The sequence below is a fragment of the Glycine soja genome, chromosome 11 (assembly GCF_004193775.1).
Source record: "Glycine soja cultivar W05 chromosome 11, ASM419377v2, whole genome shotgun sequence".
NCBI lineage: Eukaryota > Viridiplantae > Streptophyta > Magnoliopsida > Fabales > Fabaceae > Glycine > Glycine soja.
Genome location: NC_041012.1, coordinates 14,418,953 through 14,488,832, shown reverse-complemented (window position 1 = coordinate 14,488,832; position 69,880 = coordinate 14,418,953). Strand labels below are relative to the sequence as shown.

General features: G+C 34.5%; 3 protein-coding genes and 1 long non-coding RNA gene across 4 annotated transcripts; 3 read left to right on the top strand and 1 right to left on the bottom strand.

Annotated features, from left to right (window-relative positions):
- Nucleotides 1–13,147: 13,147 nt before the first annotated feature.
- On the top strand, nucleotides 13,148–13,868 carry LOC114372947 (protein ASYMMETRIC LEAVES 2-like). Its single transcript, XM_028330515.1, has one exon. It carries the CDS (start codon nucleotides 13,224–13,226, stop codon nucleotides 13,866–13,868), a length of 645 nt encoding a protein of 214 aa, XP_028186316.1. The 5' UTR covers nucleotides 13,148–13,223.
- A 9,646-nt stretch (nucleotides 13,869–23,514) lies between these two features.
- On the top strand, nucleotides 23,515–33,205 carry LOC114376907. The gene is made up of 9 exons (XM_028335229.1): nucleotides 23,515–23,680; nucleotides 23,792–23,911; nucleotides 24,899–28,234; nucleotides 28,593–29,188; nucleotides 29,302–30,037; nucleotides 30,411–30,574; nucleotides 30,922–31,368; nucleotides 31,457–31,549; nucleotides 32,233–33,205. Exons 3-9 carry the CDS (start codon nucleotides 24,931–24,933, stop codon nucleotides 32,980–32,982), a joined length of 6,090 nt encoding a protein of 2,029 aa, XP_028191030.1. The 5' UTR covers nucleotides 23,515–23,680; nucleotides 23,792–23,911; nucleotides 24,899–24,930; the 3' UTR covers nucleotides 32,983–33,205.
- Nucleotides 33,206–37,507: 4,302 nt separating this feature from the next.
- Nucleotides 37,508–48,065, top strand: LOC114374700. Its single transcript, XM_028332373.1, has 11 exons — nucleotides 37,508–37,709; nucleotides 38,291–38,389; nucleotides 38,944–39,087; nucleotides 39,630–40,532; nucleotides 41,212–41,277; nucleotides 42,661–43,744; nucleotides 44,111–44,400; nucleotides 45,322–45,428; nucleotides 46,656–46,806; nucleotides 47,260–47,412; nucleotides 47,648–48,065. The coding sequence occupies exons 1-11, from the start codon at nucleotides 37,653–37,655 to the stop codon at nucleotides 47,786–47,788; spliced, it is 3,195 nt and encodes a 1,064-aa protein (XP_028188174.1). The 5' UTR covers nucleotides 37,508–37,652; the 3' UTR covers nucleotides 47,789–48,065.
- Nucleotides 48,066–49,925: 1,860 nt separating this feature from the next.
- On the bottom strand, nucleotides 49,926–50,474 carry LOC114374689. Its single transcript, XR_003658609.1, has 2 exons — nucleotides 50,406–50,474; nucleotides 49,926–50,254 (listed from the first exon to the last, which is right to left on the bottom strand). It is a non-coding gene; the product is annotated as an uncharacterized LOC114374689 (long non-coding RNA).
- Between the last annotated feature and the right edge of the window lie 19,406 nt (nucleotides 50,475–69,880).

Sequence of the window (69,880 nt, the reverse complement as noted above, 5' to 3'; positions counted from 1 at the left end):
TGTTGCCGAACCAGTATAAAATTCTTGTGTTTGTCTTCTTCTTCCCTACACTCTTTAATTTCCGCTGTGTATTTTTCTTTTAGGCTTTACTTTTGTTTAAATTACATAACTTAGTAGTAAAGCCCAATTGAATATAGTAACATTAAGAATGATAGATTTTTAATTAGTCAAGACACGTTAATAATTAATTCAACCCCCCCTTCTTAATTATTTCGAGGCCACTTAATCCAACAATGTTTTGAACACATCTAGAGATTGTGACTTTTCATGTATAAGAAACAGGTATGCATTTCTGGAGTAATCGTCTATGAATGATATAAAATATTGTTGACCATTCCATGAAGGTGTGTGAATGGCCCACAAATATCTATATGTATCAATTCCAAGACATCTATAGCTCTATATGCACCTAATTTCTTGCTTTTGGTCTGTTTACCTTTAATGCATTCAGCACAAACATCAAAGCTTGTGAAATCAATGGAATCCAAGATTCCGTTTGACAAAAGTCATTCAATTCCGTTCTTAGAAATATGACCTAAGCGCTTATGCCATAATGCTCCTGAGTTTGTATTATCAATTCTACGCTTAGTACCACCCAATTCCACATTAAAGGATTCACCATAGGAAGCTACAATATCAAGTAAATATAGATTATCATAAGCCAAGAGTGAAACAGTTCCAACAATATCTGAATTAAAAGACAACCTAAACACATTGTTTTGAAATGAACACAAATAATCCAATTTGTCCAAATAAGAAACTGAAACCAAATTCCGTCTAAATGACGGTACAACAAGAGTGTCTTTCAAATCCAAATAAAAACCAGTACATAATAATAATAATCTAAAATTCCCTATAGCTTCCACCTCCATTAATTTACCATCTCCAACATATATACATCTTTCAGAATCAATTGGCTGCAGGTAGCTTAGGCAACCCTGTATTGAAACACTGATGTTAGTAGTGGCACCAAAATCTAACCACCAAGTGTTTCTAGGTACTGAAGCTAAATTGACCTCAGAACAATTCAAAGTAAGAAACATACCTTTCTTTGCACGCCAAACATGATATTTGGTACATTTCTTCTTTACTTGTCTAGGCTTACTACAAATGAAACAATTGTCAGCTTGATTTTATTTCTTTTGTGCTGGACCCTTAGCAGCTTCATTCTTGGGCTCCTCAGTTCTTTTTCTTTTCCCCTTGTCTTTAGAGGTACTTACAACATAAGCACTTTCAGTCCTTTCTTGCATCAACCTTTCCTTTTCTTGCACACAATATGAAATGAACTCATTAAGAGACCATTTATCCTTCTGACAGTTATAAGAGATCTTATACTGACTAAACTATGAAGGTAGATAAATTAACACTAAATGAATAAACAAGTCTTTTGATAGCTCAAGCTTTAGTGCCCTTAATTTTGAAGCAATATTTTATATTCCCATGATGTATTCCCTAACATTTCCTTTGCCTTGATACTTCATGGAAATTAAGTTCTGAAGAAGAGTACTTGTTTCTGCCTTATCGCTTTTTTCAAAGTGTTTTTCAATTTCAGCAAGGAATTCTTTGGCACTAGTTATATCATCTGAAATAGTACCCTGTTAACCTATTGGCAAGTGCATCAATTTGCACAAGTAGTATTTAAACGATAAGACCGAGTATCGTATCCACAAGGAATTTGTTTCACTTAGATGATGTATATTCAATATGTAAACACTTTTAACTTTGGAAATGAGATAGAAGGTTCATTAATGGTTTAATTTTTTGTAATATACTATGCTACTTTAACAATGACGAAATAAACTCAAAGCTGTAAAATGCGATAAATATCAAGGTAAAAACGTCGGGTAGTCTTCTACTGAACTTTCTCTTTCCGTATTAAAAGGTTTTTCTCTATTTAACATGATTCTAGCGCTCTTGCACCACTTATTTACTTAGACCATGATTCCTCACAAGAATGAGCCTAACTCTTGTAGTTTTTGTTCTTGATTCCTCAACAAACTCGTTCTAAAAGAGTTGCAATACGCGTACAGTACAAAATATACTAGATTACTGCATTCTATTCCTAGATACACAAACCTCTAGTTGCTCTATCAAGTTCTAAGGTTTTCAAGCATTTTGCAACACTCAAAAGCCTAACTAAACATACAAATGGATGATCAAACCACAAGCATGTAAAAAAAAATGCAGATAGAAGCAAAAAATACCAGAAAATAACATTAAATAGATAATTAGATATTTATATTAAGAGTACTCAGTAGAATAACTCCCCAACTTCCTAGCCCTCCATTAACATGGAGGACTTAATACAAGAGGAAATGAGTAATTTTTGTGAAAGAAAAATGCAAAGGATGAAGAAAAGGTCTTTTTTCAGCCTCAGTGCCTTCTTCTCTCTGTTTTCACGTAGTATAAGCTTGGTGTCTCTTCATTTCCCACCAACTCAGTGTTTTAAAGGCTTCTGGACTTCTCAGCACACGAAGGTGCGCTTAGCGAGCATGTCTCGCTGAGCGAGAGTAAGTGAATATCCACTAAGCGAGCCTGGGCGCGCTAAGCGCAAGTAGAGACAACGTCCTCGCTAGGCGGGCTGACTGCGCGCTACTCTCTGACTTATCCTCTTCTAGGGTTTTGCATCCGTTAAGCGAGCTGGCTGCCTCGCTAAGCGGATGAGGCTCGCTTAGCCAATCTGTCCTGCTAAGTGAGTTCATCAACAACATTTCACACTTTTTCTTCTTTAGTCTACAAACTAAGTTAAATTCAACATTAGTTCACAAAAATGGAGTTTCTACCTTATAAATTCATACAAGAACAAAAATATTTACAATTTCCACAAAAGAACCGTAAATTAAAGGCATATTTCTATTTTCTTCCTTATTTTTAATTCAGTAAAAGCTCAAGAATAACAATTAACAAAATCCCCCAAATTTACAGTTTTGCTTGTCCACAAGCAAAGAAAATAACAATTTTCTTGTTCTCAAGAAAAATGACTTAACAATGATTAACCCAAATGGTGTTTGTCTCAAATGTATCAATCACACAACAGAGACAACTAAGCATGCATCAATCAACAACCTTCCGAAGTGAAGTGCATTATATTCAAAGATATGAGCATGTGAATTAAGTAGCAAAATGAAATAGGCTAGTAGGCATGAGAAGTATCAAGGAAGGTCAACCAAGCTAAATACTTATGGCTACTGTTTCTCTCATATGCACATGTGTTTCAGGTAATTCTTCAAATAGACAATTAACACAATTCCCAACTTTTGCATTTCATCTCCTTCCATATAGTCATAAACACACAAAATGAATCTGAAGGACTTTCTTTGGCTTATAATGAGGCTGGGCTGGAAACAATTCATGATTTTTCTAGGATGTAAAACTTAGGTTCTAGGAGAGCATTCATCCATAGATTACCCTTTTCTTTAAATTTCCAGCTTTTATTGACATGCCACAATTAGCAGTGCAATTAACAACACATAGAGCTTTCTTCAATTTTGATGTTCTTTTTTCTCTTTTTATTTTATTTTATTTTAGCAGTTTATAATTACTGCTAATGATTGATACTTTGACTCTCTGTGTGGCTGTTACTTACATTCCTAAAATATAAATCACCCAAACACACTCCTCCAAATTTGGGACAAATTTGACTTAAACCATACAATGCTCTCCTATAACCTAAGATAGGGTAAACAGAGATAGCATTTACATTTAGGTTCAGGGTTCAATGACTCATTCATTAATATTCAAGCTCAAAAAGGTGCCAGAGTTTAATCATTCATGAACATGGTAAGTCTGTTTGGCTAAGTGGCTAAATCAATTCAATCATGGCCTTCATCATTTCCAAATCATGCATTCATTCAGTATTCATAGATTCATGCAAAAATCAGTACTTGATGCTAGTCGTCCTCTCACAGTTTAAGATTCACACAACTCACCGGGTTACAACAATTGGTTACACCTTCACTATTTTCCTGTCATGCAAGCTAACATTTTCACTCATGCCCCTAATTTTCATGCTCTTTCTCTTCTACATAAAGTAGACTTATTCGAGATCTATGATTTAGCAGCGTAAGTCACTCGTATCATGCAATCAATTCAGTTCAAACCAAAATCACAACAAACACCACTGCTGGATAAAATCATGAAATGCAGAATTCAACCACTGTTCAACTTCCAAAGCAGTAAAATACTTCAAAAGCAGTAAAATACTAAGTAAATAAATAACTAAAATAAAAAATGTTCGAAAAACAGAATAATTAAATGAAGTCCTGTCATGCTTCAATCATCCTGAGCTGGAGTGGGCCATGGATCCCAAGTCCCATACCACAGTGACGTCTGCTACATAATCATCGTCAATATCTGCCTCTGCTGTGCTTGAGACTCCCTCCTCAGCAACTTCCAATGGTGTATCCTGATGCAATACTACCCCCCAAGGGCATTGGATAGAAGACTCCAAGAAGATTGAGCCAGAGATGTAAGAGAAGGCCCTAGGGTTCTCATGAGCCTTAGGGTAGATTTTGGGCCCATGGGCTAAGTATGAGCCCACTTATCTTTGTACATATTAGATTAATATTTCATTATTTTTGAGCCTTGTATTTAGGGCTCCATAATGTAGGTAGGGTATCCTAGAAATGTAGGATTTTTCAGCCCTTGTATTTTAGGGCACTTAGACTAGTATTTATATTAGGGGTAGTTTTGTAATTTCACACGCATTAAGTGAGTATTTGATGTGTGTGTTGGGAAATAAATTTAATTGAATTAGGAGAAGCCCAATCCAATTAAATTTTAGAGGGGAAGGTGTTGGATTTCCCCCGCAGTTACTTTTTGGTCCAATTTTTCTTGATACAAATATGTTCAAGGGAAATCCGATTCGTTGGAAAACGCACTGGATCGTCAAGTATTTAAAATTAAAATGGATGAATTCAAGTATGGAACTCAGGAAACTAGTATTAGACAGGGTTAAATTAAAAAATAAGGAATTGTTGAAAGAAACATTGATAATTGATGGTTTAGAACAAAATTAAACAAAGTCTAGGCTAAAAACAGTAAAAACGCAAGTAATATTGACAACAATAGGTAAAAGTGTTGGGTTTCTCTAACAAACAAGGTGATGCATATAAGGATATTTCTCTAATCAATCATGCTTTTGTGTTCTATGCTGTAGCCTAAAGTACTAAACCACAATCCCTCATTAGGCTAGCTTAACTCAAGCTTCGTCCTTAGATCCCTCTTGTTGGACTAGGCTTAACTTAAGCATCCCTTGTAGGTTTAGACTAATTTAAACTAAAATTCATCCTCAGATCCCTCTTGTTGGACTAGGCTCAGCTTAATCAACTTATGAAAGTTTAGACTAATTTAACCTAAGCTTCATCCTTAGATCCCTCTTGTTGGACTAGACTTAGACTAAATAGCATTATCATCACAACATATTAAGAAAACTAAAACTTAATCCTCAGGTCCCTCTTGTTGGACTAAGTTTCAATTCTGCTTCTATCAATTTCTAAGGCAACAATACATTTCCCAGTGCTAAAGTCACCTAATTAGACATACAAATGGGTGATCAGACCAAGAGCATGCAAAAATTAAGCATTGAAAGAAGCATTGAACATAGGAAAACCAATCAATTAGATATTAAAGTAATTACATCAGCTGTTCCTTAGAAATTCCCAACAAGAGTGTTTAGTTAGCCATACAGAAAAACCTTAGCACAAATGAGATTAAGAGTAGAGAATAACTGCTCCTTACACAAGAAGGGAGGATCCCTCCTCCTCTTCTCAGCATCTCACAATCACTCTACAACTCACTAATCTCTCTCTAATTACAAAACCTAGGTCTCTCTACAAAAGTTGATCCTCTTGCTTCCTCCAAAGCTCTTTTCTCGAAATAGGCACTGTGGTGTGCTCTTTGGTAGTGATTCTCTGGATTGTTACCCTAAATTTGTACAAATAGCTTTAAATAGGCTCTGAACCCGTGACGTTGTGTCACCGTCGTGCTTAGTGCGAGTAAGTGGATTTAAGCTTAGCGCCCGTCATGCGCTGAGCCTGGCTGAAGACAACCGTTGTGCTTAGCGCCTAGCCTTGATATTGATGCTCTGCCAGATTCTTCTGTCGCACTAAGCACGCTGAAGTTGTGCTTAGCAATGAATGCGCGCTGAGTCCAAATGGTGAGCTGAGTGTAACTACCACTTTTAGCACTTCAAAATTTTGCCTCATTTAACTTGACATTGAACAGATTTCATCATTAAATCCAATGGAAAATATTCTAGAGACAACTTTATCAATAAAACAAGATTTATTTACAAATTACTACAAAATAAGCATAAATTGGGGAACTATACCGATTTTGGAAAATGTTTTCTATACAAAAGTTAGTCGTATAAGACGACTAACAGGAGGTGAGCATTTGCTTGCTACACCCCATTGACACATCATATAGTCACACTTTGTGCATGTCCTTCATGCTTTATATGCCTCATGACACCTATGCACACTTAGTGGAGAATCTTGGACTTGATCTTGGATTAGTGGGTTGAAAAATAGCTAAAATTCACTAATCATAATTAGTGAAATTTTGGTTCCAAAATTTGGCTCCACAAATTCAATTTCAAATTCAAGTGAAATTTGAATAGAAATTCAAATTTTCCTCCAATTTTGTGTGACACTTAAGCTATAAATAGAGGCCATGTGTGTGCATTTTTTCAAATTTGATCATTTGAGAATTACACTTCAAAGTTCAGACCTCATTTGAGGCACAAAATTTCGTGCTCCTTCTCTCCCTCTCCCTCCACTTATCTTCTCCTACCTTCAAGCTCTTATCCATGGCTTCCTATGGTGGTGAACTTCTTCTTGACTCATCTTCTCCTTGAAGTGGCATCTCTAATCATCTTTCTTCCTTCTTCATTCCGCTGCCATTGAACTTCAAGAAGCAAATGACTTTATTGGTGAAGAAGATCCAAGGCCTACAAGCTCCACATGAAGGTACTGGTGCTGGTGCTGGAGTTGAAGCTAGAGCGTTTGAAGGGGCCCTGGCACTGGCCTTGCGGGACCCAGGGAATGTGATGGAAGGATCCTTTGGGTTCCAGCAGTTTTTCCTAATATAGGTCAAATTAATGGTCAGGCTGAGAGACTCGAAAGTCAGAGAGTTAGACACTACTCCTCTGGCTATGCATAGGGCTGTGATAAGGGCAGGAAAGCCCAACCTAGAGGAGTTGGATTGGGTCATATGAGAAATTTGTTCGGAAATGATTGAGCCCTGGTCCATGTCCATCTTAATGACAAGGCCGTAAACCAACCTCGCTCTATCCATATTAAGGTCAGAGGTGTGAGAAGTAGGAGCGAGGTTGGAGTAGGGAAAGACACTCCATGTCTGAGCAAGTGTAGTCAAGTCCTTCCTTAGTAGCTTCCACGGTGCCCCCTCAGCATTTAAAACAAATCCTCACCTTGGTATACATAGTTTTGCTACAATCTCCTGAGGGTCAGGGTGAGTGTGACAGAAGCGAGAGTAAGCTGAGTACCTCACCCTAGGCTCGAATACCACATGTGTCTCCAGGAAAGTGTTCAATATGGCTGCATCAAACTTGATCGTCTTCCCTCGCACCTTGCATTGCCTGGGGGAGCGATCCTTTGGGTCATAGAGGTTGGAGTAAAACTCCTTAACTAACACCAAATCAATGTGGTTCTCCATCTGGCGAGTGAGATTCATATGCCATTGACAGCGCTCCAACTCCCGGAGGAACTCGTCATAGTGGGAGTAAGCTAACTCCATGTTTCTCTCAGGGAGGATGTTTCTGTTGTGGATGTTCATCTCATATCGCTCCCATGTGACCTTAGACACAAATCTGGACGTGCCATAAGGCTCCTGATGCTTGGAGGAGGAAATGCGTCTCTTCTTGGAAGCCATCTGCACCAAAACACAGAAAAAGATTAAAGTTAGTCAGGATTTTATTGAAAACTAACTTAGGAAAAACAAGTAGTAAAATAGGTTGGGCGCTAAGAGAGATAGGCTCGCTTAGTGCGCCTTATAGAAATAACAGCATTGCGCTTAGCGCGACAACAGAAAAACAACAACAATGGCTAAGCGAGACCCTCTCGCTTAGCTATAAGACAACAGTGGCTAAGCGAGAGTGACTCGCTAAGCCTTATTGACAAACAGAGATGGAATTGTGCTTAGCACGCAGGTCGCGCTTAGCGCGACTGACTATCTAGGCTTAGCGTCAGTGGGTGCTTAGCGAGACTCACTACAAATGACACTAGTGGCCTAGCAAGATAGACTCTCTAAGCCTTACTCCATGATAGAGAGCTATTTGCGCTTAGCGAGCATGGCGCACTTAACGCATGAACAAAACATACAGAAAACCCAATTGCCTTGGGCTTAGCGAGACAGGCTCGCTTAGCCCAATTTTACGCTAGAGGCATATTTGGGCTTAGCGCGTATGATGCGCTAAGCCATGAAGGGAATGCGAACAACCTCTAAGTTCCAGAACTATCTAAGTGTACTCGCTAAGCGTGAATGGCCGACGTAGCGAGTTCGTACAAACCCAGAAAAATCATAGCAAAACTCAAAGACTTGCTAAGCCATAGTGCAATGGCTTAGCAAGTTCATACAAAATGCAGAAATTTAAACAAACTTGATGAACTCGCTTAGCGAAACAGGGAGCGCTTAGCGAGTTCATCCTGAAACCCAGAAATTCATCAAAACGTATGAACTCGCCTAGTGAGACAGGCTCACTTAGCGAGTTCATCGCAAAACCCAGAAATTGGGCCTGCCAGCCTCAACTCCCTAAGCCACTATTCAGACTTGGAAGCTTGAGGCTTAGCCCTTCTAACCAAAACTACATTACTATCTAAAGCAGTCATAACCTAACATAAACTACATAGAAACTAACACTTATCAACAACAACACAATTAAATAAACATACAAAAAACACAAAAAAATAACCTCTAGTTTCTCTATCAAGTTCTAAGGTTTTCAAGCATTTTCCAACATTTAAAAGCCCAACTAAATATACAAATGGATGATCAAGCCACAAGCATGTAAAATAAATGTAGATAGAAGCAGAAAACACCAAAAAATAACATTAAATAGATAGTTAGAAGTTTACATCAAGAGTGCTCAGTAGAATAACTCCCCAACAACAAAGTTCCTAGCCCTCCATTAACAAGGAGGACTTAATACAAGAGGAAATGAGTAATTTTTGTGAAAGAAAATGGTAAAGGATGAAGAAAATGTCTTCTCTCTAGCCTCAGTGCCTTCTTCTCTCTGTTTTCACGTAGTATAAGCTTAGTGTCTCTTCATTTCCCACCAAATCAGTGTTTTAAAGGCTTTTGGACTTCTCAGCATACGAAGGTGCGCTTAGCGAGCATGTCTCGTTGAGCGAGAGTAAGTGAATATCTGTTATGCGAGCCTGGGCACACTAAGCGCTAGTAGAGACAACATCCTCACTGGGCGGGCTGGCTGTGCCCTACTCTCTGACTTATCCTCTTCTAGGGTTTTGCATCCGCTAAGCGAGCTGGCTGCCTCGCTAAGCGGATGAGGCTCATTTAGCCAATCTGCCTCGCTGAGCGAATTCATTAGTAGCATTTCACACCTTCTATGCTTTAGCCTACAAACTAAGTTAAATTCAACATTAGTTCACAAAAATGGAGTTTCTACCTTATAAATTCATACAAGAACAAAAATATTTACAATTTCCACAAAAGAACCGTAAATTAGAGGCATATTGCTATTTTCTTCCTTATTTTTAATGCACTAAAAGCTCAAGAATAACAATTAACATACTCCTAAAGACCTCAGGAATGCCACGCTTAATGATCATAAGACTCATGCGATTTGAGTGATTCCACTTCTCATGAAGTTTCCTCTGTTCAGAGGTATTGAAATCCGTAGGAGAAGGGGGTTTCTTAATCCTTAATGCAAGGTCTAGATGCATGTAGTCAAGAACAATTTGCATGTTCTCTTTCCAGTCCCTAAAATTTGTACCATTAAGAACCGGAACCGAATTCAGATTAGCAGATATAGAAACAACAACTGGAAATATCAAAACAAATAATACAATAAGCTTACAAAATAGTCATCAATGCATTTAAATAATGGTATAACCCATCTCAACATATCTAGTGCACAATTAATATCAAGTCTTTGGATCATGGTATTAATTGCTAGTGAAATCCTTGTTGTAATGTTCAAACATTGATAATAAAAGCATATCAAATAACAAACCCATCTTTTGATGTGATTTATCATTCACATGCAAACCCTCATAATTATCATACATTTAACATCACAAGTGTGTATGTAAATTAGTTAGATAGTAACTTTCCTTTGGGCCAATCACCACTCATATAAATAATCACACATGTTAATATTTTTTATGAACAATCTACACTAACCTTTAAATTAAAAGTGCATTTAAATATTTTTGGAAGTTACGCTTTAGTAAAAGGTAAGATCAAGCAACAATATGTAAAATATCTAAATTCATTTAAAATTTAGAATATGATAGCAGTCTGAATAAATAAAATTTCCAAAATCATACATGAATTAAGTATGGGTGCTTTGATACCAATTTGTAGGGATTCAATCAATTAACTTAATTTAATTCTAACAGTTGATCATCAATCCTAACCACATACTTTCTATCCATGTAGAGAGAAATTATTGCATAAAGATGGATGAAATCCCATTGTGTTCCCATACTCAAAATCATGATGAAAACTAAATGCGGAAGCATATCTGGATTAGCCATAATGGAATGATGAAAGGTTGATAAGGATCAAGATTGATTTTATGATCTTCCAAATGTAGAGGGCTTTATGTTCTTCTCTAAATTTTCTCTTTTGACGGGATAAAGAGAAAAAGAATTCAAGCTGTATGTGTTGTTACTTCTCTCTACAAATGGGGACCATAACCTCTTGTATTGGTAACTACTATTCCAAATTTGATAATTATAATTTGGCCCCTCATCAAACTATAATATCAATAATGGTATCTACACAATTAGTCTTTCATAACATATATGTCCTTAGCCATGATTTTATTTTATATTGATTAGACCACTTTAATATTTTGGCTAATAAAATAATGGCCATAAATCATTCAATTATGTAATATATATATATATATATATATATATATATATATATATATATATATATATATATGACCCAAAATTGCTAATAGAAGAACTATCACAATTGGAAGGAAGTGAAGAAGGTGCTAGGGTTGGGAAGGGGCTTTGCGGCATCGGGAGTATGCAGCTAAAGGAAGAAAGTGTTAGGGTTAGGGACTTAGGGTTGGGAATAGAGTGCACGCGCGCCTGAGGTATTAATTCTCATTAAGGACAATTTTGTCCATTCACATAAAGTTGGGACGTGTAGGAAGCATAGGCCCACATTTGGAATATGAGGCAAACATATTTCTTAGATGGATCAAACCCATAGTGCTAAGTGTATGTGTCACATATATGCGGATTTTACTTCGTGCACCTCTTCTTGTCTTCTTGCACCCTCAAATGTTCAATAAATTGAAATATTAACTTCTCTTTATTATGGAATGACTATTCAAGAAAAGTATTCCTATTTTGAAATATTAAAATCATATTTTAAAATAGCTATTACAAAATAGAGTTTAGTAAGAATTTGGTTAGACTAACTCCAAAATTTACTAGATATCTAATCAACTATCTAAGTGAACAACAATACTTAATAACTAAAAATATTATACTCTATTATCCATCGCAGAAATAAATTAATTTTAATTACAAATAATTTCTAATACACATATTATGAAATAAATTAACATTTTTAAAATATTTTATAAAAATATTCAGAAATAATATTTATCCATACATGGCACGAATTACACTACATTCTAGTGTTCAATATAGAAATATATATAGAGGTATTCTCCCTTAATAAAAAAATGAAAATTGCCCTTTAATTTCAAGAAAGATGTGAGATTATACTATTTCTGTTTATTAACAATAGGAAGTGATTTTAGATGACGAAGGTTTTATAATTTTTTTACAAATAAATTTTATACATATATAGATATATATCTTACACATATTGCTTTCTACATATTTTTAAAACAACCATATTGCTATACTGGATGCGCATTCTATCTGGTACACACATATTATATATGTAATCATAGATGACTAACAAGATCTACAATTGTGTAATGGGTTACCAAAAAATATTATTTTGATATTGAGTTGTTTAAATTTGGAGAAAGTTAATTATATATATATATATATATATATAATTATTATTCATGAGTTACTTAATTTTATATTAAATATACGAAAAAAATAACAACATTTGTGAGTTACAACTTGTTTAATAAAAATATTTGTTTCCAGGAATATATATATATATATATTAGGAGTATTTTTTTTTGTAAAAATATTAGTGGATAAATGATACCTATCTATAGTGAAATAAAAAGAGAATTTAAAGAGTGTATAATAACAGATATGATTTAGCAGGAAGAGAAATAGAAAAAAAATATATTAGATGTTGGAGAAGTGTTTACAATAGAGATGGAGGTATCCATTTATTATCACTTTTCTAGTTTTTTAGATATTTGTTTGATACATACATTTTATTGCTAAAAAATTATATTTCCGCAAAAAATTTGTACAGCTGTCCTTTCATAATAATAATATAGAGAAAAAATATGATCATAAATTAAGTAATTGATGTCATGATGTCATAAAAATGTTATTAAAAAAGTTGCATAAATAACATTTTTAAGAAAAAAAAAATATTTTTCTTCTTCTAAAAGCTTAGCATAAGATGTGCCAAAACGGTTTGTCTTTTTTAGAAGAAGAAAGATGTGCCAAAAGGTTAAAAACATAAATAAAGCTAGAGGTAAAAAAAAAAAAATCATAAAATCAAAGATTAACACAATATGTACATCTGTATCAAATATTGATAACTTTAATTAAATTCCTATCAAATGTCAAATGTTGCAGAAAAAAGATTACCTAATAATCGTCTAGAACATATAATTATAAACTATAAGAGTAAGAAAAGGAAAAGAGTGTGTAGCGTAAATAATGGATTGCCCATCTAACATGCACGCATAAAAATCTGAAGTCTCTGATTTCTTTCTTGTTAATATTAATTATTACTTGATTATCACAAATTAATAGGAGGGAGACTTCATCACAGAAATTAAAAGTGTGATTGCAGTGAAGCAAGCGTACGTAGTTTTAGCAAGACCAATGGCATCTTCGAACCCACCATGTGCGGCTTGCAAGTTCCTGCGGAGAAAGTGCCAACCCGAATGCGTGTTCGCGCCATACTTCCCACCGGACCAGCCTCAGAGGTTCGTCAACGTGCACAGAATCTTCGGAGCCAGCAATGTCTCGAAACTTCTCAATGAGTTGCACCCTCACCAGCGCGAAGACGCAGTGAATTCTCTAGCCTACGAAGCCGAAATGCGCCTCCGAGACCCTGTTAATGGGTGTGTTGGAATCATCTCTCTTCTTCACCAGCAGCTTCGCCAGCTCCACATGGACCTCCAGAGTGCCAAATTTGAGCTCTCAAGGATCCATAACTTGGGTGTAACCATACCCACTGGATACGGTCACACTTCTGCTGCGGTTATCACGCCCGTTAGCGCCTCTCATGTTATGAATGGTGCTGATGGTAGCTATGATAACCGCTATTATAACCAACAACATAGTTATCATCAGTGTGTGCCTCAGCAGTTAGTTAGGAACTTTGTTGGTGCAGGGAACAACTGTGATGAGGGTAATGTGTTGGCCATAAACATTGCTAGTTTTGGGCCATTGAGTCAGCTCCAGCAGCCTAGTGCTGCTGCTGTTGCTCGTGATGACCCTCACACTAGGGTTCATCACTCTTAGGGTTTATTGGGGCTAATTATTAACTCATAATATGTAATAGGTGATTAGTTGGTTTCCCTTTTCCTATGATACTTGGTTAAAATAATTCTTGCTTTGTATTTGTCATGATCAATCGTGATATGATGTGTGTCCACATATACAAGCATATATTTTGTTATTGAGAATTATATTGTATAAATATGGAAACATAATGTTTGGGAGATTCTTCTCTATACAGCATACGGCCCTTTTTCTTGTGTATTCCTTTAAATTGAGAAAATATTAAACTATATTTGAAACCTCAATTTAACAATTAATTCTGATAAGTGTGCATGGTACATATTTTTAGCATATGTTTTATTTTTTTAAAAACAAAATTTGAATTTTGTTAAGTTTAAGAAGAATGCACCAAAATGTAGGTGCTGCAGCAAAAGCAGGTGGTTGTTTCTTGTTGTAAGTGAATGCAACGAAAAGAATGAGAGAAATATATTTGACATACATATCTTGAAGAATATTAAAGAGAGAAAAGAGTATGTATGATGGTGAAATTTATTTTGTTAATCAATAGAAAAAGAAAAAAGTCTAACAAAATTTGGAAGATTGTTTGATAGATGATTAAACTAAGAAGTTGATGAAATCCATCAAAATCCTTTTTTGAAAAACAATCTCAAGAATATGCTTTTTTTTACTGTATATTTTTGAATTTTTTGAATACCAAAAGAAAAGACTTTTTATAAATTATAAAACATCTTAATTGAGTACTACCATATTTTGTTGTATTCTTTAAAAAATCTTAAAGTCTTGATTAGATACTACAAAATTTATTTATACTATTTAAAAATCCTAATTAAATACCACAAGAAAAAAATTATTTTTTAAAATCTTATGAAATTCTAATCTAATACATCTCCTCTAATTGTAATACAACAACTTTTAGTTTTGTTTTAGACTTTTGGTACCTATCTACCTATAAAGAAAAATTTAACGCTGCTGGTAACATGATGTGGTGTTGATGTTTGTTGCGATTTACCTTCTAGTCTCTACACCACACTTGCACTAATTTTATGTTTTGATCTAACAGTTAACAAACTTTATATTGTAGTCCCTATACTTAAAAGCTATTATTTGTTTTAGTCCTTTGGTTTTGATCCATATCATGAGGTATCCTTTGTGTATATATATATGAAGAAAAAAATTAAAATTAAAAAAATAAATAAAGAAAAATATATAAGAAAAATAAGTTTTAGTTGACAATTGCTTAATTTATCTAATTTTATCTTTAAAATTAATAACAAATATTTTTAAATTTATTATTCATTAAATAATTATTCATTAGAAAATAATTTTTCAAATAATTATGTAAAAAAATTTTCAGCCCCCTTTAATACACATAGATTTGTCCTTGCATATAATTAAAAAACTTAATGTTGTTAATAGTGGATAATGTGACACTAATATGACATTAATTGACGTGTATTGTATTAAAATTACTTGTTTCAATTTTTATACAAGATTTTTGTAATGTTTTAGTCCCTGTCAACACTCGACCCCTCCTTTCTTCTTCTTCCTACTTCTTCTCTCACTGCTGGAAATATGATATATGACGACAGTTTATAATTATCTTTGAAACCAACATCATTGAAAGTGTTGACTTTCGACAACGGTTCCAAAAAAATTATCTTAAAAAAATACATCCTTCTAAGACAGTTCTTAGCAAAGTCTAAGGAAAAAATCAATAGTAATACTATTATTTATGTCTCTTATAATTATATCAAAAATACCTAAAACTAAATAATTGTTAATGCTCTAGCATTCATAGTTCAATCAATAAATAATGTTATTCTTGATTAGAGACAACTAGGCAATACAAGATAAACCAACACATAAACAAACTTCTTCCAATTTTATATTTAGACTTTGGGTGGAGAATCACACTTTAAAAGTATAGTTATCGAATACATATAGTATATTAATATTGGACCTTACTTGGCCAAGGCTAAAGATTCAAAGCTAGGGCCTGTGACTGATAAGTGTAGCCATTACTTATGTTCAATGCCAAATATAAAGGATGTTTAAGGATTATTATGTTATTCTTATTTCTTAAAAATTTTAAGAATGATGCACTTTCATTTTACCAATAGTGATGTATAAAAATATTTATAAAAGTCATTCCATCAAGCAAAAAAAGGTTTGGGCAAAGAAAATTGAAGGGAAAAAACATAAGTATGAAAAAGAAGAAAATGAAACATAATTCTGACCAGAGATAATTGAAAAGCCTGTTGACACTGGTTCTGTAAGAATTTGGTAATTATTCATAGTATATTCAAGACAATTTTCAACCATACTCTTGACATTGTTTACATTAGAAAAAAGATGTTAAAATACAATAGAATACAAAATGATGATAGAATCAAGATTGAAATATAGTACATAAACTATCATGAAAATCCTGAGTGACAGAGTAGATAGTTTTAAAAATCATTACTCATGGATACATGGTTCCATTAGAAGAATTCAAAGGCTACACACACGCACACACACACTCCTTAGGTCATGGATTCATGATCTTTAGAGATATGCTCTCATCAAATCCTTGGATTCTAATAGTGAAAGGAAGTTGCAGTACATTCACTATTTTATGCATACAGTGAACTTGCTTCACTTATATAAAATAACTCCAGTTGTTGTTTTTTATGGTTGCAATGTTCCATGCAAGGCCCTAACTAAGGAACAACAAATGAAGGAGTTTTTTTTGTCTATTTGTTTTAATAAGTCTCAGGCCTTAACATAGAATTTTTTATCTTTTTTTACTCCTAGTACTTGTCCTTTTGATAAAGTGAATGTTGTTTCTCAGTGCGTCAATTGACAATTTTGGGAAACGAAGGGCTTATTGTGAATTGGCAATGGCGAAGCTCAAAGAAGGGAATGTTGGTGCAACTTCAGAGATCTTCCAGGTAGTAGCATTTATGAGATTTGAAAAAAAAATTGGTTTTTTTTTTGGAGGACATTGCTGATTACTACCATAATTTGTGTTTAACATGTTACTACATGATGTCTTAGTAAGATTATAGTAGAGTTTTATTGTAGTAGTCTTGGTTTGTTGAAAGTGGAAAAAAATGAAAAATAAACCAATGTACATTGCTAGTAATTAATCTGAGGTCAAAACTTACATGTAATTCTTTATGTGCTTTTGGTGTTGTTCTATCTCCAATACCTCATGAACCTATGCTAACCTTTAAAGTAAACACTTATTATGCGGGTTATGAAGGTAAAAATTTAATTTTTAATTAGAGAACAACATCAAAAACACCCAAGAAATTGGGTTTACGTTTTTGTCATTTATCATTATTATAACGAAATATTTTTATCTTTCATTTTCCTATATGCTAATGTTTATGCCGATGAGGCAAAACAATTCAAGGTTTTGTTTTGTATGCAGAGAGCAGTGAATATTACTCCCATTATGGCACATAACCTATTTGAACTAAGCTGTAAACATTTTTGTTGTACAAGCTTGTGAGTTGTGTAACACCCTTTACTCCACACATATATGTACTAATAATAAAAGGAATAAGTATGCAAAATTAATTAAATTTTTTAAAACACATTTAAATAAAGCACTTCCAAAGAGTGAAAGACTCACATTCACTTCACTATTATCAAATAAAACTTGTCAGAAACATTTTTGGTTCAAAACATCATGTAATTAAACAAAACTCATGCTCCAATGTCACATCAACATTGTGTCCCGACGTTCTTCAGTACAAGGTTCCTTAAAGCAATTCACCTAGTCATATGCTCCCACGAACACAAAGTTCAAGATAATCACAGGATCCAAACACAAATAACACGCGGGGAGTGAGTTATCACATTCCTAACTAATAGTGAGAAATAAGACAACATGTAGATATACATATCATATAAACGAAATACAACTTACTTAAACATAGCTCACGTCATTCCACCACTTTGTCGCATAACATCACATCACAACACAACACGTCTCATCATTTTTACATCATTCACGTACTCAAGGATCAAAACACAATATCACTAAATCAATTAATATCGATCAATACACAAACATTACGCAACAGATACACTAAGACTCAATCCTATATGCAATGTGGTACAATGTCAGTGAAAAATCTCGTTAGGCGCTTAGGAGTACATGACAAGACAAACCACACACTAATAAGTCAGGTCACTCTCACTAGGTAAAATCATAAGGAGACCAGCCAGAGTCACGTTGGTTTGCGAGAATGCTCTAACCATGTGAGATTGACACAAAATTAAAGGAGCACTCAAATCGGGTGTATTTACCCCTAAGGCCTAAACACCGAAGAATCCGTCAGGGTCTCTCCCTCCTGATTTAGGTCCAATCCAGAAAACACACGACTCCTCAATTGTTCTCAAAATAATTTTATCTCGTTGTGCTTGTGATTAAACTTGTCAGGTCCCCACAGTAGTTCCCATCACAGTATTCATCACACATTAACTCGTAACTCTTAAAGGGTCTTATAGTCGTGTGATTGTACAATTCATAGCTCACAACTAAGTGCACACAACATCTCAATGCACATATATATTGCAAGTCAATACATACTTAATTTATCACATACATTCGGTTTCAATCACAATGGTATAATCCAAATTTAACATATTATCACACCTTATAAATCATATACACTTTACCTATGAACCATGCAATACACACAACTACTCAATTGTTTTCAAAATCATTTTAACTCGTTATGCCTCAAAGTGATTCAACTCATCGAGTTTCCATAGTGGATCCTATCACAAAACTTACCGCGCAAAAATTCATCACCCTTGAATGGTCTTACAATTGTGTGATTGCACAGTTCATAGCTTACAACTCAATACATACATCTCAATACACATGTATCTCACCATTCATCACAGGTTCAATTTGTCAGTTACTCACAATTTGAATCACCATTTCATAATCTCAGTATAATAATTTATAGAAAATGCTTCTCATAACACGGGAAGTAAAACCCCTCAAATAATTCTACACAATCATATTAAAATCAATGAATCAAAATCATAGGTAAAAAACACAAAACATCAAGAGCACTCAAATTCATCAACCAATTCACATCAGGAATCAATTGGTCCGTCAAACACAACAATATTTTATTTATAATCATAAAGGAAAATTATAATTCAATAAACATCCCAAAATAAACCCCAATTTAATCCTAAGGATCCCTACACATGTTCATTCTAACCCAAATTGCGATAAATTCATTCCTTACCTCTAAGCGGGCTCATGGGTGTAGTCAAATAGTAATAATGACATCTCTAGTGGTTTTGTGAGACTCCTCAAGTTTTTCCTTTGATTGTTCTGCTAGGATTTTCAAGCATCACAGAGAAAGAGAAGAGATTGTAGCCTCCAATTCATTGTCAATGTGTGAGACTAATTTCTCTCTGTAGGAACATTATTTCATAAATCCCAGCGGTGAGTCTGTGTGAAAATGAGTTACTAAGGTTGTGTTCTAATTTCACAATGATCCAACGATTAACAAGTCTAAAATTGTAGTTTTACTGGGACAAATTTGGGTGTATCCTGGAAAAGGTAAAGATCAGTGCGAGGGATATTTCTTTCACCGCAGAAATTTTCTTGAAAATCCCAACGATGGGTGTGTGCGGATGTAAGTTATGAACCCCATGTTCACATTTCATGACTATCCAACGGTTAAAGAGTTTGGGATCATCGTTTTACTGAGATAAGTTTGATTATATGTGGGAAAAAGAGAGGATTTTGAGAGGGGAGGAGGGAAAATGAACTTGAGAGGAAGAGAAAGCGTAAAAATGTTGAAAACTGACCTAATATGTCTCTATTTATAGCTAGGTTACTCTCAGCCTATTCTTTACTCTATTTATTTATTTATTTTTTATAAAAAAGAATTCTATTTTATTTCCTATTGAATGAATAAATAAAATATATTTTTTATTTTCTTTCAAACCATTATTTTAATTAAGTCATTTCTCCTTATTTATTTAATTATAAAAACCTCATCATTTTTCTAAAACTCTATTTGTTTTTAAATAAAAAACTTTTTTTAATTTATTTTAAGAAAAATAGGGTGGTATAAGTTGTGACTGGTAGTACTAAAAATACCCCCACCATACCCCCTTTCCCCTTATCACAAACTTTGTCAAATACTATTGCTACTCTAGAACAATGATCTTTACTTAATCTACATTCTAGGGTAATTCAATCATATAATTACCTTACAAACCCTAAAATCAGAGAACATTGAGTTTGTTGAAGCTCTATATGAAGTAGATGGTCAATTAGCGCACATGTCTCAGCTTGGAGTAGAAAATGGTGGAGTTGCAACGGTGATCACAGAAGATAGTGATCTAATAGCATATGTCTATCCAGATGCAAGAACTCCTACAATACGGTCTCTATTTATTAAACAATAGATTTATAGATGTATAAATCCTACATCTAACTTTTGCTTGTTTTCATGCATTAGATCTTATTTTATCTCATAACATTATCAAAATAAATAAGAACTATTAAGCAAAAATATGAAATATTACAAATAAATCATATCTTGTAAAGTTATCATATTGATTAGTTAAGTCATTAGAGGATGTAGTTTCAACTTCATTCATTTGGAAAAACATGGAATTCTTGGTGAATTTCTACTCGAATCTTAGTTTAACAGGAGAATATCTACTTGACACAAGGAAAATTCAAATCCTTGAACAGATTCAGGTGAGTTACCTTTGGTGATCCCATAGCTCAAACATATTAACAACCAGTTCTTTAAATCATACCTCAAGCTCAAGAATTAAAAACTGTTTGGAAATGTTAATTAGAGTTGATGTATACCAATTTCCCTGGTTTTATATCTTCTATTCAAGTTTCCAAAAAAAATAATACATTTGTAATACATACTATGATAACCAAAAGTTATTGTTGGATCAACATATATCTTGACATAGTTAGCAAAATTCATATTCATTCATTGGTCTATACATTCAAACGTTAAGCATAAATATGCTACTTTAACCTTCTCTTCATCTTGTTTTTATATTTTTGTAATTCTTACATGTGTCTCAATCAGCAATATAGTTTCACAACTTTACTCTCCTTTAGCATGTTCCATGCCTCCCATAGTCCTACCATATTGTACTTATATTTTCCACCAAAAAAAGAGGTATAAGGTATAATTCAATTGTTGATATCATAGTTTCTTCTTGGCAGTATGCTAACTAAGCTCGTGGGAATCATTTTTGTGTCAAATAGAACCTGAATAATCTGTTATGAAATCAATCATTTTCATATAAAAACCTTCTTCATTGTCTCATAACATGGCATATCAAATATACATTATTTAAAGTAAAAGCTCACCACAAATAGAGATTAAAAATACATATGAAAAACTTTCCTTCTCATAATTAAAAGGACTTAACAATGACTTGCCAAATCCACATGGAAACAAATAACCATGAATAAAAGTAAAACCATTTTAAAACAAAAAATATACCAATTGGCATGCCAAAAATCTTGATCAAAATAATGCAAAATGTTATATCAATGAATTGATAAATTTATATAGAATAACATATATGAAAAAAATGAGCAAGGAATAGCAAAGTTATTACTCACCCATCGATTAATAATGATATCAATCTCTATGTTTGGTCTAAGCAGGTACCCATTTGTTTCATTTGATCATCATTTAGAAATTACTTACTGGCAGAGGAGCATAGTATGACAAATTTCGCAGGGAAACTTTCTAATAATTTCAACCACTTTTCCTCTAGCCCATCCATTGATGGCTCTAGGACAAGGAAACTAGTACACAAAACCAGTTTCCCAAATTGCTTTTCTATGTAGTCTAACTAGGATTTAGATATTTCCAACCATGATCTAAACACTATTAATGAGCACTCACTAAAGGGCTGGAAAACTCCCTCATAATCAGTAAAGTTTTTTCTTTTTGTGAAATGTTTTGAAGAGGAACATTAACTCCATGGCCACAAAGGCCTTCAGGGAAATGTTGGAGTTTTGAGGATATGTACCCTAATGAAGGCTTTTTAACATTCTCAAAAATGATGTTTCTTCGTTCAACATTAGCAACCTTTGAAGGCACAGTAATGTAATAATCAAATAGGGGAAATGAGAGACTGACCTAGCTACGACAATGACGACGACAATTGAACGGCGGCCGAAGATGTTCGACGATGGGGTGGGGTGGCGCAGAAGATACCTATGATGGAGACAGTGAGCTGAGCGAGGGAGGGCACAATGTAACGTGTGTAGGTCAGTATTGACTAAGGGCACGAGGTTGGGTTCACATGACTAAATGACTGGCAAGTCTAAGACGGTGTATTCCAAAAACATTGTGGAAAAAGGGGTATGCAATGTTCGAAGACGGTCTTTTGTAGAACCATTTTCGTTGACAAACTTCCTACTTACAAAAATGCCACTACCTATAATACTACGACGGTTTCTGACGACCGATGTCGAAAGTGCGTATGAAATTGTTCTTTTTGTCTCCCTTATATATTTTCTTGTTTCCTTTTACTAATTAACACCTTCTTCCAACACCAAGCACGTCAATTGGTGTGGGGTTATTCCAGTTTAACAAGATATTTCAAGTTCGAGTCCTAGATATATAATTGCATTAAATACTTGGAGAAAGAATTTTATCGTTCATAGTGATCATACCTGACTCGAACATGATTGTCTCTAGTGGAAGATACTTGTGGTCTAAATAAAAAAAAACACCTCCTTCCTCCTTTTATTTTGTGGATTCTATTTCTTTTGAATTCCCTTATATAAACTATTCTCATTGACCCTAAATCAAAGTCTTTGATCTTTGAGGCTATATAAAGTTTATCAAACATGCTTCTTGGACAAAGATGAAGTAGTTTGCGAGTAGTAATTTATGTTGAAATTCCTTGCAGTGACGGGGATCGGACTTGCTGCATAAAATGCTTTAAAAACATTAAAGTTGTTGTTCAATTTTCTTCACATAATGCTTTTGCCATGCACGGGGAGAAATTCTTGGTAGAAGAATTTTCATTTTCAAATTTTTGGCTGTGTTCAGTTTGGTGAGTACGTGTAAGAGAACTTAGGGTTAATTACATGGCACGGATATCCCAAACATTTGAAACGACACAAAACATTTCTCTAAGCATTTTATGTAGCAAGATAAAAATGATGTAGCAGGTCTTGCCACTAGAACGAGTGCTAACACAAATCGTTACTTGCAGGCTGCCTCGTTTTGTCTAAGAAGTGCATCTAAACTTGACAACCTCAAGACTTCTTAATTTAGAGTCAATAAGAATTGATTTATGTAAGAGGATTTAAAAGAAGCAGAACTAGCAATGTAAAAGGAAGAGAAAGATGTTGATAGGAAAAAAAATATTTTATATTATCAATGCATAGACATTAAACTTATTAATAATTGATAAAGTCACTAGATATTTTATGCGATTAAAAAAGAAAAAGACTATTACTTATTTTATTACCCAAAATCATGAGAGTAAAAAGTAAGGCCAAGTCTTGGTCAACCAGTCCGCGTTTTAGGTAAAGCAACAGTATAATTATAATTTATAGAGAGAAGACCAAGACTTTAGCATTAGTACAATCAATAAGACAAAGACCCAAGACTTGGTTATTTTAGAATGAACAATGGAGTTGGCCTTGTGAGTGTGGGAGTGAGATTTGATTTGGTTCTTATTACTTAGCAGCATATTTGATTTGTTTTGTTGCTTTGAGGAATGGAATTCACCTCTGAAGGTAGTCCCAAGCTTGCATGCAAAATATGACAAAAAAGGTTGCTTTAGTTTGCAATTTTCATGTTCTTTATTAATTAATTAATTATTATCATCATTTTTTTTTGAGTTTGCGTATCATATGTTTATGCCATAACTGTCCTTGATTTCAGCCTAGTCACTCCCCTTCACAGTCTCATGTACCAGATTTCGAAGTCATCAACACCTCTTTACTTTAATTCTCACCAAGTCAGCATTCTCTGCATGTATAGCAACAATATTTTAAAGAAGAGGTAAGCTTACTCATTTTTTCTCATTTCCTAGTTGCAATTTTTTGCTCAAGAATAAGCCATTAATAATTTCTTGCTTGAACTATTATTGAATCTCTTAAGTGATTACTTAAGTAATAAAATTATTTAAGTAATCTATGAAGTATTGATCAATATTTATTACTTTAAGGACTAAATTGAAGAGTTTTTTAATATTTGGAAACTAGTTAGCATGATTTCGAATACTTTAAAGGACTAAGTAGTTCTTTTCCCCACTTTAAGGACCACTTAGAAAGGGGTGTCTTAACAGGAAGTTTACTCTTTTGCTTAATTGGTCACAGGTCACAGCTCAAACAATAGTTATAAAGTGTTTTAAAAAGAGTGTCTTAAATAGTGACTTACTGTCACTCTTGGTAAACAATGCACATACTACATAGTAATCTTTCTGATACCATTTTCTTCAGAGCACTAACAATAACATGAGTGCATGTGCAATCTTTTTCACCTAATCTGAACTTAAATCACTACAAACACTCCCGTTAGCTACACCAAAATTTAATTTTGCAAAAGGTAGATACTATCTCAAATGTGTTATAACCTAAAAATGTTGATGTAATTTTAAATAAATATTAAATGAATTTAATAATTAAAAAAAGTTTAAATTTTATATATAATGCACCATTTAGTTCTAGCTTTTGTTTAATATATTTTCCATTTTCTAGACTACTTTTTTTTCTACTTAACAATTCTTATGATTTCAGGAGTTGTTGGTTTAATATATTCTTATGAGGCTGCAAATTTGTGTCATTTAAGTACATGTTTGAATACTATTATTGTTTTTTTTTTGGTGGAGGGAGGGGAGAGCTTTTATTAAAACATAAAAGTTGTTTAAAAAAAATAGGATGTTCAACAATTTTGAACCATTTTTTATCCAACATTTAAGTATAAAACCTACTTTTATGATTGATTATAAAACTTACCATGTGGGATCGTCATCTCTCTTTTCTTCAGATTAATTAAGTGGCATTTAGTGGAGTAAATTGATGGAATTCCTTTACGGGTTTGCATCCTCTATTTCAAGAGACTTGGTATGTGGAGCAGTAAATCAATTACGTTATCCTTGTTGCTTTAACAATTTTGTTGAAGAGCTTGAAAAAGAAGAAGGCTATTTGATTGCAACAATATATAGTGTCCAAAACCGTTTTGAACTCGCCAAGAAACAAACGAGAAAGGTTGCTGAAGTTGGTGATAAGTGGCTAAAGGATGCTAACATTGACGCAAACAAAGTGAATCAGTTGCTAAAAGAGGCCAGAACAAAAAAGAGTTCCTGTTTTGGGCACTGTCCAAATTGGATTTGGCGATATCAATTAGGAAAGAAGTTAGCAAATAGAAAAAGGAAACTTGAAAAGTGCATTGAAGAAGGTAGACAATATGTTGAAATTGAAAGCATTGCTACACTTCCTTTTGGCACACATGATTTTCTTTCAGAAAAAAGTTTGACTTTTGAGAGTAGACAGCCTGCTTATGAGCAACTAATGGAAGCACTGAAAGATGATGAGGTCGCCGTGATTGGATTGTATGGGATGGGGGGTTGTGGTAAAACCACATTAGCAATGGAAGTTAGGAAGAAAGTAGAAGCAGAACGTCTTTTTGATGAAGTGCTTTTTGTGCCTGTGTCTAGTACAGTACAAGTTCAAAGGATTCAAGAAAAGATTGCAAGTTCAATGCAGTATATATTTCCAGAAAACGAAGAAATGGAGAGAGCTCAACGCTTGTACATGAGACTAACTCAAGATAATAGGATTCTTGTGATTTTGGATGATGTGTGGGAGAAGCTTGATTTTGGTGCCATAGGGATTCCTTCCACTGAACATCATAAGGGTTGCAAGATTCTCATTACCACTCGATCAGAAGAAGTTTGTACTATGATGGACTGCCATAAAAAGATTCACCTGCCAATCTTAACAGATGGAGAAGCATGGAATCTTTTCCAAAAGAAAGCCCTTGTATCCGAAGGCGCATCTGATACCTTAAAGCATTTGGCAAGAGAGATTTCAGATAAGTGCAAAGGATTGCCTGTTGCCATTGCAGCTGTTGCTAGTAGCTTGAAGGGCAAAGCTGAGGAGGTGTGGAGTGTTACATTGATGAGATTCACAAGTTCGAAACCAGTGAATATTGGAAAGGGTTTGCAGAATCCTTACACGTGCCTACAGTTAAGCTATGATAATTTGGATTCTGAAGAAGCCAAATCACTTTTCCTGTTGTGTTCTGTATTCCCAGAGGATTCTCACATTCCAATAGAACTTCTAACAAGATTTGCAATTGGGTTGGGTTTTGTTGGAGAAGTTTGCTCATATGAAGAGGCCAGAAATGAAGTGATTGTAGCCAAAATTAAGCTCACGAGTTCTTGTTTATTGTTGTGTGTGGATGATAAAAGGGTCAAAATGCACGACTTAGTTCGCTATGTAGCCCGCAGGATAGCAAAGAATGAGAATAAGATGATTGAGTGTGCATTGGAAAAGGATGCGACTTTGGAGCATAATTCAGTGAGATATTTGTGCAGTAAAAAAATTCCAGATGAACTAGACTGTTCCAATCTTGAGTTTCTGTATTTATATACAAATTTGGATGTATCAGATGGAATTTTCAAAGGCATGAGAATGCTTAGAGTTTTGTTTCTTTGCAATAAGGATAGGTACAGAAGGCCATTGTTGTCAATGTCATTAAAATCATCAACAAATCTTCGTTGTGTACTCCTACGCAACTGGGAATTAGGCGACATCTCATTTTTGGGCGATGTTAAGAAACTTGAAAGTCTTACATTACATAATTGTTCATTCCTTGAATTACCAGATGTTGTTGCTACACAATTGACAAGCTTGAGATTGTTGGATTTGTCAGAATGTGACATGAAACATAGTCCTTTTGAAGTGATTGGAAGACTCCCACAATTAGAAGAGCTGTACTTTGCTGATCATAGATCAAAATGGGATTTCTACAATGAACATGCTGCTGAATTCTTCCAAGAGTTTAGAGTTCCCCAAGCATTGCAAAGGTATCACATACAATTAGGAAACATGTTTGCTGGTTTTCAAGAGGAGTTTCTTAATCATCACAGAACCTTATTTCTTAGTTATTTGGATCTATCTAATGCAGCATTTAAGGATTTGGCCAAAAAGGCAGAGGTTTTGTGTCTAGCAAATATTGAGGGAGGTGCAAAAAATATTCTCCCCGACATATTTCAAATAGAAGGAGGTATGAGTCATTTGATTGAGCTTTTGATACGTGACTCTGAGAAGATAGAGTGTTTGATTGACACTAGTCATCATTTGAGCGAGGTAGGAGCTATCTTCTCCAACTTGCATTGCCTAAGAATTGAGCGCATGAAGCATATGGGAGCCTTATACCATGGTTCTCTACCTCCTAGGTGCCATTTTGAGAAATTAAAGGACTTGTACTTAAGTCATTGTCCAAAGCTGATATGCCTTTTCACTCTTGAGGTTGCTCAAAATCTGGTACAGTTGGAAAAATTAGAAATAATATCCTGTCCTGGACTGAAGCATATAGTGACTGATGATGACAAAGAGGAGATAAGTACAAATGATAAAAGGTTGTTGTTCCGAAAATTAAAACGGCTCCATGTCAGAGAGTGCGACAAGTTAAAATATTTGATCCCAATCACTTTTGCTCATGGCCTTGTACAATTAGAGAATTTGGAAATTGTATCTAATAGTGAGTTGAAATACCTGTTTGGCCATTGCACAAAAGGAGATCATCTGGCTGGTCAGAATCAAAATGAACTTAAGATTGAGCTTACTGCCTTAGAAGAGCTTACTCTTATCATGTTGCCAGAGATCATCAGCATTTGTCCTGAAGTTTGTTATCCAACATGGCCATTGCTTCGTCAGTTTACATTGCAGAATTGTCCAGGATTCTCCATTGTGTCTATCAATACTTGCTTGGCTTTTCATAACAATGACATAATTAATGAAGCTTCATATCTAACAGTGCAAAATATAAAAGAAGTCCGGGTCAATAACTGTGAGTTAGAAGGTATCATTCAGCTGGCAGAACTATCCATTGATGGAAAACAAGATCCATTGATATCTTGTTTGGAAATGCTGTATTTAGAGAATCTGCCTCAATTGAGGTATATATGTAAAGGAGATAAAAAATCCTTGAACCTCCTCCAAAATCTTCAACAAATGGAGGTAAGTGGATGCAGAAAATTAAAGTCCATCTTTTCAGCATGTATCTCTGGAGGCCTACCTCAACTGAAAGAGCTGAAAATTGAAAATTGCAGTCAGCTACAACAAATCATTGAGGATAAGGAGCCTCAAAACCCAGGTAAACATCTCACCATCTTTGTGTGTTAGAATTGAAAGTTGTTAAATCTTTGTACCAGAACCAAATGATAAATTTCAGATATATTTCTTAAAACTGAAAGTTGTTTGTTAAAATGGATTTACATAAAGTGTGTTTTGGAAGATTGGTGTAGTGTAAATTCTCTAAAATAAATTGTACGTTTTAAATTAAAGAACAAATCCTTTTTTTCCTGCTCTTGCTAACTGTCAATGGAAATTAATAAGGATCCATTTGAAATTTGCTTAATGAACATATATAGTAGATGCAGTGTTTATATATGTATATATATTGCATCTAACATGCAGGAGCACTATGCTGCTTCTGTTTAACTGTTTTTCAGGATCATTCAATCTTCCCAACCTTACTAGGCTAACGCTAAAATCTTGTCCAATTTTGGGTTCATTGTTCTCAGCATCCACAGCTGAAACCTTGACTTCATTGGAAGAATTGACAATAGAAGATTGCCATGGTTTGAAGCATATACAAATTTATGGAAGAGCTCATACAAATAAAAAAGAAGTGATTCAAGATGATCATGACTTTCAGAGTTATGTGCCATTTTTTCCAAGTTTGAAAAAGTTGAGTATTATGAGATGCCACTTACTGGAGTATGTATTCTCCATCTCATTTGCCAGAGGCATGAGGCAATTGGAAATTATAGAAATCAGAGAGGCTCCTGAGTTGAGACATGTATTTGGTCAGAACATTCATTCTTCCCAGCAATACCAAAGCAAGTTTCAAATTGAGTTTCCTGTTTTGGAAAGAGTGACACTCCATAGTACACCAAATATGATTGGCATTTTCCCAGAAAATTATTCTGCAACATGCTCATCTTTGCAATTGCTTGTCATGAACAATATTGGGCTGTCCACTCTATCTATCAATAATTTGAAGGTTGATTTAGAAGCTACACATTCAGATCATAGTTCTAAAACGGTATGACTCTCTTTCTGCCTTATAAGCATGCAGCTATTTCTATTAGTCACTTCTCTTAAAATGTGAAATATTTAATATTTGTATCGGACTTGATGGCTAGTATGCTTTTACAGGATTCAAGGGTAATGAGTATGACAACTAAGCAAAAGTTAGCATCTGTTATTATTGAGAACTCGGAAATCAAAGAAATTTTCAATCTGGAGGAATTTCCTATCAATGGACAACAAATGACTTTGTGGATACAAGTCCTAGAGTTAGTTAATTTACCAAAGCTAAGGTATATATGGAAGAGTTCCAAACATTTTGTGTGCCTTCAAGTTCAACATCTTCATGAACTACACATTTGCAACTGTCCAAAACTAAAGGTTATCTTCTCTGTCTCTATCTTGAGAATGCTACCTCTGTTAAAGATCCTCATTGTAAAACATTGTGAGGAATTGGAGCAAATCATTGAGGATGATAAAGAAAATGGAAATGGATCAAATCCTCAATCCCCAAAAGTATGCTTCTCACATCTTAAACTCCTTCTTGTCTCACACTGCAACAACTTAAAGCATCTGTTCCTTATCTCCATTTACCACGAGTTTCCAGAACTAGAGCATCTGATCCTAAATCAAAATACTCGACTAGTGCAAGTGTTTCAAGGTGAAACAGGTGTGAGAGAAGGGAGGGTGGAGGTTTTGCTTCCGAAACTGAAACATGTTGTATTAATGCAACAGCCAAACCTCATAAATTTATGTGATGGGATTGAATTTCAGACTGTGATCAATCTTCTTGTGCACGATTGTCCAAAGTTCTCACTAACTTCAACAACTACTGTCGAGGACATGCTGCGGACCTCTAATTCTGGTAAGCATTATACAGTACTATTATTTGTTAGGAAGTCTCACATCGCCTGCCTCAATTCTCAGGATGCAGCTTATATATCTATTGGACAAATTCATTTATTGTTAATTTGTTTTAAGCTGAAATCTAACACTATTATGGTGAATTCAGTACCCCTACATTTAGTGCTAGATCCTTTCATAAACTATCTGACACATTTCACTTTCAGTAAGTTTAACCTTCAAATTGCTTGAGATTTATATATGGAAATAGGTATCATCTCAATGTTTTAACAGGTGATATATCTTTTTTTGGAGGGAGAGGGTGGTGTTGTTCTCTTCCTTTTTTATGATTTAGCCTTCTTAAAATTCCTAATTCTTAAAAATTGTTATTTTAGATAAGGAAATTGATTTCTATCTCCGTCCTCAATTACTCAACATAAGTGGTATCACAACAAAAGGCTTTGATGTCCTTACCTCAAAGAAAGAAAACAAAGGGACAAAAGACTTGCAATCATGGGACCAGAGACTTCCACTTATTCCTATACCAAACTTGATGAAGGTAAGGAATAGCTCTTTTTTTATTTTTTTATTTTTAACTCTCTTATGAAACTAAATTAGATGGAGAAAAATTTAATTAAACTCTTGTGCCATCATTAACCATCATTACACAAAGCAAAAATGGATAACATCATAGTCTAGGATAATACATAAAGAAGGAAATTCATCCAAAGTCTCAAATACATCTACATAATGAATCAAGTTTTGAGGACATCCAACAAGTGCTTGAACTTGAAGAAAAAATAGTAACCATGGAACTTTCTCAAATTACTATTGTTCCATGTTCCAATTTTCAAGGCCATAAATTCAAAACAAATTAAAACATATTCTTCCTGCTGTGATGTACAGAGTATTGAGGATGTAGTGAAAGATTGGATTCAGGAGGAGGCTCCATCAGAGGAAGTTAAGAAAGAAACTTTGTCCATTGGTGTAGAAGGTGCTGGCTTGGATGGTGTTGTTGTGGCTCACACCAAGCCTAGTGGTGCGGAGATGGTATCGGATTTCTGGGTGGTTGAACAAGGTGATAGGCCTAATCAACACAGGAGAGGAACTTCATCATGTCAGAGGATTCAGAATCTTGATGATAGCATCCAAGAAGAATCTAACTTGCTTGATAAAGAAGGTGAAGTAGGTGTTGTTTCTAAGAACAGCATTGTGGCTCAAAGAAATGAAAAACCAGAGATGGAAATTGCTTCAGAGAAACCAGCAATAGTAAATTCCTTAACTAACTTGGAACTGGTTGAAGGGGCATCTCTAAGTTATTTGGATATTCCTCTACATAAAACACACTCAAATGTGAGTCTACTTAATCTTTTTCTAAAGTACTGGATGAAATAAAAGCATCAAGATTAATGCTTTTAGACTTGTTCAATACTTTGTGCAGGGGTTGGTGGATGGACAATCGATGAGTGAACCGTTTTTTATGAACCAACAAAAGCTACTTGGAGAAATAGCAAGTACCGTTGAAATTCCTCAGGTAAATAATGCCATACCACCTAACTATATATATGTATGTACTTTAAAAAATATAGCAGGAAAATAATAGTTGTAGAAACCAAGGACCGAAAGGACTGAAAAAATTAACAATAATGTATTCAGTGATTCAGAAACAACGAACTCATCACTAGCATCGTTACTTGTTCTTCTTCACAAGTCATAACACTGATATGCTTATTGTCATTTTCAAAATGGAAAATAATACTCCAAGGTTGCATATCTTTTTTTCTTGTTCAGAGTATTAAGAGAGTTTCTGAAGAGGGAACCATATTAAATAATGCCAATATGATGACAACTTCATCAATTCATTCTGAATTTGCTAGCTCATAGTCAGACCAATTAGTTACTTCTCAATGTAAATCATATCTACATGTAAGTTTATTGTATGCAATTGACCTTTCCAACATTTTGATCAACTTAAAACCAATGTTTCCTTTCTGAGGTAATATGTGCCGCAGGAGCGGAATCCAAAAAATGGGAAGTACTGAATTGCAACTAAGAGTTTATAATTTCATGAATTTGTTACCATCACATGACACACTCATAGTTTAATTTATTACACTTGTAATCAAAATTGTTGTAAGCAACTAGGTGCTTTACAACTGTTGTAGCTTGATGCTAATGTGTTGTCTTTTCTGTTATGTTTTCTCTTATTCTTCCCAGAGTGAAATTATGCCCAGCCAAACTGAAACATACACTGCTAAAGAAAGTGAAGGCCATACTATAAATATTCTAGACTTTGTAGCCAATGATCTCATGAGTTTATTTCAACCTGTGGAATATGATGGTGAAGGCCAAGTAACCGAAGATAACCAGGTTGTAAAGGTCCTTGCAGACCTTGAAAGGTGTCTAAAGATGCCACTGAAGGACATAGCTAGCTCTGAGACTGACAGCCTCCTTCTTTTAACTGCTCTTAACTTTTTGTCCAATCTTCCTTTAAAAGATGTAACTCTCTCAGATGGACTTAAAGATATTGTAGACTCTATGCACACACAGTTCCCAAGCATTCTATGTTCCTTCAAGCAAGCCTTTGCCACCACTGACAAGTTGGAAGCACATGAAGCTCACCAGAATGTGGTAGCTGTTACTCTTGCTTCCAAAATATCTGGGGCGAAGAATTTTATGGATGAAGGTCAACAGAAGGAAGCGGTTTTGAAGGAACGAATCACTAGGTTGAAGAAAGAAATAAAAGATTGTGAGGCTGACTTATCATCTCTTCAAGAGGAAAAGAAGAAATGCATTGCAGAAACTATACGGTACAAAGAGGAGTTTGAAAATGTGAGGAAAGACAAATCTCAAATGGTGGAAGATCAAAGAAAAGTTCGGCAAGAATTATTTGAGGTCGGTTATAAATGGTCAGCTCTGTGTAGCCGATTTGCACACAATCGCATTGTTTCTAGAAATCTCTCTTGAGTTTTCTTGTTTGTCAGAAAGAAAGCTTTTGCTGCTCATAATGGTTTTATCTAGTTCATGCACGCAGAGGATGTACGTAGTGTCATACCAAAAAAAAAAAAAAAAACTCTTGTGAATTTGTCCTGTTTATTGCTTTTCTAAACTATCAAATTTGTTATGTTTTGGAGGCTACTGTATTATTAATTGTTTTCTCAAATTTTATGCTGAATAACGCTTAACTGAATGGTAGAGCTGCTGCAACTACTACAGAGATGCAATTGGTTTCTGGTAGTGTATGCTTCAATTCTCGTGGCTTGGTTAACTCGTGTTGTGATTGCAAAGAAACTGAAGGAAGGCTTAGAGGTTTTTCTGATGATAACTAGAGGTTAGGCAAATAAGGTGCGCAAGTGTTGGCCATCTCTTAACAACCAGTATGAGGCTGATAGCAGAGAAAGAAAAAAACAAAATTCTTCAAATACTTATCGCCTCAATGTTGGGGAAAGATCACAAACAACAACAACAACAACAACGACAACAACAACAACAACAAGTGAAAGCAAAGTGGATCACTTTTCCTTCTGTGCAAATAATGATAGGTTCTTGAAACATCTCAGTCAACAAATGATAATTAGCAAATAATAGGATGCACAGGACAGAAATAGAAAATCAACGGGAATCAAATTAGTTTTTAACATGGAAAAATGTGAGGGAAAAACTCTCGAGATCAAGTAAAGATTAATGGTACACCACAAGTCCTCTTAGAAATATCAGGGATCAATAGAAAATTGCTCTTCACCTATAGTGCGGATAACAGCACAATGAAAATTACTCTTCACGAGAATATAGAAACACATTCGGAGGAGAAAAGACCAATGTGGCTGATGTTATCTGCTGTTTGCAGCATTTACAGGTCTGGCATTCACTCTGTAAAAATGTTTTGAACCATTGTATTTGTTAATTTATTTGGCTATTTACATGGAGCTATAGTTACTGTTCAGCTTGTTTGGTTTTAATTTGTTTATATATTGTGTCCAGAGGCTTCTTTATGGTCATTTTGAAAGCTTGTGATTATAGTAGCTGGAAGAATTTCGTGCTTAGTTGTTAGCAAGTCAAGTGAAGAGTTAAGACTGGAGGAGCTTTTCCAAGAGTCATTTAGAACTATGGTGTCATGTAGAGGTTTTATAAAACATCTGAAGTAAAAACCAATATGCTGTTTGGGAAGTCAAATCATTCATTTCCCAGTAATATCTTATTTTCTTTCATTGGCTTCAGCCACAAAAAGTTAGTGAGATCAGTTTACTTATTATTAACTTGTTTTTTAGTATCCCTTTTAATTGTCCCTTCTTATGGCTTTTTCTCTTTGATATTGCTACAGAAGAGAACAAGTTTTTGTTATCATCTAACAAATTCCAGCTTCAAAATCTGTATGCTCATCATCTAAAGTCATTGGTCTGTGAATTTGTAACAATTTTGACTTGAGTAAATAGTAGTTCACATGCATTGTAGCTTCTTGTTAAGCCGTGTTAAGAAAAAACTTAAGTCCCACATTAGCTAGAGATAAGGTCAAAATAAAGTATATAATTGAGAGACAATCCTTGCTCTTTGATTTAGCTTTTGGGGTTGAGTTAAGCTCAAACCCACATTCAAAGCAGTTGCTCTTGTTTTTCATGGTCAACTTTGTAATACTGTTAAACTTTCCATATTTGTCTAATCTTTTAGGATTAAGTCAGAACTATGGTATTTCTTTTCTTCTTTGTATCCATGCTATGTGAAATCTGATAGTTATTCTTCTTTGGGACTTCCTTCAAGTTTTAGTGATTTTCAGTACCAATAACTTGTGACTGTTTTGTGCATAATTCTATTTGTTTAGATTAGAATAGTTGAAAGGGATTTAATTTTAAGTTAATCTGTTGCCTGAGCTGATTTCTAATTTTACTGAAGCACTTTCTAATTTTACAAGAGAATGGAAATATGATTAATTATCACATCTTGTATGATCTCTACTTTTCAGATTCCAACCGTCTGATATTCAGTCAATACTTACTCTTCTTATAGTCATTGTGATAAAAAGTTTGAAATGATTCTTCACATGTGCAGCTTGAAGGAAGCATCATATAGTAAATGATAATTTACTAAAAAATAGTTTATCTTTCTTAGGGAGCTGAATCTGGTTGTTACTCATTTGAAATCTGGTTTATTTGACACCTGAAGTCTGTGACAAATGCTCTGTGTAATCTGATAGCAATTCTTCTTTGGAGGGCTTTAATCTTAAGTTAATCTGTTGCCTAAACTGATTTCTCCATCTCTTGATTGTACCTGAGTGTTCTCATCTTTTTTAGTATAATTATGCTTTCTCTTTTAAATTTTTAGCTTGTTGTCACTGTTACATGGTTTCCTTTGTTATTTTACTGCAGCTCTTTATTTTTTCCGGACATATATCATTGAAATTACCACACCAGCTATTTCCGGAACTAATGCTACATTACCCGATACATCATCAACTGGGCATCGGGCTAAATGTAGAGTTTCCTGAGGAGCATCAGGTTAAATGTAGGAATTGTGGACAGTTAATTAAATATCGGTCTGGGACAAGTGCCATGTGTAATCATTTGGGTAGTTGTAATAAATTTTTTTTGATAAAGAAGCAATGAAAAGGCAAAGAAACTCGACAATTACAGAAGGGGTCAATGTTGATCCTTCGCCAATTATTAAGTTTGACCAAAATGTATGTCTAAAGATACTAGTGAAGATGCTTGTGAAGTTTGAGTTTCCTTTCCGATTTGAGGAGAATGAAGACTTTCGCGATCTTCTAATGTACTTGCAGCCAAGATTTGATGTCCCATGACGCAATACATTGAGGCGTGAAATTTGGGAACACTATGAACAGGAAAAGGGGAGGTTGAAAAATATGCTATAGAAGCGTTGCGGAAAGGTTTGTTTGACTACAGACACTTGGACTTTGAACCAAAATATCAACTACTGACGACACACTTTGTTGATACTGGAGGGAAGCTTCAAAAGAAAATTTTGAATTTTACTTAGATATCAGGACACAATATTGTTGCTACTGTTCGCATTTTCAACATTATCTTGTTTTTGCTAATGTCACTTTCTTTGAGTCTACTCCATTCTTCTTAGAGACTGTTGTCAGTCATGCACCTTTAGCTGATCAACCTTTTGTTCCCACTCTGGTCATTGTTGCTGCTCCACCGCCATTAATACATCTATAGGTGATTACACATACTGATCTCCCAGCATCATCTTTTGCTCCAATCGGCCCTCCAACAATGTCAATGCCTCCTACACCTGAACTTCCCATTGCCCTACGCAAAGGTATTCAGTCCCACTTACAATTCTAACCCTTTATATGCTTGTACTCTTGATTGTCACCTATTATCTCCTCATTTCTCTTTTATTCCCTCTTTGAATTTTGTGTCTATTCCTAAGCTAATCTGCACCGACGGCAGGCGGTGTTGGATGAAATGATTGCTTGACAGACCAGTGGCACATGAGAGTTGGTTCCTTTGCCTCCAAAAGAAACTATTGTTGGTTGTCACTGTGTATATAGTGAAGGTTGTACCGGATGATAGTATTGATCTATTCAAAGCCGGTTTGGTGGCTAAGGGCTACAACACAAATGAAAATATGTTTTCGTTATGGATTTTGTACATACTACGACACAAATGCATTTCTGTTGAAGTATAAGAAGTTCATATCAAATGTGAAAACGAAAACATGTTCCATGTACAAAATCAACAATGGAATACGTTTCTGTTGTGGATTTTATAGACTAAAATGTATTTTGTGTAATTGTATAGGAACTTAGTACAAAATTTAAAATGGAAACATGTTTCCGCTTACAAAATCAACAATGGAAATGTATTTTCTCATATAAAACCTACAACAGAATCACAATTTTGTTGTAGTCGAAAAACAGAGGAGAGGAAGGGAGAAGAGGGAGAGGCCGTGAGATTTGAATTGAGGGGTAAAAAAGTCTTTTTCATGGATTTATAAAATGTGTAGGGACCAATAACAAAGGTGGTAGGGGCAACAACAACTCCCCTAAACTATTTACTTAAATAGGCATCTTAAAAGATTTAAGCCTTACTTTTTAATGGCAAAAATGTGTTTTTAATCTTTATACTTTCAAATTAATTAATTTTGTCATCTATCTTTTGAAAAAGAAAAAAAAGTGAATGTAGTTCCTCTATGTGTTTGAACTTAGCATTTAGTGTTTGAACTTAGCATATTAGGCCAACAACTTAACCTATTTTTTTATGGGACTTATTAACTACATTAAAAAAAACAAAACATTTATTACAAAGATAGGTTAAATATGATTTTTGTTCTTGAAAAAGAGTCATTTTTATCCTTATTAATTACATTTCTCTGAGAAGAAAATTTATACCAATAATTTTAAAATCAATAATTTAAAATTAAATGAATGTTTTTCTATACTAAAATTAAGGTTAAATTATTACGAGTACTTTGATATTAGATGAAAATAAATTTTGGTTACCAATTTCCAATAAGTTAGCATCTCTTTCCATTTGTACCTCTGACTCTCAACTTGGGTTTTTGGGGGCGGTAAATAAATAAATCCATAAACCTCGTTCGTCGCATAGTTAAACCGCGAATGCTATCCTTTGGCGCCAAAAAAAGTTCAGTTCATCCCTGCTAAGTGCCGAGACATGAGAGAATCTTCTTTCATGGCCACCCAATCTCTTCGTCCTCCTCACTTCTCCGAGGTTAGTTACGCTTCTTCGCTTTCTTTGCTTCTATCTATTTTTTTTTTTAATTTGTATCCTACACGAGCAAAAAAATAAATAAATCGATACCTCGAACCCCCCCCCCCCCCCTTTCATGGGTTTTACTATTAGGGATCTTGTTTTTTTTCCTTGTTGAATTATACACCGATTTATATTTTTTCTAATGCCAAGTTTCTGCAAATACCTACTTTTAGTTTCTTGGGAAATTTGTATGTTTCTGTAAGTGAAGTATAAATATTTTGAAATTATAGTCATAGTTCTCAATTGCTGCTCATAGCTGAACTCTACAATAATTGCGGATTGGGAGTTCTTTGCAATTACATTGTGGTTGAAATTGCAGCTGAATTAACAACATTTTAGGCAACTGATCATTGTGATTATAATTGTTGAGTGTGTGTGTGCGGGCATGTATTTGTGTATTTATGTATGTATGTGTCCTAATCACTGATTTTGGTCTTTGTTTATGATGTTGTATATAAGACTGGTTCTATGTTTATTGAGCTTTTTGTATCTTCAATTTGTAATGCTATGTGACATATGAAGTTATGAACATATTGCAGGATGTAGCATGGCTTCCATCCTGGCTTCAGAGTCTTGGAACAAATGGGTCTATTGAATTTGTTAAGGAGTCTCAAGCCGCTTCATACCAAGAAGCAAAAGTTGGAATTTCTCTTTCCGAGTTTATCCTTTTTTTCTTTTTGTCTTATTTTATTTTTTGTGTGGGTACTGTACAATGGAGGGAAGAGGATAGGGTGGCTAGGTGGAGGATAAAACCTCTATTATGCTTCCAAGTCTTGCTTGCTTTTGATATTACTGTTCTATTCTCTTTTGTGCTTCCAAGACTAGGTGGAGTTTATTCATTTTATTCAAGTACACTTTACAGATGATATCCAATATCTGCCGATCACAAAATGAATATCCACGATACCATTCTAACATCTAGTATATGAAGGATTGATGATTGTTTTTCTATGTATGAGTTCTAGTTATGGCTTGGTGAATATTGTCCATCTTTACATGGATATAGTGTCTTCATGATAATGGACAGTTAACTGTAGAAGTTGTTTTTAATTTTAAAGTCATATGTATTGTTTTGTAGTTAATTCAATTTCCACTCACTAAATTTATGTTTGTTATTCAACTTTGAAAGTCTCTTAGGACTGTTAGATTGGTCACTTTTTTGTTGATCCATTCTCTTCTTTGAAATGACAAGGATCTAGGACCTTCTCAAGAAAATGGCAATGACGAAAAAGATTTCAATGCAATATCAAGGGAAAAAGGTAGATATAAAAGTTGTCATTTGTTCTTATCTGGAGACGATAGTTCACCTGTTAGTGTTGCTTCATCTCCTGAAAATGTGAGTTTTTTTTTTCTTTTTAATTTCTCTATATTTTTCTTTTATTTTCATTCAACATATGGTGCTAACGGCTAAACTAATGGTATCATTTTGGTGCATATTCCAAACATGTTTTATTTAAGTGTACTGTTGGACTCAAGAATTGAATCAGTTGATCAAATTTGAAGAATGGTACATCTATTACATAGGGTTTCCTGATTTCCTCTAACAAGGACTTTAACAAACAACAAACTAACACATTAATTTTCTTCTACATGTTTGTAACACCACATATATAACACTATAACTGTTACATACATCCATAATTGCTTAAAGTCATAAATACTACTCAGATACTAATAATTTAGAACCATAACTGCCTAAAGAGTACAAATTCTTCACATAACCGTCCTATCAATGCTGCTTAGTACAGAAGTAGCCTTGTCCATTTAAGACTAAAGTGTGTTTGTAAATTTTATTTCAGCAACTAGGTAAATTACTTGTACTGTTAATTCCATTTAAGACCAAGAGTTCATTGATATATTTATATTTCAATGAAGCAGGTGTTTCACTGTAGTCTGCGTCTTTCTTCAGATGTTGATTCACTCTTTTGCTTGAATCAAGATATGAATGAATCACATGATGTAGTTGAACCAAGTGAAGTTTTGTCACTGCAACCTTTTCAACCTACCGATTTTATAGAGAACATGCATTCCATGATGGATCCTCTTACCTGTGAACAAGATGTATTGGCTACTTTCATCCCAGAAACCGTGGAAAAGGGTGCTTCGAAATCTCTCATTGATACAATTGATTCTGTTGGACAACAGAAAGAAGGATCTGAGGTTAAAGATTTTGAAGGTGCTGATGTCAGTAATGCAGTTAAACTTTCTATTGCTGCATCTGAGGCATTGGTCATACATGATTTAGTGAAGATGGACTCAGTTTTAGAAACAATGCGTACAGAAGCTGTACTTGAAGTTGCACTTCGTGTGAAGCAGGCACGGCTTGAGGGGTTGGAAGATGGCTTCCAATCCTCAAATGAGGAATCTAACTATAGTGATTCTCTTTCTGATTTGGATGATTTCATTATGGAAGATACCTATGAAGATATAGGCTTACCCATTGATGTTCCTGTTGAGAATAATCTTTGCAGTTCAACTATATTTCAAGTAAAAGGTGTGTCCGGTGCTGAAAATGATAGTAGATGCAATAATAAACATAGTGATGGTGAGCTTACTTCTCAGCTTGCCAATTTTGATGATAAATCTAAACAAAAGCAGTTAGAAGCTAATGTGGAGAGGGAGGTGCAGCAAGACTCACCTCGTTATTCTTTACATTGTGAGAAAGAGATGCATTCTGATGATCCTGGTTTGGGTGAAAACACTCTCAAACATTTTGATGATAATCTTCGTATTTCTCATCAATGCATAAAGTATAGTACTGATGTTTTGGCCCCCAACCAGGTAAATTAGCTTCGTTTCCTTTCACTTTGTGTTCCACCTGTTGAGAGGACCTCCACATTTTAGCTTGTCTTGAACCAACTATTCCAAAAGCTTAGGCTATTAGGTGAAGGCATATCATTGGTTTTTACTTAATATCTTTAAATACCCCCTCATGAAAGAGTTCTTTGGGATTTAAGCGTCCATACTGCATAATGCATACCACCTACCTTGCATTTAAATTTAACATTTTATTAGAATGGGGATGACAAGGTTCAAACTGAAGACCACTTGGTTGTAGAGGCTTTGATATCAATATCATGTCACAAATCAACTATCCCAAAAGCTTAAGCTGTATGGTGAAGATATATGAATTGTTCATATGTTTTATATCTTTAAATAGTTACTGCAACTGAAATTGAAAAGAATGTATTGATGAATAAAAGAACAAATTAGCAGTCTCATTGTTGGGTATTGTCTGTCTGAGTTATTTGTGATCAGCATTCACCAGTATTACTGGATTTTTCTATAATGTAATTGATGCTACATTGATTTCCACTTTCCAGACAGTTGGGTTGACTATGGTTGGTTTGACTTCAATCAAGCCACCAAACAGTGTCAACTTGCCACTTGTTGAGAATTCTGGAAATTTCAGTGAGTTTTAAGAGCTTTCTCATCATTTTCGTTGCCTTTCTTTCTCCAGAATTGGGCAACTTACCCAGATCCGGAAAGATTTAGAAGCCGCTGGTTAGGGGGTTGGACATGTAAGGTGTGGTGTTTCTTCTTTTTCTTTCACTTATCATTTCTTCTAGTCATACAAATTGTCATTTTCTGTTGATATTCTAGTTAACACAGACATGTTGAGTTACCCTTGAAATTGATATGAGTCATGTTTCTTGAAGAAATGATGAGATCCTGTTGAAACCAAAAAGGCTATTGCCTATTCTGGAGAAGAGGGAAGATGTGAGGATGTGAGGATATTAGCTTCTATGTGTTTCCAAATTTCCTTTAGACTTTATAATTGTTAAATATAGTACATGTTAATGTCTGTATGACTTGATTACAATTAGCATTTATTAGGGATATCATTTTACACTTCAGTTACTGTTGTCAATATAAACATACTTACATGCGTGTGTGGTCAACATTTGACACATAATTACCATACATAATAATAATAATGCTTGGTTCTTTGACAGTTAACAGCTCACAGAATGATGTAAAGAAAAAAGTAACATTGTAGTGAAGTTGAGGTTATTGTAACCTTTGTGACAATTTAATGCTGCAACCTGTCATATATAAAGCCAATAGATTCATAATAACTGAATTCTAACTCAAGCATTGATTTCTGATGTCGTGTATAGTTATATACTGTTGATATATTTAATAATTCTAAAATCTTAAAAAATGGTTAAATATTATGAGTCTTGGAACTGTTTCTTTAGAAGCAGCTTACTGCTAATTACTTTTCAGAGAAATATGGAAGACATTCTATATCCTGAGTTTTTACTTTGCCTAAAATCATGAAGTTGGGTGGCACAATTTTGAATTCCAAGATATTACGCCGATAGTTGGTATCTGATGGAAAATGGGACTGTTCATAGAATTTTTCAATGTTTATGTAGAACATTCTGCAAGTTCACGCTGAACATTAGGGATTGGCTAGCTATCTATTCATGGCTGTTGGTTGTAGTCCTCCATCAAGAATGCGTTAGCGCTTTATTGTTGCCATCATTGTATGGATATTTAATGAACACTTGACTGATGGAACAAAAGGAAACTACGCATACCTAATTTTCTACATATTTTGATTTCCATCCATGTTGATGAGATACAAAATAAACCACTGTTTCCATATCAGGTGCTTGTGTGGCTGTATGGAATGCTAAATTATCATGCCTGTAAGTGGAACTTTTATTCTGGTTGGAGGAAAATTTCTGTCAAATCATATTCTTTCTTTTACTAAGTGCCTGTCCTTTTGTTCCTTTTTACTTTCTGTGCACCATCCCTACATTTTTATGTTCATTTCAAATGTGCATTCCTTTTCTCAGATGATTTATATTGCATGTGTACATTCTTTCATGAATTTAAGCATCTTGATACCCTTTCTTGTTTTACATGTATTTTAACTACTCTGTTTTCCTTTTGGAAGGAATTAGATTCATCTTCATTAAATCAGAACAATGCAAAATGGATTCCGAAGATTCTCGTCAGAGAGACAAGCTTTCTTACAGAATCTGTAGATATTGTTCCAGATGAGAATTCCTTTGTGCTGAAACATCATCCCAAGTGTTCCATTGGTTCTCAGCTAAGTGTGCCTTCTGAAGACTCACACAACAAACGTGATGAGGGCATATTGCAGTCTCAAGATGTGATCAGATGTTCTAGTCTATCATTGACTGATCCTCTTTGTTCAGTTGTTCCGTGTAGCCTTTCCTTAGAGCATGTCAACTATAATACTGATATTGACAAAAAAAATGATACTAAGGATTTTGTCCCATCCATCTCTGAATTTGAGGTGGACAATTTTCAAAGTATCTTAGATAAGAATGTAAAATTTGGCTGTAGTGATGAGAAAATTATGTCTATATCAGATGGTAAAGATATTCCAATCACTGAAACAATGATGGATGAACAAATCACTGGGAAGTTAACAAGGATTGAACATACTTGTCTTAAGACTTATAGCATGATTATACCAAACCAAGATTTCAACCTAAAGTATAATTTGGATGAACTTCCAACCGATCAGAGTATGGGTAGTGCTGCATCCTTGGGCACAAAGATTTCACAGAGCCAATCTGCTTCAAAGCATGCAGATGAAAACAAAAACAAAGAAGATAATCAGCCTTTGGTTGATCATAAGTCAACTCTTGAAATAACAGATGACAAGAGTGGCAATGAGTTAAAAGCAGCAGATGCAAGTGACATTTCAACAGAACCAACACAAAACAGGAGATCACCTCTTATTCTAAATCATCGGATACGCCGGTGTTTGCAGGGCCCTATGAATGTTGCAAATGGTATCAGTGTAGAGAAAATTATGACGCAGCATGTAGTACCAGAAGCTGTTGCTCAAAATCGGCAGAACAATAATCTTAATAAACTGCAGCTAGAGAGCAATAATGTACACAGTGGACATGTTAGAGTCAGAAAGCAAGTACATTTCTCAGAAAAAGTGGAGGAGCTTCATCCAAAAAGGAAATGCTCAAAGTTGGAATCCTCACATAAAAGATGTAAGTCTTTAGTTCAATTTGTCTAATTGCTAAGACTTCGAACAACGATCCCGAAAGCTTAAGCTGTTAGGTGAAACTGAAAACACATGAATGGTTTTATATTTAATGTCTAGCATGTTCCCTCACCCAAAAGTTCTTTGGGCTCTTAACATGTGGATAATGCATAAATCCTCCTACCTTGTGCTGATATTTTGAGGAGACCACTTGCTCATAGAGGCTCTAATACCATATCATGAACCAACTATCCCAAAAACTTTGTTATGTGAAGACACATGAATGATTATATTACATCTCTATTCTCTAATAGGAATGTATATTTCAGTTTTATATATTGGGTTTTGCTAATTTTTTGCTAAAACAATGTAGGTTCATCTGTTAGAGCAAAAAGGGGACGAGTTTCAAAGTCATTGACCACTTCTGTGCCATGTATGAAACATTCTTTGACAAATTATTGCAGAAGTGCAGTGAATGAATTTATATTTCAAGGTATAGAGTTCCTTCTCACCGGAATATCTAGTCAGAAGGAAAGGAACATGGAAGCACTTATAAGGAATTCTGGTGGGGTGGTTCTTTATGATATTCCCTCTCCACAAAATTCAGGGGGGAAGAGAAATTCAACTTTATATCACTTTCCCATTATTCTTTGTATGAGAAAGGTTTGTTTCTAATGATCAATATAACCTTATGTCTATTATGTTAAAACTAATGCTTAAAACTTCGGCTAATTGTGTCATAGCTTTCTTTCTTCGTTTATGTTAATCTCTTGTTCCTACTTTATGGCACTGGGGATTCATTTCAACAATTAAATTGCACTCTCTAACAAGTAAAATTACACACAAGATGCCTATCTAGTGATAAGGACTTGATTGATCTTTATATCTGCAACATATGGTAATTATGATCATAATTATTGTGGAAAATAGATAATTTACCCATTAGGCACCAATTATTAGAGGCTTTCTGTGTCTATTAGTAGGGCCTAGTAATGGCTTGGAGTTGAAGGACACAATGGTTTTGAGTTGCCTCTTTTCATTCTCAGACTTAATCTTTCCATATATGTTAATAGTTGGAAATTCACATCTAACTGAATATTTATGCAAAGCTCAAAGAGTATTTTTTCTATTAAAATAAGTAATGGACAAATTGCACAACATTAATTATTATGTTGTTCCATACAAAGTGATAGGATTGGGAGTGTGGGCTTGGACATTGATGAGAAGCTCAAGATTTGGAGGGTGTATGTTTGAGGAAACAAGGGTGAGAAGAGGAAAGGTGAGGTGGCAAAAGGAGTAACAGAATTGCCAAAAGTGTGAGGGAGGATCTGAGGGTATTTAGGGAAGTGTCATTGAGTGAGAGGGGTATCTGAAACTTTAGAAATTCAGTTATGGACAGAGGGCCGTAGCCTTTCTGTAGGAGCCTAGCTCTGTGGCTGTAGGATTATACTCCTTCTGCACTTCGTTTTTTCAGCGAATAATACATACATTTCCCAAATTCATTATTTTGTCTGTGATTTGGTCCCTAACACAATGATTGAATTATTTATCTCAATATGATGGAGTTTCTGTTGTTTGTCTCAGCTGCAAACCACCAAATTCTTATATGGTTGTGCTGTTGGTGCCTCAATACTTAAAGTTGATTGGATTACTGATTGTGTTGCATCTAGAACTATTTTGCAACCTGAAAAGTAAGTTGTATTATCTAAAATTGACTTTTGCTTCTCGTAAATTTTTTGTTCCTTGTTCTTCAATAAATATGCATAGTGGTATACTCCCTCTCACTGAAACAATATTAATTCGAATACGAATAAGTATGAAAAAGGGAACAGTAATTAGATGATTCTCAGAAGTTGATCATGCACTCCAACCCAAGCCTATGCTTTATACAGAGGCACTCCTCAGTCACTAGGAAAGTTTCTATGATCACAAAAACATTCCATACCCTCTCTCTCTCTGATAGGCCCAATGTAAATGTTTATAGGAGAGGGTAGAAAGGAATGTAAGAGGGGGAAATGTGAATATTTGGTCTAAAGAGAAAGGCCTGCGGGTATACGTGAGGAAAAATAGACAGGTGGCAAAAGATGTGGAGGAAAGAAATGGTAAAGGAAGAAATAACAGAAATGTCAGCTGGTAATAGGGGAGTGGAAGGAGATGTGGGAATCATAGAAGGAGAGAGAGAGAAAAGGTATTTAGAGGGAAGTAATGGAATGGATGGGGAGATGGAGAGTGAAGTGGGAATTGTAGGGACTGAGCTTTGAGGAGCGATTCTAACCATTGTAGCCATTTAATACAATCAGAAATATAAGTTCACTTCTATTTTTGGTGTCAATACAGTTTGTTGCTAATTACTCCCTAACTGAATTCTCTCTTTATTTTCCCTTACCTCTGCTCTCTCTTGGGTGTCTAAGTGGACACGCCCTCACCCACATGTTTCTTCCCTTCCCCTTTCAGTCAAACATCTCTAGCACCTCTCACATACACATTCCCTAACTTAGATATAGACCCATTATCTATTTGAGCAGCTGGTACTTGATCCACCCACACTTGGATTTGGAATGGAAAGAATCCAATATAGAGTATATAAGTGGAGGGCAATCCTCACTCTATGAGTTCTTTTGGGGTTGAGTTAGGCCCAAACCCACATTCTAAGATGGTATTAGAACTTTATCCTAGATCCATTAAATGAGTCACCCACCATGTCATCCACGCACCAAGTCCAAAAGTGTTGGGCGTGAGGGAGTGTACTGGAAAAAAATCAAGTCTCACATTGGCTAGAGATAAGACCAATATAGAGTAAGTATACTCTAATAAAATCTGTAGAAATATTAGACATTGTCTCCAATTTTAATGATATGTGCTGTCAAGATCTTTAAATCCTTCTCCATAGTTTTATGATTCTGGTTTCATTGTATTAGATACATGATTCTTCCAAATCGAAAAGACATGAAGTGGACCAGGATTGGGACAACAATTCATCACAGAAACCAAAAAGATATTTTTGAAAGAGTAGGAATTCTGCTCCATGGGAAGCCTAGTTTCTGCACCAAATTGGCATGTATCATCAAGGTAAGATCATTCTTTTACCTTTTCTTTTTCTTCGCTCATCTTAAGTTGACCCTTGATATGCCCTACTTTTATGGTGTAAAATTTCTACTTTTTTACCAATTTTTAATTGTATTTTACTAATTTATGTTTTAATTTTTTATAAATAAAGAAGAGAGTTTTTCTTTACAATTTTGGTTTGAATTTCTTAGTTTCTAAAACTAATCGGTCATTTATGGCAATGGACTTACATTTGATGACTTTGGAATGTAATGAAATCCTTATGTAGTTGAGATATCTTGTGTGCATACAAGACTTCTTACAAATATCAATGCTATCATGTCTAATCTGAAGTTATCTAAATTTACAACTTTAATGTAACGATGCAATGTAGGTGTGTAAGTACTGATACAGATTATACTAATGGTCTCAGCATTTTCTAATAACTGTGAGTTTGTGCATGTTTGTGTTGCACAGCATGGAGGTGGACATGTGTTCAAAACTCTTCAAGGGTTAGAATGGAGCACTGATGAGGAAAGGACTTTGGTTGGAGCTATTGTAGTTGAAGATAAGGCTACAATATCACGTCATCTGAAGCACTGTGCCAAGGAGCGGAACATCCCCATCATGGTAATTAGTAATTCTTTATTTCAGATTTGAATATAATTTGTAAAGAGAAGTTTTTGGTTGTGCATCAACATGCCAAAAAATTCTGCCATTTCATGGTTTATCATGTGAAAATTCTTGACATTTCAATCTTTCATGGATTTTTATGATTAATCCCTCTCCCTTATCATGCTCTATTTTATATGCTTATTTGTGAGGTGTGGGTGTTTCTGAATTCCCTGTTGATTTTCTCTTGCAGCCTTTTAGCTGGATCATTAAGAGCTTGTATTCAGGAAAGTTACTTCCTTTCACGGAAGAAAAGAATACACTTTCTTTGCCATTTGTTAACGTTAAAGTCTCTGAAGTTCCAAGTTCTTCGGATATGAGTGAAGAAATATAAAATATTCTCTCAGCAACTATCTATTAACCCACACTATCAGTGATGGCTTCTGGAGCAATTTGAAGATCTTATTTTGATTTATAGAAGGGGCTCACACAATGGCAGATTCAGAAATTTTAAGTTTTTACGGAGACATTATTCATGTATGTAATTCTGTGAGGGCAATATGCATATTATGTATTGATTTTTTTTACTACATTTAAAAGTATGGAGACAATTTGTAAATATACATATACATTTTATGAATAATTTAAAAAATTTGTGAGGAAAGCTTCCCTGAACACAACATCCTAGATCCGTCCTTGCGGTTGATATCTTTCCTATAAGTTGTTTAGCTTGTTCTTGTATGCTTCATAAGCTTATAAATGAGCTATCAAATGCATCTCAAATATTGTTAATATGATTCCTCCCGTAATAATCGTGTATGAAATATAGGAGTAGGACAAGTTATATAGACCAATATTTTGTTCGAGTGGTTAAATTGAATTATTTATTGAATTGGGTTAAGGAGTATGAAAATGATATGCAATTCATATCATGCTTTGACAACATGTCTAGTATTACTAAGTTCGTTTGCATGCCATTTTATAAAGAAAAAAAATATAACTTAGTTTTCATCAGATGTTTTTCAGCGTATGCAATCTATCTATAATGAATCTCTATACTGAAGCTAGCAATCATTTTTTTTTTCAGATCACATGTATTCATTCTTCAATAAAGATAATCCTATTGGAGGATAGGATAATTATAGACGAAAAAAATTCTCTATCAAAATATTTATATAGTTACATTGCACATGATGAACAACAAATATTATGTTAATAAATAATAATATGGACAAAATTTGGTTACAGACAACAAATATTCCGTTCAATAAGTTCTAGTATTATTTTTTCACCTCAAGAATTTTAGGCACAACTTAGAAATTGAAGTTTCGAGTTTCCAAGAGTACTTGAAATGTAAATATTTATTGTCATCCATTAATCACTCTTAAAACAAGTTAAGCTCATCTTTTATAAATAGGAAAACTTTTGAAGTGTTTAAGCATCCCATGTTGAAGACCTTTTTGAGAGAGATATTTCCACCATTGTTACTGATGTTGAGTTTAGATACCTTTTTGAGAGAGAGATATTTCCACCATTGTTAGTGATGTTGAGTTTAGAGAAGAGCAAAAGATTATGTATATCACATACACGGTAAATCATTCAAAATTTAATCCTTCATCAAATATCCCTAATTTAATGTAAAATTTTGTTATTTAACTTATTTTCATTAATTTATTATTTTATTCTTTTGTAAATTAATTATTAGAACATACTAGTGGCATCCAAAGATTACCAGCTGCCAAATCCATGATAGGAGGCAAGCGGGGGGTTGTTCCATAAGCATTCATTTGTTCGATCGAGGCAAAAACAATAATTGTTCCATTTATTTTTTACAAATATAATTGAACTTGGGTATAAAAATATGGATGCCATTCAATTTTTATACTAAAATATAAATGTAACTAAAGTTAATTTATTTTAACTATTTAAAAGGTATGAAATTGAGGCTTAAAATGAGGTAAAGTTGCGAAAAGCAGAGAAATCAACATGTCTACGAGGTCACAAGGAAGGTAGTGGTGTTTCAAGCTTTAAAATGGCCACCTCAATTTGTTTTGTTTATTTTCATTAGTTTTTCATTTAACATAGAGATGAAAAGTGTCGCAAAACTAAATCAACTCCAAATCACGAGAGAAACATTTATGAATCTCTAAGTCATTAGCCAAAATAAATTATAAATCCTTAACGGGTGAGGTGTCATATATATATAAAAAGCGATTTTTTAAGTTTAATGAAATACAAAATTATTATCTTCATTTGTTATTTGTAATCAAGGTATTTTTTGATTGAAAATAAAAAATTAATCCCTTGAGATACTAAAATTCATTTAAAAGATTAACTTCTCTTAACAAATATTTTTTCATATGCACAGATCAAAGATCGAATTCATAATAAATAATTAACATGATTAAATCAAAGATAATTTATTAACAAAATGTCTACTCATTAAGAAACTTTTTTTCATTTTTGCATCACCTAGTTTAACCCTATCTTGAAAGTAAATCAAATGTAAGTATTAATCAAGAAAAAATAAGGAAAAAGTAAAGCTTAAATTTTATTAGTATTGATTATGTAATGTTTAGATACATAAGAGATGCAATAATTCATTATTCATGATAATGAACAATTATTATTTAGAACTTGATAATTGCATCACAAGATTCTGGTACTCAATCTAGGGGTACTCGATTAAGAAAATTATTGGTTGAAGTTGTTGACCCTAGACATTGACACTTGTGGCCAACACATTTGAGATTGCAGCCACAAATTGGAAACGGACATCCAATTTTACACTGAAAGTCGAAGAAACATTGTACTCGACTGGGCCCTAAAATGGGTTTTACTTTTGATTCAATGCACATACCTGCATTCCCAAATAATCATAAGAACAACATAAATTTTATATAGCATGTGAAAAATTTGGTTTGAGTAAAAAATAAAAATGTAATGTATAGGAAATTGACTCATTTGAGTTGGGGGATGGGAGAGAATGAAAATAAAACATTATTTCTCACTTGAAGCCACAATGAAGAAAGCTAATAAGATTGCCAGTTTGCCAACGAAATACCTTGAAGAGTCCATCATATTCGTAAAACATGGTCTTCAAGCACGTGTATATATACTTGACCCAAAAAGCAAGATAACTATTTTTTTATTGTATTAATAATGGTCCTAACTCAAGCAATAAATGTAAATATAATATTTTATTCAACGATGCATTAATTATATATACAGAGAGAAAGAAAGGAAAAATAATACAACATGAAAATAATTATTACATGTGAGAATGAAAATATCAATTTCAACTGTTAAATTAAAATGAAAAGTTTAGATTAAAAATATTTTAAATTTAAAATAAAATCTTATTTAATCAGAAATTTTTTAAAAGATTAACAAAGTAGAGAAATCAAATATGTAAAAGATCGAATTTATCACATCGTAAAAGATCATCATGATCATCATTGCCATAAATACTACCACAACCATTACCATGATTACCATTGTTGTCACCATAATTATTTTTTTCTTGGAGAGAGAGAAAGAGAAAATATACCATATAAGAATCATAGTTCAAAGCTCTGTCTTAAAAAAGGATTGTTTGTTTGGAAAGACTTTGATAAAAGAGTTCAATTTTAAGTGTTTTTGTGAAAGGTTTTTTTGTCTTAAAGATCAATGAAAATATTTAACATATTTGTAATAGAATCATTGCAAAGATAGAGGGAAGAGATTAATGCACAATGATTTTTCTATTGATTCATCCCAAGCTTGGGTTACATCCAATCCTCACCCTTCAAGATGAGATTCCACTAACACAATCAACCATTACTGGACCAACAACCACTCAAATTGAACAACTTGCCATTACTCCCGCTAGACTTCCAACCTAGACTAAACTAGACTAGCAACACTACTGGATTTCAATAATGTCATCCACTGGTGGACTTTCAACAATAAAGGGGTTCTATGTGTTTGGGATTGCACAAACACAAATTTTTACCTTACAAAGGGTTTCCACTCATGAAAATACAATCTCTCACTTCTATCTTAGATCTATTACAAAGTACAAGCTCAATACAAAAGTAGGTCATTCTCAACTGAGAGGGTTGAAGTATAAAATGCAAATTTCTTAAGTAGAGATCAAGCTAGAGTTTCTCTAACTGGAGTGCTTCAACTTAGCTTCAAATTGCTCTTAAAAAATATCTTAAAGCTCCAAAGAAGATCGTTGAAGTGAGTTTCACTCAACTAACAGGCTTTTGGAGCAAGTAGACAGACATGACAACTATCATGAGATAATGGCTTGTAGAATCATTCTGAGGTAGTCATTTTGAGGCCCCCATTCTGAGAAACCTTTCTGATGAGCATTCTGAAGTAACATCATAATGATGATTTTGATTTTAGCTGAGAAAGGATCTATACTTGAAGTAGATCCTATTGACAAAGACCAACTAATATGCATTTTGTCCACTTTAACACATCTTCACAACACAAAGTATTATGAAGTAGATTGCTTCAAAAACTCAAAGTAAAGATACAATTGTTGGTGTTTTAGTGTTTTGTCCAAGATTATAGACTATGTAGTATCTTCAGTCTTTTATTTTGATGCTTCACATTCGTTACTTCTCATTGATAGATTCAACTTTCAACAGGTTTGCATCTCCTAATGCAATTAACATTCACTTTTTTATGTACACCTAGTGTATGTGACAACATGTGGATAGTGAAATGTTGTCAACTTCAATCTTCTGATGTGCCCTCTATATTGTGGCATCATATGGAAGACATGGTGTTGTCCTTGCAAAGCATTTTGAACCATTTTGAACTCCATTTTGATTTTCAATACTTCAAAATCATGTTCTTCATCATTTTGGTGTAGACTCTATTACAACTTCATTCTGATTTTGGATGCTCTTAATGTAGCCTTTGATAAGTATTTATGAAATGCCTTGTTGTTAAATACTTTTCCAAAAACCAAATATTCAAAGGAAAGCATTCTTCATCATCATGCTGATGAGCTTCGAGAAATCTTATAAGTTCTCAACTCTTGACAACTGTTTTGAGCACAACCTTTATGAGCATCATTCTTAGCACTTCAGAATGATTAGACATATCTGCTTCTTAAAACATTTATCACTGAAACACTTATAAGTGTCTTTTAACCGATGTAGAATAGTTGTTTTCTAATAGTGGAATTACTATCGTCGCTGCTGCTACAGCTACAATAGAAGCTGAAATAAATGTTTTTTGACAAACTCTTAGACAGAAAACATTGATTAATAAAATCATATTTTATTCAATTTATTCAATTAAGATTTTAATAAATTTCATGCTATATATTAATTTATAATATAATATATGGGTTGTTTTAATTTTGACTCTTATGTGGTTCATCAATTTGGATATTTCAATGGGGCTGAGGGTATTAACCATTGTAAAATGGGTTACCCCAAGTGGTAGAAAAAAAATTGTCCTACAAATGTTTTGAACTAATCATATAGTAGGATATTGTGCCACCATGGCAGGGGCAACTAATCAATGGCTGGAGGAAATTTAGGTATTACAGAGAAAATGAATTTTTTTTTGTATTTTTTTATAATTAACAATATAGATATTCAAAAGTAAGTAGTATTTTGTTATTTTAAGGTTTTATTTTTTTCACAACTAATTAGATTTTGAGCGGAATGTCAGATTAATGAGATCATTTGACGTTGCTTATAATGACTTGCGTTTAACGCTGAATTAACTGAGTGAGTTGGATGATTTCACCCTCAACCAGTGGATTCTCTTATGTAAGCACTGACGACTAACCATCAAAAAATGGTCAAAGATAAAGCACAGGAAATGAACTTAATAAGTTTTTTAAAAATTTGTTATTCATTTTGTATATAATGTAATGTACAATTTGTTAGCTTAGGTTCTCCTATTAGTTTTGGTTAAATATACTGAGGTCAAGTCTTTAATTATAGGTCATTTAATCGTGAAAACACACGTCAATGATTTGAATTGTTGTCCAAACTTTGACAACTTTAATGACATGTAGATATTCAAGAAATTACTGTGACTTTGATTTATGATGAATTTTCCAAATATTGGATCATTGGACAACTTTAATTTCCAACACTCTGTCTTTTATTTTATACAACTAGTACTCTATTCTTGAAAGTTGAAAGCATGTATGTAGTGTGACGTGATGTATGTGTGTCAAGTGCAAAATGCAAGTACAATGTTAATCTGTGATCAAATATGTTGTTAGATGGTATATGGTGTACATCAAACAAATGGGAATAAAGCAAACATGAACTAAAATATGTTACAAAAACAATATTAAAATTTTCTTTTACAAGGAGGTTACAAATGTTGTCAACTCATCAAATAAATGTTTAAACTAACATGTAGTTTAGGCATTTATATGTGGGGCTCCATCCCAACGTGTCATTCAATAATATATTTTAGTTTTGTCTTCCTTTCTTTTCCATAGAGGTACCTAAGTAGTACTACTGCATGAACATTCTAAGAATGCCTCCACTTTCTGTAAGAATGATATCCACAGTAGGATCGAGTAAGAGAAGGAATTAATAAATGGAAACTGAGAGTGAGATTGTGGTGAAGTCCTAATTTGTCAAGTAGGAAGTTGTTCCTATCCCCCTCATTCTTATTATTAATCCTCCAACTCTAATTTGTCTGGGCATGTGACTCATTGTGATAGATTTCAACAATAAATAATGTCAAAATTTTTGTTTGGAGTATGAACGTTGTTTCAATCACTTAGATAAAGAAATTAAAGTTTCCTATTAGGCCAAATTGATGGTAGCACTGCACATATGGCAGTATAATCTAAGTTTAGGCCGTTTCCTCTAATGTCAGTAATAACTCCACTATGGCCTGGGTCACATAGATTAAGGCTTTCAATCTCTCTATACTCTATAGTGAGTTGAATACAAATGCATGAGGTTGGGGAGACAACATGGATATATGAAGTGCACACAACCTTTCACAACAACCAAGATTTACTATTTCAATTTTAATGTCTTTCATACTAGTTTACAAACCACACTTCCAAACAGTCTTGCATTGTTGATCACTCCCAAAATCTGAAAAACAAAGGCATATGGAAAAAACACATGAAACTATTCCCTTGATATTTTCAATTGAGATGTATGTCAAAAAATTATATTTCAATCATTAAACACATTATAGGCATTTAAATGATGCTTGATGGATTGCAACCCCCCAAAAACCTTGTTGCACTGAAAGAAAAAGCTTTCAATTATTTCAGTTAATTGAAATACACGACAAATATGGTTTAGAGAGAATGAACAAACTTATTTTTACCATTTTATCATAAAATAAAAGTTGTAAATCACTATGCACCTAAAAAAAAGTTCAATTGCATATCTAACAAATTTATGATATGACAAATATTTTACCATATGCAATGGGGAAAAAAAATTAGTGATGTGATCCTACCCCCAAGGGCATTGGATAGAAGATTCCAAGAAGATTCTAAGAAGATTAGGCCAGAGCTGCTAAAGAAAGCCCTAGGAATCTAATGAGCCTTAGGGTAGATTTTGGACCCATAGGCTAAGTATGAGTCCACTTATCTTTGTGCATATTAAATTAACATTTTGATGCAATCCTACCCCCCAAGGGCATTGGATAGAAGACTCCAAGAAGATAGGGCCTAAGATGCAGGAGAAGGCCCTAGGGTTCTCATAAGCCTTAGGGTAGATTTTGGGCCCATGGGCTCAGTATGAGCCTAATTATCTTTGTACATATTAGATTAAGGGTTAATTATTTTTGGGCATTGTATTTAGGGCTCCATAGTGTAGGGAGAGTACCCTAGTAATGTAGGATTTTTCAGTCCTGATATTTTAGGGCACCTAGACTAGTTTTTGTATTAGGGATAATTTTGTAATTTCACATGCATTAAGTGTATTATTTGATGTGTGTGTGTTGGGAGATAAATTTAATTGAATTGGGAGAAGCCCAATCCAATTAAGTTTTGGACCATCTTAAAGGGGAGGTGAGCATTTGCTTGTTGCGCCCTATTGTCACATTATATAGTCACACTTTGTGCATGTCCTTCATGCTTTACATGCCTCATGACACCTAAGCACACTTAGTGGAGAATCTTGGACTTGATCTTGGATTACTGGGCTGAACCATAACTAAAATTCACTAATCATAATTAGTGAAATTGTTGCTCCAAATTTGGCTCCACCAATTCAAATTCAAGTGAAATTTGAATAGAAATTCAAATTTCCCTCCAATTTTGCGTGACACTAAGGATATAAATAGATGCATTGTGTGTGCATTTTTTCAACTTTGATCATTTGATAATTACACTCCAAATTTCAAACCTCATTTAAGGCATAAAATTTCATGCTCCTTCTCTCTTTCTCCCTCCACTCATCTTCTCTTACTTTCAAGCTCTTATCCATGACTTCCTATGATAGTGAGCTTGTTCTTGACTCATCTACTCCTTGAAGTGGCATCTCCAATCATCTTTCTTCCCTCTCCATTATGCTGCCATTGATCTTCAAGAAGCAACAGACTACATTGATGAAGAAGATCCAAGGCCTATAAGCTCCACACGGAGCTACATCATGTGGTATCAGAGCATCTTCATCTAGGTGATGTTCTTTTGCTTCCTCTATCTTTTTGTTCGGTCAATTCACTTTAATTCCTTGTTCTTCATCTTCTTCTCCATGTATCTCCTCCATTTTCTTGTGTTTTGGTACTATTTAGAGTTGATTCAAAAAAATAAACCGATTAAATCTTAGATCTACACTTGTTCTTGCATTTCTATGGTTCAAATTTTATAGATCTACTCTTAAATCATGTTTTTGTGTTGATTTTCGATTCTATCATTTTTCAGTCATAATGTTCTTGTCTTGAACCTTTAGATCTCAATTTTCTTGCAAAATATTGATTAGAAAAGAAAACACAAAAATCTAAGTGTAAATCACTTCATTCATGTTGTCTTAGAGTCATGTTTAGTCATAATAATTGTCACATTATGTTCTAAATTTGTGTTGAATTTTAATTTTTTGATTGAATTCTAGATACATTTGTTCATGTATTCTTGCAATTCTTAGCCTATCATTTGAATTTTGAGTCAAATCTTGCATGTTAATTAGTCCTTAACATTTTGATGCAACATTCTTAGAGAGTCTTTGATTGTGAACCTTTTTTTTTAACTTTTAGGTTTCCTTATGCTTGTGTCTATTGTGAATTTAAGTTTTGGTGATTGAATTGCTGGATGAAATTTTGATCCTATGTGAATATTGAACTCATAAAAGTTTGGTAAGCAAGCCTAGTGAGTTCAACATACATAGGAAGGTTGAAAGTAAACCTAAGGCAATCAATATACTATGCTTAAAAAATTTGAAGTCTGAAATCACTGGTGCTGCCAGCTTGAACATACGAACTTGTAAAAATTACTGGGAATTGGTCACTGCGAATTTTGAGCTGAAATTTTTATTGAAGTTTCTAGACATCTGGAAAAAAATTATAAAAAAATAACCAAGTGATATGGATAAAATAAAAAAATTAATAAAAATCACATAAGCGTGTTGGAAAATCAGTGTCCTGGAAAAAAAGTGAAAAGGAAGTGTGCTTGTTGTTTTGACACAATTTTTTTTCTATAATTGGTTCCTATTTTATACAAATATTAGATCTGATATTTAAATTGAAAATTAGTATGAAAATAAGTGCCAAAACTAGAGGTTTCTTGAGTTTTTTTTTCCTACTCTACTCTAGAGCCATTCTAGGTTTCTCTTTGAGTTCGAGCTTGCTTTTATGTGCTTTTCATTTCTTTAATTGTTGAATAATCCTTGAAAATTTGTCTTGTTAAAACTCTATTGTTTTAGCTTTAATTTCTCTTTGTTTCCTTGTTTGTGAGTTGCCATATAGGGAATTGGAAAGGAGGATAGGTGCCATCCCTTGAAGAATTTGAGTCAAGAAGCAAGGGGTCAACCACATTAAGAGTTATTGGACTAAGAAGCACTCCAAATTGAGTGAATCACCCAAGAGAGAACAACCACCAAAATTGAGGACCTTTTTATAATTTTGTAATTGGCAATTTACTTACCTTCATTGTTTTCAAATTTTGTAACAAAAAGGTCTTTCATTGGAAGTGTGTTGGGAGCCTCCAATAGGTTACCAAACTTCCATTTGTGTGCAATAATTTTAGGCCCTTAGGATAGTGAGTGTTTTTTCGGAAACCTTAAATGTGTTCATCCAAACACTCTTAGGATCCGCCTAGTTTACATTTCTTGCACTTTAATTTCTTGCTTACTTTCATAGCTTATTTTCCTTACTAGTCTCGCCTAGTTTATCTTGTTATTACATAATATTTTCTTCTTGTTTATCACGCTTATCTTGAGTTCTTTTTAACCCTAACTTTTACATTTTACAAACCCTCAACAAGAAAGAACCACAACTTAGGAACCAACATGAGTCATCATTCATCTAGTGTTAATGGTGAGGGTACTAGTCATAAGGACCCTTTATCTAGAATCTTAGATGAGTTGAGTTCCCTCAAGTTATGGAAAGAAAAACAAGAATGAATATAAAAAGGAAAAGAGAGGGTAGAAATAAATCAAGATGAGAAGGAACAAATAAGGGAAGAAGAAAGAAGGAAAATAAAAGAGTTAAGACAAGAAAAACATGCCTCCTATAGTAGTCATGACTCTTTCAAGAGCCTAAGTGAAGAACTTCGTGATTATTATGAAGGAAGGCATAGATCACATCTTAGACCTGACTCCCATACGAGAGGAAAGGAAAGAAAGCCTCAAGAGGCTAACATTAACCTCCCATACTTCCATGGGAAGGACAATGTGGAGGCTTACTGAGATTGAGAAATAAGGGTAGAGCAACAACTTAAAAAGAAGTCTAGTTCAAAATCTTATGGCTCTCAATCTTATCCAAAGAAAGACCAAGGTCAAGGAATCTTAGGGGCGGCACCTTCTAAGCCCAAAGATGATAAGGGGAAGACAATAGAAAAACAATCCCCTAAGGCTAGTATGTGAGAGAAGACTAGCTCTATAAAGTGCTTTAAATGTCTTGGAAGATGACACATTACTTTTCAATGCCCCACCAAGAAAACCATGATTATGAGGGGTTAAGTCATTTATAGTAGCCAAGATGAAGCTACTACTTCACATTCCTCTAGTGAAAGTGAAGAAGCAAAATGGGAAGAATCTAGTGAAGAAATCTACCCCCAAGAAGAAAGACAACCTTTAATGGTTAAGGAGGAGTGTAAGGAGGCAAGTGTCTCCTTCAAGAGGTTAGCGAAGAAGGAAAGTCATTTTGCAATAAAGACAAACATTAAAGAAACTTCCCCTCTTAGACAACCTCCACATCTTTTCCTTTGTAAAAAGACACTTGTTAGCACTGCCATGCCTCTTGGGCTTGAGGTTATTCCTCAAGTAAAGGAGTTATTGGATGAAGGTTTGGTTAGTAAGAGCTTAAATCCTTGTGCTCTTTTAGTGCCCAAAATAGGTATTATTGGGCACCAAATCCCTAAAATAGGTGATATGATGAATGTGTTGAGTGGTGCAACTTTCTTTTGTAAAATCACTCATGTACCCAACATCTTCATGATTTGTGTACATGGGGACTCATTAGGTAGGTTTGTTCTTATTTTTGGTTTCAATACAAACCTAGGTGCTCATGTGGGACACCTTAGGTTTGTCATACTTTTTTGTAGGAATAATCAACATGAAAATACAGAAAAATGTATGTCTTATTGCGTTACTTTTCTTAATTTTTTAAATAGTGATCAAGGGTTTACCACGGACCCTAAGAGAATAAAGATCATTTCTGAGTGGCCCACCCCACCATGTATAAGGAAAATTTGGGGTTTCCATGACTTAACAAACTTTTACAAAAGGTTTGTCCCATATTTTTCTATACTTGTAGTACCACTCATTGAGTTAGCGAGGAACCATGTTTCCTCATGGGAAGATGCCCAGGAAAGGGGTTTTCAGACACTTGAAACTGAAGGAGGAAAACAGCCTCCTTTCTCTCTTAGCTTTATTCATTTCAAAAAGTTACATATATATTGAGTACAAGAAAGAGAGAGAAGGGCAATGACAGTGACAACTCACTGCTGCCCTTCTGAACAAGCTTACCAACTAAGCTACCAAATATAGATAAAAATACAAAAACATTCAACACTCCCCCTCAAGCTGGAGCATATAAATCATATGCACCAAGCTTGGAACATATAGTCTGAATTTTGGGTCCTCTTAAGGACATAGTCAAAATATCCGCTGGCTGATCATTAGAATCAATAAACTCAGTGACAATCTCCTTGGACAGAAGCTTCTCTCGAATGAAATGACAATCAATCTCTATGTGCTTAGTCCTTTCATGAAAAACTGGGTTTGAGGCAATATGAAGAGCAGCCTGATTATCACAATACATCTTCATTTGCAACTCTTCACAAAACCTCAATTCCTGCAGAAATTGTTTAATCCATATGAGCTCACAAGTAACCATAGTCATAGATCGATATTTAGCTTCTACAATGGACCGAGCAATAACTGTTTGTTTCTTGCTTTTCCAAGAAATAAGATTTCCTCCAATGAAGACATAATAGCTTGATGTAGACCTTCTATCCATGGGACAGCCAACCCAATCAGCATCACAATATCTCGATAGTTGTGTATTACCCTTGTCTTCATACAACAACCCTTGACCAGGAGCTTTTTTAACATATCTCAGAATACGCATGACAGCATTCCAATGGTCCAAATGAGGATTCTGCTTAAATTGGCTAACCACTCCCACAACAAAGGAGATATCAGGTCTGGTAATGGTAAGGTAAATGAGTTTTCCCACTAGCCTCCTATATCTCTCGGGGTCAGGATAAACTTCACTTTGATCTGCCATGAGCTTCAGATTCGGATCCATGGGACTTTCAACAGGTCTACAATTATGGATACCTGTTTCTTCTAAAATATCAAGAGCATACTTCCTTTGAGAGATCACAACACCATCTCCTGATTGAGCCACTTCAATACCAAGGAAATACTTCAAAGAACCCAGATCTTTGGTCTGGAAATGACTGAATAAGTGCTCTTTTAGCTAGGTGATCTTAGTAGTATCATTCCCTGTAATCACTATATCATCAACATAGACCATTAGATAAACACATTTTCCAGGAGATGTATGACAGTAAAATATAGAATGATCAGCTTCACTTCGTTTTAGTCCAAACATTTGAACAACATGACTAAATTTACCAAACCAAGCACGAGGAGATTGCTTCAACCCATAGAGAGATCAGTGAAGCTTACACACAAGACCATACTCCCCTTGAGCAACAAACCCAGGAGGTTGCTCCATATAAATATCCTCGTCAAGATCACCGTGGAGGAAGGCATTCTTAATATCAAGCTGATAAAGGGGCCAGTGACGAATGACAGCCATAGCAAGAAACAAACGAACAGTGGTGAGTTTGGCTACAAGAGAGAAAGTATCACAGTAATCAATGCCATATACCTGTGTGTAGCCCTTAGCCACCAAGCGAGCCTTAAGCCGATCAACCTTACCATTGGGCCCAACTTTAATAGTGTGGACCCATCTATAACCCACAATAGTCTTACTAGGAGGAAGAGGAACAAGCTCCCAAGTACCATTATTTTCAAGAGCCTGCATCTCATCAATCATAGCCTGTCTCTAGCCAGGATGATTAAGTGCCTCACGGACAGTAGAAGGAATAGTAATGGAGGACAATGAGAAAACAAAGGAACTGTATGAAGGAGACAAACGGTGGTAACTTAAGAAATTATAAATAGGATGAGGATTACAAGTAGAGCGAGTACCTTTCCTGATGGCAATAGGCCAATGTGAGTTAGAATGAGAAGAAAAAGTGGAAGGATCCATGAGTGGAGGACTGGTTAAAGAAGAACGAGAATCACGAGGAGAAGCTTCAGGTACTGGAAATCCAATCTGCGTTGTCCTGGGTTGATCTGTAATCAAAGGTGAAGATACAACTTTAGGTGAATTTGGTGAGGAAGATGGAACAACACCGACATTTTGGTCTGAGACATCTAGAGGACAAGGAGAAGGAATAAGAAGAACTTCCTGGAGAGACGAAGAATAGTCTACGGAAGGTGAGAAGAAGGGTGTGTCTTCAAAGAAGGTTACATCTGTAGACATGTAGTATCGTCTCATGGTTGGAGAATAACATTTGTAACCCTTTTGAAGATGAGAATAACCCAAGAAGACACATTTGACGGACCTAGCATAGAGTTTTTCTAAACCAGGAGATAAATCATGGACAAAACACGTACAACCAAACACTTTAAGAGAAACATGAAATAGTGGATCATGAGGAAAGACAATTGAGTGAGGGATTTGGTTTTCAAGAGAAGAAGAGGGCATCCTATTGATTAGGAAACAAGCAGTAAGCACTGCATCTCCCCAATGATGTGTAGGAACATTTGAGTTTAGCATTAGGGAACGTGCAGTTTCAAGAAGATGACGATTCTTCCTTTCTGCTATGCCATTTTGTTGTGGTGTGTGAGGACATGTGGACTGATGTAGAATACCTTTGGAAGATAAAAAAGAAGAAAGGTCATGAGAGAAATATTCTTTAACATTATCACTCCTGAAAATTTTAATTCTTTTTCCAAATTGATTCTCAATCTCATTGTAGAATGACATGAATATAGGCAAAAGTTTAGATCTGTCTTTCATGAAATTAACCCAAGTACATCTGGAGAATTCATCAATGAAGGTTACAAAATATCGAAAACCAAAAGATGTAACACGACTTGGTCCCCAAATATCAGAATGAATGGTAGAGAAAGTAGAGTCACATCTTTGTACAATTTGAGGAAATGACGACCTGACATGTTTTTCTATTTGACAAGAATCACAATCTAAGACACGAAGATTCTTGAGACTAGGAACCATCATCTTCAATTTTGGTAAACTTGGGTGACCTAGATGATCATGCAAAAGTTTGGGCTTTGAGATTACAAAACAAGCCCCAGGTGGACTGGATTCCAAGTAGTAAAGTCGTCGTGGTTCATGTCCTTCTCCAATCAGTCGCCCCGTCCCATGTTCCTGAATAACAAACGAATTAGCAGTAAAGGTTACTGAACAATTTAACGAACGAGTTAACTGACTCAATGAAATTAGATTATAGGGACACTGAGAAATAAATAACACAAAGTTCAATTTCAGAGAAGGAGATAATGAAACTTGACCACTTCCTTGAGACGCGACCTTGGAACCATTGGCTACAGTAACAAGGTGAGGAATTTTTGGAAAAGAGAAGGATGAAAAAGAGGACTTATTACCAGAAATATTATCAGAGGCATCTGAGTCGAGTATCCAAGGACTTGAACCTTCAATGGATTGAGAGATACAAGCTGTTGAAAAGCATGGTACAGATGAGGATTGAGCTTGGTTGCTGGGTTTCTCGGATTTAAGCTTCAAATACTCTTGATACTCCTCATCAGAAAATCTAGACTCTGCCTTCTCTAATTTAGAGACCTGTGCGACCTTGTCGGGAAACCCATGCAACGAATAAAAATTCTCTTGGGTGTGACCCATCCTCTTGCAATAAGTGCAATGAGGACGTCCACCCCTTCCAAAAAGAACGACACATTTTAAAGGATCTAAGTGTTTCCAAAATATTCGGCTCAATTGATTGCCATAACACAACGCAGAGCTGATAGTCAAGCTTCTCCCATTCAGGTCTCTTGTCATTTGGAACGAAATCAGAAGCTTTCTCCAAGTGGTCATGATGACCTTGACCGAGAAACCAAAGTTCCACGGAAGCAGACCATGAGGGATAATTCTTCCAATTCAGCTTAGCAGTAGTGATGGTCGGAGTCCCAGAGAAGGAGAAAACGGGTCCAGAAGTAGCCATTTTGGCCCACAAGATGAAACCCTAAAGGGGTAAAAAAGAGAGAAGAATGGGGTGATACGTTCCAGGCGACAAAACTCAAAACTGAGGGCTGGAACGAACTCAGAAGAGGCCGACGAGCAGATAGGTGGCGGCACGGCGCAATTCCGGTGACGGCATGGCGGCGCGTGGGCTTCACGCGCCGAAGAACGCGCGTGAGAAAGGTGGCGTGTGGAGACTCCTTTGGCGGCACAAATTCCAGAGGTAGGTTGCACTTTTCGAGGCGATCCTAACCCTGGTCTCGTCGGAGAAAACTGGCCGGAGATGGCGGCAGCGGACGGCGTGACGGCGGACGAACCCGCTCTGATGCCAACTTGAAACTGAAGGAGGAAAGCAGCCTCCTTTCTCTCTTAGCTTTATTCATTTCAAAAAGTTACATATATATTGAGTACAAGAGAGAGAGAGAAGGACAATGACAGTGACAACTCACTGCTGCCCTTCTGAACAAGCTTACCAACTAAGCTACCAAATATAGATAAAAATACAAAAACATTCAACACAGACCTTACCCTACTCCAACATGCCAAACACCACTAATATATATGTTATTATTTTTTTTACAGGTGTTGAGGGAAGAAGCCCAGAGTTTCAAGAGCCTTTGGATTTGAGATCAAATCTTTTTCAAGGGGGAGGGAATGATGCAATCCTACCTTCCAAGGACATTGGATAGAAAACTTTTACAAATCCTTTATGTATTAAGGGTAGTTTTATAATTTCATATGCATTAAGTGCACTATTTGATGTGTGTCTGTGTGTTAGGAGATAAATTTAATTGAATTGGGAGAAGCCCAATCCAATTAAATTTTGGACCATCTTAAGGGGGAGGTGAGCAATTGCTTGCTACGCCCCATTGCCATATCATATAGTCACACTTTGTGCATTTCCTTCATGCTTTACATGTCTTATGACACCTAAGCACACTTAGTGAAGAATCTCTCCCGACACACACATCAAATAGTGCACTTATTGCATTTGAAATTACAAAACTACCCCTAATACAAAAACTAGTCTAGGTGCCCTAAAATACAAGGGCTGAATAATCTTACATTGCTAAGGTATCCTCCCTATACTATGGAGCCCTAAATACAAGGCCAAAAAATAATTAAATCCTAATCTAATATGTACAAAGATAAGTGGACTCATACTTAGCCATGGGCCCAAAATCTATCCTAAGACTCATGAGAACCCTAGGGCCTTATTTAGCAGTTCTGGCTCAATCTTCTTGAAATCTTCTATCCAATGCCCTTGGGGGATAGGATTGCATCAAACACTTATCAAATGAACCTCACAACTATTCCTCTAAGCAGGCCTTAATGAGATCTTATCATCCTTTACCTATTAACCAAGGCCAATCAAGTGTCAAACTCACCTTGTAACCTTTGGGTGCAAATGTCGTTATAGTGATCAATTTTCAGGACTCCAACTCCAAGCATGTCAAGAGTGGAATGTATCTTCCAATCAGATCCCATACATTATACATAGCAATTAAAACAAGAGCATACCCAAATGAGTCATGAGTGATTCTTCAAAATAATCATGACAGTTGTAGAATTAACAAACTTTAGGCAGCAGTTTATCTTCCTATCAAATCATTACTAAGTATTGACCAAATAATTTTTGGATAGAAGCTCAAGCATTAAGAAGTAAAACTCTAAAGATCCATACCTTTTTCCATGACATCGATTTGCAAGGAGTCAAGTGTAATTATGCCATTGGTCAATGGAAGTAGCTCAAGCTTAATGGAGGTTATGGATTGAGATGGAATACATCTGATGTGGCCAATACTTGGTTTTAAATTAATCAGTGTTAGTTTTAAAAAAAGTCATAGAAATAACAATGCCAACGTTAGATCTTCAGAGTTAAAACCTGATAAATAAGAAACAATTAAAGTGATCAAATTGTAATTTAAGTAGGAAAAATATTGAAAACAAACTAAATATGAGCTCCAATGCAAGACCCTGACTCAACATAGTCAATAGTAAAACATATATTGACCTGCACAGGAAGTTGAGAATTTCTCTTAGACTCTTGTGACATCTCAGATGCAACAGAGATTATAATATCCCTCGATGAGCATGGTCGCCAACTGGTTGCTTGCTTAAAGAAAAATCTTGATGTTGTATTAAGCATAAAAACAAGGAGAAAACAACTAATTAACACCTTTAAAAATTGAGATAATACACTAACAAACCAAGGAGACAAAAAAGCTTACCCTGTATAATTGCATACTGATCGTCAATTGAAGCAATCACAACCGAATTATCTTTTAGATGGTATGTGAGGTATACCTTTTTGTTCTCTCTTTCAAGAATTACAAGTATATTTTGAGACAAAACTTTTTAATAAATATATTCTACAAATATTTTTAATATATTTTTAAAAAAAGTATTAAATAAATATATATTTACTGTCTTAAAAACTTTTACAAACGTTTAATATAATTATTCAAAATATTTTGCAAATTATTATTCAATGATAAAATGAAAACATTAAAACCCAATAATAAATGCTATGAAAATATTAAAGTAAATAAAAAATGCTATGCAAATATTAAAACAAATAATAAATGCTAATCAATATTAGTAAAGATAGTAAAAGTTATGCAATGTATTAAACCAGATAATAAAAGTTATCCAATGTATTAAAATAAATTTAATCTTGTGATGTAAGCAAAGTACTCAATGAACCAGGGGAGGGAGCAGAAAACAGAGTACTATTGTGATAAAGCAAGAGCTTTATGTAGACCAAAGCTAGTCAAATTTATGTAACAGAAGAAGAAAGAAAAGGGGGATGGTCCAAACTAATAGGAAAAAAACTAAGCTTCCAACAAGAAGAAAAAAATGTTGGTTCGAATTAATAGTTGAATTTGAAATTTGAAAATGTAAAAAAAATAAATTAAAAATGCCAAAAGACCTTAAAAAATTATTGAGGTTCCAAGGCAAATGTAATAATTCAAAAATCTTAGAAAATGAAAAGGCTGACAAAACACAAAAGTAATTTGGAAAACGAGTATGAACTTGTCAGATTTCATCCAATGATGACAAATCATTAATTTAAAACTTCACTCACAACTAGATTTCCAACACTTAAAATCTCTGCAAAGCCAATTATTGCAGAACATTTGTTTAGAAAGAAAAAAAAGAAGCTTTTCCACATCCATTAATAGCTAAAATTTTACACCAAGGACAATCTACTAAAGATGGCTTGAGTAACCAAAACCAGTAAGTAAAATAATAGAGGTGATATGCAATCATCCACTACACAAAGTATGATGAAGGTATTTAGTCAAGAGCAGTGAAATAAAATTGTTCTTATTATGGCAACATAACAAAGACCCAATTTTAGACCAGCGAAAAGTAAAAATCAATACATACAACAGAAAATACAATTTCCATGAAGCCCTAAAACTTAAAAGTAGCTTTATTTTTTATGTAGCAAGTCACAAAAAAGAGCCTTCTACAAAAGGCTAATTGGAGGAACTTCTTTTAAGGAAAAGAGAAACAAAAAAAAAAACTGAGCCAAACATTGCTAGTATCTCCTACAAAATGTACAACTCAACACTCATATAAAATTATAAAAATTTCTGCAGCAGCCATAAATTTTCAAGGCTCCAACTACTCATAGGGAAATTACACCAATTACAACTTGTGGGCAACGAAAATTCATGAAGTAAACTTCTACAGATTCCACCTCAGTGTAACTTCATTAGCTTGGACTTACAATATAGCCCCAACTTTTTAAAAAGTTAAATATTTGTGCATACATGTAATTATTTAATGTTAAGCCTCAACTAACAGGCACCACAAGCAAGAGAGTACAATAATGCATTTAAGACTTGCACAAGATGGAACAAAATTAGAAGAAACTAATAAGAGACAATAAGACATTTATCCCTAACCCTCATAATCAACTTTTTTTTCTCCTAAAACTCTTCCAAGGAGCTTTTGATTATAAGCTTTTTGAAGTAAAAAATAATCTAATTCAAACACATACTACAATCAAATGATTTTATGGTTGTATAGTTTACGCAGTCTAACATATTTGTTACAAAGGTGACAAAGTTCTGTTTGATTCCCACATACTTCCTGAATGTTTAAAAATCAAACTAAAATTAGTACCAAAGTACACTAATTAATATAACCTTCTTAATTCTAGAAGTCCTTTATAATAAACACTACTTGATGCTCAACCAGATCAATTGCCAACAAAGGAAAGAACTCACAAGTGATCATCCTTTAAGGACAATTTTCCCTCTATGGATATCTAAAATATCACGTTCCATGGTTTCACTGCATAGCGAACAGGAAACTTGTGCAAATTGACATTTTCTTTTGAATAACCATTGCAAAGGTGAATTTTAAGTCTGACTTCATGAATTGTGTTATAGTGTGCTAGGCAGCCTTTGGGAGAAGGGGGAGAGGAGGCCCATTTTCTTTAGTGTGTGGAGTTGACAATCCAATTTCTATGCTCTATGATATGAGAGCACCTTCATATTATATACTAGACACAGTAAAACTAGGTCTGGCTCAATAAATTATATACATGTAACAATATTGCATCCCCCGTTCCATGCAGTGTTGTCCGCAACTGCAATAGTCCACAATTGCAGTGTGAATTTCAATCACACGAAATTCCGCAATGCATCTGTTGCCACCTAGCCAAAATAGAACCGTACTGGAGCAACAATGGAACCTTAGCACCGTTCTATTCCACTTTTTTGTCAAAAAAAGATAAAAGATTTAGATTTCAATCTTCTATTCTATCTTACAATGCCCGAGACCACTACTGCAATTTAGAACCATGGACTGGACTCATCTCCAAACCAATTGATTTTCAGAGTTAAAATAGTATTTGGGGAAAATTGAATGTGTCTATATGTGGAACACATGATAGGACAAGGTCATATCAATTATCACCTGAAAAAGAGCAAGAACATTACACACTCGAGTTGATTGTGCTGGAGTAAGGTTTGGAGGTGAAATAACAGGGAATATTGAAATTATTTCCTAGAAGAAGAAAAAAATCCTAGTGAGTGGTGGGCAACAAAGGTCAAAGAAGCACCTCTTCATTGAGAAAAAAAATTAGGAGTATGTCTAATTCTCTCTTTTTATAATAAAAAAGAGTTAGAGTCTGAGACTCGCTGCGCGAAGAGGGTTATCTAAAATTGAAAAGGGGTAATGGGTTGTGCAAATGTAGGGTTTTAGTTTCAGCATTGTCGTGTGTGTTGTGGTCGCTACCAATAAAAGCACAAGCCACTTTGAGGAGGCAGTGGATGGGACCGAGGAATGTTGGCCATTGGTGAGGCATTTGAGGAAGGGATGTCAAGGAGTGTGAGGAGGCATTTTAGGGTTTCCAACAGGTGCGCTTATGTGTTTATTTAATTAAAAATAGTGGAAAATATTCTTAGATGGTTTTTTTAAAATCATTTTTGAATAATAGTCTTCTAAGAAAGTTTTTTAAAACCGTCTTAGAATGACAGTCTTCAAAGACGGTTTTCGTAAAACCGTCTTTGTTGAGAAATCCCATATTTACAAAATTGCCACCACCTTATATACTAAGACGATTCTTAAGGAACCGTTGTTATTTTGCTGTCGTAGAAAATACCTTTTCTAGTAGTGTTTGCTACCCACAACAACTGGAAGAAGCGAAATACTCATAACTATCCCGTTCGCTAACCTCAAATGTCATACATTGTCTCAGCCACCATTTACCTCACTCACTTCAATATTTAATTTTTTGTCCCCTCCCCCCCCCCCCCCCCCTCCTCCTTCTTTCTCTCCTCATTGAGCCTTTGAAAAGTTTTTCTTTATTCTTTTCTAAAAACATTACTTTAATAGATAAATGTATGCAAGATATTTAGCAATACAAAATCTCTGTACAGAGTACCAACAAGTGGTAAATACATTATCATAAGCCAGCTGAATGTTAGTTGTGGGTTAAGATCACTAGTTCATGATGTACTATTAAATTAATGGAGAGTGGATATACATACCCTTAGGAGTTTTTAGGGTGAATATAGTTGTTTCTTTGCATGTATTTACTGTTGTCAAATTAATTTTTGGCAAATTGTTGACTAGGTCATAATATATTCCACTCTATTTACATCGTTGAATGGGAGTTTTGTTTAACTTTATGCATGTTTTTACCTAGAATGGTTTTAAGGAAATGAGGTTGTTTGATTTTTTTCCTGTTGTATTCACTAATTTTTGGATTGGTTGTACATTGTTCATAAACTATTCACTTGCCTCGTATTGGTAGTTTCTAATAGTTATCATATGTAACTGCATGTGCTTTCAAATAAGCAAATATGCTGGTAACTGTTTGACAATAACACATCCTGAAGTCAGCTGTTTATGTGTAATCTACACTTAGAAAACCAAATGCAACCATCTTATTATTCATAACATGATCTAGAATCTAGATACAATTTTGGACTTACAATTTTCAAAAATTTAAGTTTACAAAATTATATAATGCACAATCATTTTGCTAACTTGAAAGTTGAAACCTGACCACCTGTAAACATGATGGTTCCTAATTATCCTCTCAGTATACTCATAA

Bases quoted from the DNA above. Each gene is read 5' to 3' on its own strand.
- LOC114374700 (XM_028332373.1), top strand. From the start codon at position 37,653: ATGAGAGAATCTTCTTTCATGGCCACCCAATCTCTTCGTCCTCCTCAC. The intron at 39,088-39,629 runs GTGAGTTTTTTT...TCAATGAAGCAG, and splicing joins TTGCTTCATCTCCTGAAAAT to GTGTTTCACTGTAGTCTGCG. The intron at 47,413-47,647 runs GTAATTAGTAAT...TTTCTCTTGCAG, and splicing joins AGCGGAACATCCCCATCATG to CCTTTTAGCTGGATCATTAA.
- LOC114376907 (XM_028335229.1), top strand. From the start codon at position 24,931: ATGGAATTCCTTTACGGGTTTGCATCCTCTATTTCAAGAGACTTGGTA. The intron at 29,189-29,301 runs GTATGACTCTCT...ATGCTTTTACAG, and splicing joins CAGATCATAGTTCTAAAACG to GATTCAAGGGTAATGAGTAT. The intron at 30,038-30,410 runs GTAAGCATTATA...TTGTTATTTTAG, and splicing joins GCTGCGGACCTCTAATTCTG to ATAAGGAAATTGATTTCTAT.
- LOC114372947 (XM_028330515.1), top strand. From the start codon at position 13,224: ATGGCATCTTCGAACCCACCATGTGCGGCTTGCAAGTTCCTGCGGAGA.